At 38.6% G+C, this 72089-nt stretch overlaps 4 protein-coding genes and 1 pseudogene across 4 annotated transcripts; 2 read left to right on the top strand and 3 right to left on the bottom strand.

The window, feature by feature from the left end:
* Positions 1 to 20272: 20272 nt before the first annotated feature.
* Positions 20273 to 21079, bottom strand: LOC114283709 (uncharacterized). The gene is made up of 2 exons (XM_082878963.1): positions 20794 to 21079; positions 20273 to 20706 (listed from the first exon to the last, which is right to left on the bottom strand). Exons 1-2 carry the CDS (start codon positions 21077 to 21079, stop codon positions 20288 to 20290), a joined length of 705 nt encoding a protein of 234 aa, XP_082735089.1. The 3' UTR covers positions 20273 to 20287.
* A 1246-nt stretch (positions 21080 to 22325) lies between these two features.
* LOC145796010 (kinesin-like protein KIN-7O) lies at positions 22326 to 27157 on the bottom strand. Its single transcript, XM_082880978.1, has 9 exons — positions 27001 to 27157; positions 24777 to 24864; positions 24000 to 24113; positions 23816 to 23897; positions 23433 to 23500; positions 23282 to 23356; positions 22951 to 23138; positions 22422 to 22566; positions 22326 to 22340 (listed from the first exon to the last, which is right to left on the bottom strand). The coding sequence occupies exons 2-9, from the start codon at positions 24846 to 24848 to the stop codon at positions 22326 to 22328; spliced, it is 759 nt and encodes a 252-aa protein (XP_082737104.1). The 5' UTR covers positions 24849 to 24864; positions 27001 to 27157.
* Positions 24872 to 26833, bottom strand: LOC145796009 (1-acyl-sn-glycerol-3-phosphate acyltransferase 2-like; annotated as a pseudogene).
* Positions 27158 to 55709: 28552 nt separating the features above from the next.
* Positions 55710 to 57065, top strand: LOC145796008 (uncharacterized). Its single transcript, XM_082880977.1, has one exon. The coding sequence runs from the start codon at positions 55710 to 55712 to the stop codon at positions 57063 to 57065; it is 1356 nt and encodes a 451-aa protein (XP_082737103.1).
* A 120-nt stretch (positions 57066 to 57185) lies between these two features.
* On the top strand, positions 57186 to 57779 carry LOC145796007 (uncharacterized). Its single transcript, XM_082880976.1, has 2 exons — positions 57186 to 57305; positions 57462 to 57779. Exons 1-2 carry the CDS (start codon positions 57186 to 57188, stop codon positions 57777 to 57779), a joined length of 438 nt encoding a protein of 145 aa, XP_082737102.1.
* The last annotated feature ends 14310 nt before the right edge of the window (positions 57780 to 72089 follow it).

Here is a 72089-nt window from a genome sequence, read left to right as displayed (position 1 = left end):
GCGCGCGATTTCAACAATCGTGGCGCCTGACCGACAGGCTATCCAATCCTGCCCGATTGTTAATGATCGTCTCAGCCTTCCTCCCTCTTTGTCTTCTTCTTTGGCTTCGTCATTTTCTTAAGTTGAGGCCTGCGAGAGAGACAGAGCAAAAGCCTGCAAACTTTCTCTACCACCACTCTGCAACTTCTTTCTTTTGCATTACTCTCCTCTGTCATGGCCTATTTACACGATTATCTCACTCTTTTTCCAGACCAGAATGAGTCCACGATATAGATGACCGATTCTGACTCCCCTGAACCTCAACCACGGGCTCCACCTGTTTCTCTTGTTTTAAGTTTTCCAGCGATGTCAGTTGAACAAATCATGGCGGCACAGTCTAACATCGAAGCAAACTCGTAGACGCTGAGGTCATGTGTGGAGACCGTGACTGCGGTCTCCAATTTGTCCCGTCGACTGCAGAACAGGACGTGTGAAGTACATCAGTTACATGCACAACTCTCCCTCCTTCGATGTATGTACAAAGATGCTCGAGTAGAAATTAGTGTGCTGAAAAAGCAGAGCAAAGAGCTGAAATGATAGGTCACCTCCATGGCTCAATTCGGAGTTTCTTCGCACAACCAATTTGATGGCCGGCGAGGAATAATCTCCTTCGGAAGCTCTGCTAAGGCCGAGGCAAAGTCTTCAAGAGCTTCGAAGGGGTAAAGATGAAGTGAGGCAAGTGATGGTAAAGTCAGGCAACGAAGCTGTGTACAAATGAAGCCAGTTGTAATCTTCGTCGCCGAGCTGTTGCTGGAGAAGAAAGAAGAAGAAAAAAAAACCCTCTCTCTCTCTCTCTCTCTCTCTCTCTCTTTTGTTCTTCTTTTGTTGTTGTTCTTTTTTTTTTCTTTTTTCCTCTTGTTGTTGTTGTTTTTTTTTTCTTATTTTTTTTCTTTCTGTATATATTTTGTACAAATGTGATTGGGTTAATCCCCGAAATTAATAAAACGAGTTTGTTTGTGAATTCGAATGGCAAATCAGAATGGTTTGAATATTTAGATGTTAGAAATTGTTGTATTTCAAACCGGACCATTTGAGCCTATTACTGAAAACATAAAAGAAAACTCAATGAATTGAAATTAGGAAAAACACACTTGCAAATACAATGGACACAAAACGGACACAAAACCAATTTACAATATTGTTTTTTTTCTTTCTTTATCTTTGTTTTTTTGTTTTTGTTTTTTTGATTTTATTTTTTTGTTTTTTTGTTGAACAAAACAAAACAAAAACAAAATTTTGTTGTGACTGTAATACACATAATTAAATTAAGACCTATCGGGACAAAAGAAACGAAAACAAAACAAAAATAAAATACTTCCTTCTTTTTTTTTCATCCATTTTTTTTCCAAATAAATAAAAACATTTTCTTTTCTTCTTCTTTTTTTTTCCCTTATTTTAGATCAACTAAAAGTCCAACCAACCCCCCCCCCCTTTTTATTTTTTATATTTTCTTTGTAATTTAAACACTAGCTTCAGATACACTCTTTTATTTTTGAAAGACTTCTCTTTTGTTTTTTTATTTTTATTTTGCAAAATAATGATCGAGGTTGGACCCGCTAGTTTTATCAAGTGTTGTTGTGGATGATCTCTTTTTGCAAATATATTGTACTGTGTTTGCATATGATGACTGGATAACACTTGCATGATAATCTTTGAAGAACACTTGCGCTTGAATTGGTTCATGAATCGGATAATAATATCAACCAGACAAAATGAAAAAACTACAACTTGATAATAAAAGAAACATAATGAAAACAATTTGAACATACTAAAACAAAAGACTTGGTAATAAAACAAGACTCAAAATACAACCACAACACAAGAGGACAAAAGGACACAAGAGGACAAATCCACAACTACAACACAATGTTTGGCCCACCCACCATTAAAGGCTATCTTCACTACTCCATCTAAATTCTATAAATGGTACTCCCATAATGTTGTTTCTGGCAGAAAAGCAAGGTTTTACATTTTGCTCTCAAAATGGAGATGTTGCCCACCAATAGGCTCCAAGCCTGGATAATCACTTTGGATGGCTCGGAAAAGATGAACTTTCGTGGTTTCGGCCTAAATGCTCTTTTTTCGTTGAGCCGCATTTCACTTTGCTTTCCATTTCTCCATGCTGCTGCTCGGTGTTGGAATCCAACCACACACATATTTCGTTTCAGTTCACAAGAGATGTGTCCGACACTTGAAGAATTTCAAACATTGATGGAATCTTAACATGATAAAGAAATCATGCTTCAACCCTGTTTTGGCCATGCTCAAGCTTTAGGACGAATGTGTGGGCTTACCTTATACGAAGCTCAATCCTTGGCTCATAATGGGGAACTAGATATTCCAGATTTGATTCGACGGTTTTCCATCACCGGTGACAAAGACGACCTCCTTTGGCGAGGTTATCGTCAGCATGCTTATGCTTACTTGCACACTTCCTTCTTGCCCCTAGTCGTGGTGGAGTTAGCATTAAACTGATTGAAGTAGCCCAATGCCTTAAGGAGGGTAAGAGTTGTATGGGCTTAGTGTTGGCCGAGACTTTGACGAGCTTGGATGCTTTTCAATGGGGAGAGACTACTCGATTTGCAGGGAGTCCATTACTTCTCTAGGTATTGTTTCCCACCCTCCTTATTTATGATCCTTACATCACTCGGCATTCAATCTCTTTTTTTTTTCCTCTCAAAACCCTTTTCTTAATTTTCTCTCAACGTACATCTCTATTCTTTTATCTCTCTTATTTTTTTATCCCTTTCCCCAGATATGGTTGATGGATAAGCTGAAAGTGGTGGATCCTTGCCCCGAGTACTCGGCCAGGACTTACTTTCTTCGTCCACAGCTAGTGGAGTTCTCCTCAGAGGGAATGTGGTGTGACTGGATGCACAGCAGATCTGCGGCTGACATTGCTTGGCGTAGCCCCTAGCTTAACTTGGCTAAGATGAGTTATAGCATGTCCCGGCAACCAGGTATATACAGTTGATTGGCCTTACACACTGTGTATTCTATTTTCCATTCAGGTTCAGACGCCAGTTTGGACATGATCATATTTGTCCGGATGAAGGGATAAAGTACACAGCTTCATTTCCCGTTCGTGGTTCGTACTTGCCTTGGTACCTCAGTGCTTAGAATACGAGAGAATTCCTAGCCCTTGCCCTTACTTTTAGCTCAATCCTTCCTGACGAATACTTGGTTTGGCTCGAGGATAAGGAACAAATTAGGCCGACCTCGGTTATAGAAACTTCCACAGGCACGAAAAAGAGATGAAGAACTGACACTTGACTCATCTATGCCCCTAGTTTATTGCTTTGTCTTTTCTTTTCAAGTTTTTATGTAAAATCAACTTTGGTTTGGAGAATGTACTTGTGATAAATCAATAAAATTAAAGTGAGTACTGAAAAGTTTCCTTTTGTGTTGTATACGGTAAAGTTTTGAGAAGAAAAACAAAAATTGAATTAAAACTTTTCAAAACATTTTTTTTTTCTTTTTCCTCAGAAATGGTCACCATCGGATACATACAGAATTAATCCTAAGGCTGTACAGCCCCAAATCAGAAGATCATAACCAAGTCGACAAACGGTGAAGAATGACGGATGGAGAATGACGGATTGACTAAACTAGATGAACATGACAGTTGGATTGAAAAATAGTGATGGCCGAACTTCGGGATGAAGTTGCCTACGTATCCCAAAGATGAGAATCAGGCCTTACATAGTTCGAAGAGGGTTCACTCGAGTATTTATTCTCTCCTTTTGCGCTCTAACTTTTGCCAATGTTACCCTTTCGAGTTTTCGGCCTTGCGAGCTCAGTTTTTGTTTATTTCTAATTTATTTTTATTTTTTATGCTCTAACTTTTGCTTAGGTCGCCCTTTCGGGTTTTCGGCCTAGTGTGCCTCTCAGGGATAATATTTCTTCAACTTGTCCATGTTGATCAGTTGAGAAAACTCCAGGCCATCCAAATCCGTAAGAATAATTGCTCCTCCGGACCAGATTGACTTGATGATATAAGGGCCAGTCCAATTGGGTCTGAACGTGCCCCTAGGGTCATGGATGGGGGCTCAGCTGTCTTTGAGCACCATGTCTCCTTTCTTGAGATTTCTGGACTTGACTTTCTTGTTAAAAGCCCTCGCAATTCTACGCTGGTAACCTTGGATATAATACAATGCCTTCAACCTCCTCTCGTCAAACAACATCAGTTCTTCAAATCTACTTTGTTGCTAGTCTGCCTCCGCTATCTGACACTCAACCATAATTCTTAGCGACGGTACTTCAATCTTGATTGGCAGAATAGCTTCCATCCCATAAACAAGAGAGTACGGGGTTACTCTTGTAGTTGTTCGGATCGACGTTCTGTAACCCCAAAGTGCGAGTGGAAGTTTCTCTGGCCAGTCTCTGTAGGTGTCAACCATTTTCTACAAAATTCTCTTGATGTTTTTGTTTGCAGCCTCAACAGCTCCATTGGTCTGTGGCCTATATGTTGATGACTTACGGAAAGCCACGTTACATTTCTCAAGCAGGTCTATCACCTCTTTCTTGAAATGCGAGCCATTATCTGAGATGATCTCGTTGGGCACCCCACACCGATAGATAATGTTGTTCTTGATGAACTTAGCCACACGCGACGCCTTTAGAACGGCATAGGATTGGGCCTCCACCCACTTTGTGAAGTAGTCGATTGCTACCAAAATGAACTCATGTCTGTCTGACCCCTTTGGCGTGACTGCACCGATAATGTCAATTCCCCAGACTGAGAAAGACCATGGTGAAGTCATATTGTAGAGTTTCGACGGTGGAATGTTCATGCGATTGGCATGGATCTAACATTTGTGGCATTGTCGTACAAAGCCAATACAGTCCTCCTCCATGGTTGACCAGTAGTAGCCTTGTCTAAGGATTTTCTGAGCTAGCATCGCACCATTCATATGAGCTCCGCACTCTCCTCCGTGGATAGCTTCCATAAGGTGCCTTGATTCTCCTTCCTCAACACATAACTTATGCATTCCTAGATGGCCTCTTTTGTACAATTTGTTTCCGCAGATGATGAATTGGATGGCCAGACACCATATTCCCCTTTTGTCCTTGGCACTTGCCCCTGGTGGGTGCGCCTCTTTGTCCAGGAAATTCCAGATGTCATAATACCAACGGTTCGTGTCTTGAACCTCATCTATCACGGCGATGGTTTCATACACCTGCGTATACTTCTGTTCAATGATGATCGGGCGCATCTTCACTCCAAGCGGAATGTCCACCATGGAGGATAAAGTTGCCAACGCATCAGCAAATCAGTTGTTCTCTCTAAGCAAATACGTGAATGTCAATTTCTCAAACCTCGAAATTAACACATACAGGGCCTGATAATAAACCTTCATTTTCTCTTCCTGAACCCACCAATCTCCGTTAGCTTGAGACACAACAAATTTGAATCTCCGATAACATCCAATCTTATTGCCCCTAGTTCTAGGGCTGCTTCCAAACCAGCATTACACGCTTCGTATTCTGCTTCATTGTTGGATACTTTAAACCGGAGTTTGAAGGCTAGTGGTATGTGTGAATCATTGGGTGCTATGAGCAACACACTGATCCCATAGCCATACTGATTAGACGCTCCGTCACAGTACATTGTCCATGGTTTGTCTTCTATCTACAGGATGTCTTCATCTGGGAATAGATACTCCACTGCTTCATCATCTCCTTCTATTGGGTGATCCGCCAGAAATTCCACTAAAACTCTCCCTTTGACTGATTTGCGTGTAATATACTTGAGGTCAAACTCGGAGAGAAGAAGCAACCAACGAGCTAGCTTACCCGTAAGTGTTGGTTTCTCAAAGAGATATTTGATGGGATCTAAGCTCGAAACCAGAATTACAGAATGAGCTAACAGGTAGTGTCTCAACTTCCTCGTTGCCCAAACGAAAGCTAAGGAAGCTTTCTCGAGAGGAGTGTAGCGAGTTTCATATTCTAGTATCTTCTTGCTTAGATAATAGATGGCCTTCTCCACCTTCCCTTCTGATTCTTGCGCTAGCATACACCCCATGGTTGAATTTGTTACTGATAAATACAAGATCAGTGGTTTCCTCGGTTCTGGTGGTGACAATACAGGAGGATTCTGAAGGTACTGCTTAACCTGCTCGAAGGCGAACTGACACCGATTATCCCATTGGAATTTCTTTCCTTTCTTCAACAGACCAAATAGTGGTTCACAAGTCAAGGTTAATTTTGAGAAACCGTCTTATGAATTGCACCTTACCTAGAAAGTCACGCACCTCATTTTCAGTCCTTGGTGGTGGCATTTCTACGATGGCCTCAATTTTGGAGGGATCTACTTCAATTCCCCTTTGTGTAATCAGAAATCCCAACATTTTTCCTGCAATTACCCTGAAGGTGCTTTTCTGTGGGTTTAACTTCAGTCTATATGCCTTGATCCGCTCGAAGAATTTTTCCGGTGCGGTGTAGTGACCTTCTCACTTTTTAGACTTGACGATCATATTGTCCACATACACCGCAACCTCCTTGTGGATCATGTCATACAAAATAGTGGTTGCAGCCCGCTAATATGTAGCCCCAGCATTTTTCAGTCCAAAAGGCATAAGTCTATAACAGTAGGTACCCCACGGCGTGATGAAAGCAGTTTTCTCTCTGTCCTCTGGTGCCATCGAAATTTGATTATACTCGGAAAACCCATCCATGAATGAAAGCAAAGCATGGCCAGTTGTGAAGTCTACCAGTTCATCGATGTGTGACAATAGAAAATCATCTTTTGAACTTGCTCTATTTAGATCCCGAAAGTCGACGCAGACCCTAATTCTGCCGTCCTTCTTTGGAACTGGAACGATATTAGCCAACCAAGTAAGGTATTCAGATACCATTAAGAAACCTGCATCAATCTGTTTACTGACCCCCCCTCTTTGATCTTTAATGCCCAATCTGGGCGAACTCTGCACAGTTTCTGTTTGACTGGTCGGGCCTCGAGATTAAGAGGGATTCGGTGCTGTACAGTCTCAGGATCTATTCCAGGCATGCCTTCGTAGGACCACGCGAAAACATCTTTGAAATCTTTTAATAAAGCAATTAAACGCTCGCGTTCCTCCGAAGACAACGTGGATCCGATCTGGACCAAACGGGGATCCTCCTTTGTACCCACAAATTATAGTGATTTCATCTGTGCAGGGCTTAACGCGCCTCTCCTCCTCTTGGTTAACCGAAATTTTCAAAGCCCGAGGAATTTCTTCCTCTTCGTTTAAGTCAAAATTTTGAAAATCAAGATCAGTGTAACAAACTAGAGGTACAGAGAAGTAAGCAAACTCTACGACATTCCCATTAGTAAAGTCTGGGTCCTCGGTTACAGTTGGCTCAAAAGAAAAACTAAAAGAAGACTTTGACAGGACTTTGGCATCCGGGTTAACACTCCCAGACATACCAGACTTAGAAGAACTCGAATCTGACTCTGACTTTACAGACTCGATGGAATCAGATTCAGACTTATTATCTGATTCAGAACTGCTGATGATGCCCTTTTCAAATTTCCAGATTAGTGTGGAGCCTCAGATGCATCCACAATAAGTTTAGAGAAATTCGCTTCTGGTTTATCCCCGATCATTGAGATAGTAAAACTATCCCCCAAGTTGTCAGACTTAGTTCCGACAGTAGAATTTGCTAGTAGGTCAATCAATGTTTTTCCCAACAGCTCTTCTTCTTCAACGTTCACAAATACAGTCCAGCCTTGACGTGTATTAGTACTTAGGTCCATCTGCTCATCTTCCTCTTCCGGTAACTGGTTCCCGAAGAAGATCTCGAACCCGGGATAGATTGTCTTCGTCTCCTGGTCAAACCAAAGCTCTGGAAATCCACAAAAGGGGAAATCTTCCCCTTGGCGAACAAAGTGCCCGTTCAAGGTTCCCCGTATTGGTTTGTGAACTAACTCATATTGTTTTCCATCCTTCTTTGCTTTAATTCTTCCTCTCAACTCAGCCCACTTCCTATGCTAATCCTCAGCAGTAGGTTTGTATCCCAGCCCAAAGGCGTGGGGGTTGTGAATCAGCTCCTTGGTAATAGCGCCTCCTTGCCTGCCACTCCTGCGTAGTCCTGATCCAGGCATATGCCCCTGTTTGTTCATCATGTAGATGGACTGAGCACTCACATAGATTCTATCAGCTTCTGTCATGATAGATTGGACTACCTGAGCTTCTGTTAGTGAGAAGCCAGAGAAGAATACATCTTCTTCCCCGGGTATGATTTCCAGCACTGGTGTGGCAGTTCCCTGGGGAGGGTGGATCGACGAATTACCGTACACCGTAGCAATCCCACCTTTGAAGGGGTATTTCACCAACTGATGGACTGTTGATGACAAGCTTTTATCTGATGCAGCCAAGGCCTTCCCAACAGTAGATTGAAGGTAGCCGGAACATCCATTACATGGAATTCTACCTCATGTTCGGACGGGCCGATCAGGATATGGCTCTTGAATGTTCCTATGACATCCCGACTTGTATTGTCATAAGCTCAGACGGCTTGAGTTGTGGGTGTGAAGTCAACAGGCCTCAAACCTATGGCATAAGCAGTCCGTGCCGGAAACACATTGATTGCCGATCCAGTATCTACTAACACTACCGGAATCCACTTCTTTCGGCTCTCCAGAGTTACATACAAGGGCCGATTGTGGTTGCCACCCTCAGGTGGCAGCTCTTTATCCGTGAAAGATATCACTGACGTAACATCGCCGGATATGACTAACGACACCAGTTGATCAGCGGTAGTGTCAATAGGCAGTTTGGTACGATTCATTGCCTCTAGCAATGCTTGCCTATGTTCCCGGGAAGCCATTATCAATCCCCAGATTGAGATATCTGCCTGAATCTTCTTGAGCTGTTTCAAAACCAAGTTGTCTTCACAGTCCTTCTCTCTGGTGTTATCAACCTCTTTGTTAGAGGATTCTGGTTGATCTACAGCCGCAGGTTTGAAGTATCAATGACTCCGGGTCATGTGATTGATTTCGTCCGTATACCACGTATCGTCGGGGGTATTGGATTTCCACCCTTCATCCGTGTATGCATGACTCAGATTATTATCTTCCCACCACTCTCTAGCAGTCATGGCCAAGCTTATATCAGACTTTGCTTGGAGCATGTTCACATCATGCCCCTCAGCAACATACCTTTCCTTTACCAGTATGGTTTTGGTTTCTAGCAAGGCCTTCTTCCTTTGAATTTCTTCCATTCTCTCCTGCTGGAATTGTTCCAGCACTTGTTCTGTATTAGTAATAGATGTGGTCTCGTCTTTTTCCTCCCTGACCCCTTTTGTCTGTTCCACCTTGTCTAGCTTTTCGTCACCAAACCAACCATTGTTTGTTTCCGGCTGACTTGAATCCAACCAGCCTATCTGGACACTGCTTATTTCCTCTTCTTCAAAGAAGTAGAGGTTGGCTAGGTCTTCTTTTATCTAAACTAGATCTTCTTCCAGTTCGGCCAAGTCATTTCAGCCTTGTTCAGGCCAATCGTTCTGATGTTGCCCTAACTGGCCTTCCCCGATAGCATTGACACTGAGCACATCCGGCAATAGGACCATTGGTTTTGGTTGATCAATGGCCACAATGTATAAACTGGGATCATATTCCTCTGTAAGTGAGGCCCCCTTTTCTATGCCACAGGTATTAGACATCCCAGTCTTTGGTGTATTCTTCCTTTTCTCTGTTCTTGCTGCCACATGCTTGGGTTGGATTTGTGGGGTTAAGTCTATCATGCACATGTTCGTGCTTTCTAGAATAACCACCTCCAGTTTTGGTAGGTGGGACGAGGAAATATATGTGTTGGGGTTGAAGGTAGGTGGTAGTGTTTGGATGTGGTTAATATTTCTGGGGGGAGGAACTTGGTTATGAGTAGGAAGTGGGTTGGTTGTCACATTTGGTTTAGGAGGGGCGATGACTTTGTTGTCAATGAGATTCTGAATCTCATGACGTAGACGATAGCATGAATCTGTATGATGGCCATATTGTTGGTGGAAAGTACAATATTGGGTTGGGTGGTGTGTAGCTGGCAGTGGATCTGGGAAAGGGCGAGGATCAAGAGGCTTGAGATGCCCCTTGTCCATTAACACCTTGAGGGCACAGGTTGGACTCATATGGAGGGGGTAAAAGATCTTCGGTTCCAAGGTTGACTATTTTGTGCGGTTTGTGAGTTTGCGGCAACAGCAAAGGGATCGACCATCTTGGCCGATGATGTAGCAATGGTACTGACATCTGCAGGCTGTGAAATAGTGCTAGTACTGGCATTGGTACTCCAAGTGAATGGCTTTTTTGCAGGTTCACTTGTTCTGTGGATGATGCCCTTTTTGAAGGCGCTCTCAATTTGAACCCCTAACTCATGTAAGGAAGCAAATGTGGACAACGGTGCCATTATCATTCTCTACAACATGTCTGGCTCGAGGTTTTGGACCACTAACCGGACTTGTTCTCTTTCAGAAGGTCTGCTCGTCATTCTGACTGCCTTTGCCCTCCATCTTACCACAAAGTCAATGAAGGGTTCTTTGGGGTTCGGAGTGGTTACTTCCAGCTCACTGATTGTTACTTCTATCTGAGTATTGTATGAGTATTGGTTAACAAACCCCTCAGATAGTTCTTTCCAATTCTGCTTTGTTGAGTCCTCCAGTTTGGCATACCAGATGGCTGCTACATCTGACAGGGTGCTCCCAAATAATGAGAGTTTTTGTGCCCTAGATAAACCCATGGGTCTCAACACATCTGAAAACAGGCGGACATGCACAATCGGATCCCCACTCCCATCAAATCTATCGATGTGAGGCATTTTGAATTTTTCTGGCAACCTGACTGAAGCCTCAGTGTAAGCTGAAGTTGTTGGAAACATCTCCTAAAGATCTGGGACCTGAGGAGTTTCCAGTGGTGGAGGGAGATCAGGATTTGGCTGGGTAACCGGGACCGGATGTACAGTAGATGTAGATGCCCCAGATGGGCGTCACAGATCAGCGATGACTTTATCCTGTGCGGCTAACCTTTCATCCATGGTTTTCAAAGTTGCCGTCATGGCAGCAATTTCTTCTATGTTCTGTGCCATTCTTATAGATGGGTGAGGTATTGGTGAATTACGGATACGAATAGGTGTTTGTGGAGTGCTTTGTACTGGTGCTGATGCCTGTTTGTTCTTTCTTCGTCAAGTGACCTACGGGAGAGAAACTAACACTAGCTGACCGTCAACAAGATCTTGAGTTTTACAAAGCCTACGAGAATGAGTCCAAACAACTTGGGGGATATCGAGTCTTTCTGAAGCTATGATGAAAAACTACCTAGCAAAAAGAAATAAAGAAAACATTTTTTTAAAAAAAATGGACGCACTTCGGCCCCAATTCTCAATTAATCACAACACACAGCTGAACTGTAATCCCCACTAAACTTTGTTCTCAGACTGATTGCTCATTTGTACCACTGCTATGAACGACCCCGTATATTTCACTGTAAAAGCACATACCACATAAAAAGAACCAAAACACCCCTATGAGGAGGTAGGGTTACCATGTCCTAGATTTTGACATGATCTAGGTTGTACTATTTCAAGCAAGTGGTTTCATAACATCCTATACAGGTAGCATCCTGTCCTAATTTGAATAGTCACTAGAGCGTACTATATGCATTAGGTCAAATAGTCACAAAGGGTACCTCAGCAAGACTACCTAATATACCTCTCACACCTAACACCGAGAAGTGAAAGGATGATCAAGCAATACAGCGGTAATCCAGATCCAAGGGTTGTGTTCCCAACTTGACACAGCCCATGACCGGTCAGCCTTTTGGCAAGCTTTGTAGGCAAGCCTCCGGCAAATCTTCCAGGAATAACAGATGGCAAACACAAGGACTTAGGCGCACTAATGCAAATGCAATGCAAAAAACATATTTTTGTAGATAAAATTTCACATCATGAAGTTTGAGTCGAGTTCTCTGATTCCCCAGCAGAGTCGCAAGAAATTGTAGCTCGGCTTTTCGCGCTCCCTTTCGGAAGAATGAATAGCCTTTGCAGTTCAGACTCCACTTGTGTGTTGGTTTTGATTCTGACTTCACAAGTGCAATGTGAAACAATGAAAACACAAAAAGAGTCCAAATCCGGCAATTTCTTTGGAAAATCGATGTTTGAATCAAATGCCAAAAAATGGACTGCTTTGCCATATATCAGAGTCTCCACCTCTATATTTATTTTGGGAAATTTAGGAAACCCATGACTCGTGCCAAAGGCCATTAGTCCGTCGTTACCAAAGTGTCTTGGTTCGGGAACTTAGGTATGAGAGGGGAAGGTCAATAATTGAACACCTCACTCACCCGATCAAAGATTAGCCTCTACTAATCATGATGTGGTTTTTATGTACAATATATGCTCTTGTTCTATATGTAACATATAATTATAGACTAATTTCACGAAAAGTTGGAACGTTTGATTCCATGTTTGTTTTGAAAAAAAAAATGTTTTGAATATGTATCACTGAAAATGGTGATCTCATATATACATGAATCAAAGTATCCCAATTCAAGTGATTAGCCTTCATCCACAGACATTCAAACAGGTATATCAAGTAAGCATTTAGCCTCATGGTAACATGTTTGATATGACAGCAATCACACTTATGCAATATGCTAAGGTATAAAAACCTACCTTATGTCAAAAGAAAGTAAATAGTTAGAAAAAATGCATGATCCTAATTAATGCGATATGGCTAATGCAATACATACAACGTGCAAGTAATAAGCTCGGCTACTAGCATGGCATGCGAGTCAATTCCAGGCATGTGATAGAGCATGTATTCAAGTAAAGAGTTTGAATTTGACATTTGAATAATATGATGAGCCGAACTTTTATGCGTGCAAAACGAATGGATGCAAGTCATGGAAATGCTAATTTGAAAATATGATGTCCCTAACCTAACCATCATAAGCAGTGAAAGAAAAGGGAGAAAGAATGGGGGTTGAAAGACATACAACTTATTACATATTTGTCCTCGCGAAGGAGGGTCCGAAATGCCCAAATGTTTGAATAAATAATTATTACAAAATCGAATGAATAATAAATGAAAGGGGCTGTCTAATTTATTACAATAAGCCCTGACTCAATAAACTTGGTATAACATCTGACAGAATTCAATTAATCATATTGGTTGTTTATGTTAGTTGTAATCCAATTTTAACCAATTTTATTAGCCTTTTTATTACCTATTTCTTTATCTTTTCTCCTGTTTGTGCAAAAGTGATATTTACGTCCACTAAGTCCAAAATGCAATAAAAAGAAACAAGCATCAACTTAACCCGAGAAAATTTTCTTTGGGAGAAATTACAAAGGAAGAGTCAAACTTATTTACAAGCAATAAGGGATTCAAAGTCAAACTCAAGATGTGCACCAATGGCTAGTCAAACTCAAAAGAGTGATAATGACTTAGAAAAACCCAAACTTGAGTGATAATGACTTGAAATCCAAACTTGATAATAAGTGATAATGACTCTTTCTTCGGTGATTTCCAATGGTCAATTTGTCCCTTAAAAGTAAACACACTGATGAATAAAGAGAAATGAAAAATAAAAGATTGTGCTTTAGTATAAGAACATGTATATATTTGGAGTAGAGAACCTCCAAAGAATTTAAACCGTTAATTATAGAGCGTTTTATGCTTTTGGTAGTAAATCTCCTAAGAGATTAAATCAGTAAGCATAGAACGTTGTATACTTTTAGTAATGAACCTCTTAAGTATAAAACGTTTTATGCCTTTGGTAGTGAATCTCCAAAGAGATTAAACCATTAAGCATAGAGCGTTTTATACCTTTGGTAATGAACCTCCTAAGCATAAAACATTTTATGCCTCTGGTAGTGAATCTCCAAAGAGATTAAACCATTAAGCATGGAGCGTTTTATACCTTTGGTAATGAACCTCCTGAGCATAAAACGTTTTATGCCTTTGGTAGTGAATCTCCGAAGAGATTAAACCATTAAGCATAGAGCGTTTTATACCTTTGGTAATGAACCTCCGAAGAGATTAAACCATTAAGCATGGAAGAGTTCCTTTCTTATACTTGAACCACAATCTTAATTTTTCACAACTTTTTAATCGAAATAAACAAAGAAGGGAGGGAGGTTGCAGAGATGATTATGCAAAGTTGATTAATTGGTTAGTACAAACAAACTTGATATTTAAAACGTAAATTATTGAAATAAATTAAACAGCCCCCTAAATAGCATACAATAGTGTTGAAATTAAGCTATAGAAAGCGAGCAAAATTAAATAGCCGGAGGTACTATTCACCGCGGATGTTACTATTCATCGCTGGAGGTACTATTCATCCGGTGGGGTAGATTATTTAAAGTAATAAATTACAACAGTTTAAATATTTAAATTACAGCAGATATGTGAGTGGTGCAGTCTTCCCGTTGAAACTGTAAAATAGTATAATAATAATAATAAATTACAACAAATATGTGGGTGGTGCAGCCTTCCCATTAAAGTGATAAAAAAAAAAACAGTTATGAAAAGAAGTAAATGAAGTATTTAAACAAATTATATCACATTTTTAAATTAAATGAAAATTTGCGAAAACTTACCTTTTGAAGAAATGATGAATTTTCTGAGTCACAAACTTTGTTTTGATTACTCTCAAGTATAAAAAGTGTGTTCTCAAATCCTCAGTAGCTATGGAAGCTTGGAAGTATTTTGACTCAAGATTGAAATGTAGACAAAATTACTCTCATTTCTCTCTAACTCTCTTGAATCATCTTAATAAAAAAAAGGGCAAATTACATATACACCCCTCGAGGTTTGGTTAAATTACAGATACCCCCCTGAGGTTTCGGAAATTACATCCCGCCCCCTGAGGTTTGTATTTTCATAACAATTTACCCCCTGAGGTTTATATTTCATAACAAATTACCCCCTAATTTCTTATGCAAATATAGCATTCAGGGGGGAATTCGTAATTTCTCAAACCTCAGGGGGGTATTTGTAATTTAGCCAAACCTCGAGGGGTGTATATGTAATTTGCCCTAAAAAAAAAACCTCTCTTGTCATCAAAAAACCCCTCCCTCTTTAAATAGCCAAAACATAGAATATAATAATATATATATATATATATATATATGCATATAATATAATATTTAATATATGTGTTTGATGTCGGCACCCGAGCTGACCGACATCAATTAGTTTTATTATATAATATTTATAATATAATATAATATATAAAATATATAATTTATACCAATTTATATAAAAACACTAAAAATATGAACAAACACATAAAATTATGCAAAATTACAAAATATTAAACTAATGAAATATTTAGTAGTTTAAAACAATTTAGCCATAATGGTGAAGGTTGTGATTGAAGTTCAAATTCCATCTCTCTTACTGAGGATTCTGTGAGAAACACAATCTAATTGTCATCATCGAGTAATTAAAAGAAAGCGCCCAAGTCTTAGGCCGGGTCAAAATTGTGGTGTCTACACAAATTCCAAGCCTAAATCTAAGGAGCATTGGGAAAAAAAGACAGGGATCTTGAAAATGTATAATAAGGATTCATAATTGAAAAATAGGAAAGTTACAGAACAGAAGAAGAATGAGAAGATTCAGTACCAGTGTGCAAGAACAAACGAAGAACAATGAAACAAACTAGAACAGATCCAGGTGGACATAATAAAAAGAGTTAAATAAAATGCAGGTTTAATTGATTAGATAGTGATACAGATGCAACTACTCGTGTATTGAGTGCGGAGTGCAACAATCAAAAGCAAAAATATGTTCAAAAACAGTAGGGAAACCGAAACTGAAATGAAGAAAAATCAGGGACTTGCAAAGTATGGGCAAGGAAACAGGTGCCAGTAACGTGCTCGCCGGAATTGGTGGTTGCGTTTGATCGAAGCCAAATGCCGATTTGGTTACCAGAAACAGTGAACGAAAGTAGCCATAGAAGGGTTTCAAGGTTTGGCTATGGAATCTAGAGAGAGAAGCTCTGAATCGACAAAGGGAAAGAGATGAATGCAGAAGTGAAAGGATGGAGGAGAGAGAGGAATGTTTTGTTGAAATTTGAAATGACAAAAAAAAACTTGATTGCTTGGGATGACATGCTTGTGAGACGGCGTGGAAAAGAAATGAAAGGACACATCTGATACATGACGGGTACGAACCAATAAGAACGGGACATGTGGAAGAAACGGTGAAGTAATAGTGCATTACAGCTCATGCACAGTTGAGACTCTTGAAAGTCCTGAACTAATAGGATATTGACCTCGGCTAGCCAAGAGATCTTGATTGAGCTGATGATCTTGGTTGAGATGCTTAAAGAACTTGGTTCTTGGTTCTTGGTTCTTGATTCTTGATGAAGGGGACAACTGAGTCCTGGCTACTTGAAGCTGAAGAGTCATGATCTCGATCGGAGTAGTACCAGCATTTTGGCTGACGTGTTGGGTGGACAAACAATGTAGGTTCCATCACCTCAAATTGTCGAGGTGATAGAACCTAAGGGGCAATTGTGGGGAAGTATTTTGCAAAAGGCACCATGTGACTAAGGTGGCACCGAGATGCTAGCCGAGGTGACACATGGACTGACCATGTTTTGTCAAGGTGATCACGGCATTGTCGAGACGTTCTGTGGTAATGCCGAAATCCTAAGATATTCAAACAAGGGACAAGAGTCCTAGATCAGAAGAGGCTTTTGGTCTAGATAATGATAAAGTTCTTGAGGAGTTTATCCCTATCTAGTCGAGAGTCCGAGATGAACATTGAGTTTGAATCCTACGAAGTGAGACTTCTAGGGACTAGGTCACTGCTGAATATAAAAATGAGGCACCCTCGTGGGTCTTTGGTATGCTTTACTTGTGAGTTTAAGTATTGTTTTGATATCTACGAGAGATAAGGTTTACTGACTTGATCGTCGAAGTGCCCCCAGGTGGATGAACCATCGCGGTATTCAGATTTTCTTGTTGGCAGGTTGTTGGTCTAATCTATTTTGCCAATTCTCTCCAGCTAAGTTCCCTGTTTGGTTGTGTGGTTGGAAATTAACACCCACAGAAAGTATTATATATATATGTAATAACTATGGCGGGACGGGACGATTTTGAAAGCGAAATATAAATTTTAAACAGCAGATCCAATCAACCTGTGGTTAGTGGACGGATCGATGCAGATTAGGAAATTTTAGCGAATTAAACGATATTTTGCATAGACCCACTCTCAACGGCTAATCCAACTAATACAAGAAGGAAATTCAGCCTAAGGGAAAAAGTATGCAATCTTGAGCATCCATGCTGTTATTTTAAGAGTTTGCACCAATAATCTACTAACTTATGTATCATAATACCCCCAATTGAATACCCTCGTCGACAATGACTCACTGTTTTTGTTACAAGTTTAGAAAGTGAAAGAGAGTCCAAGGAGTGGGTTCCATTTATTATCATTTCAACCAGTGTGACAGATTTTTTCCCCACACATACACCTTCAACATTTTCTTCCATATAATTTTCTTCTTCTTCTTCTTCTTTTTATTTTTTGCAAACTTTTATTCAACCTATTCATTTTGAATTCATCTAAATCTTGTAACCTATATTTCGTTAGATAAAGATTGCCTCAAATTTGGAAGACAAATTTAAGTTTTGTTCATGCCCAACCTGGAGATTTTATACCTTCCAAATGCTTCCAAAGTTATATATATATTGCCTTCTTCAATATCTTCAATGTCTATTTTTTTTTAAGAGGAATTTTTTTAAGATCCTTGGTATTAAGATTTTATAAGATAAATGACATACAATATTTTCATAGTAGTTAAGGTCTCTCAACATTTCTACTGACAAAATTTGACTTAGAGAAATTTTACCCGACTTAGAGAAATTTCGTTGTTTTCACAGAGAAATGTGATTATACCAGAGAAATTTTAAAATTTCTTTAAGTCAGGACCAAAATTTCTTTGAGTCGGGCAAAATTTTCCTGAGTCTAATGTTCTCTGTGAAATTATTAAGGGACCTTAGCTAATAAAAGAATATATCTTGGACCTCTCCTACTACACAAAGTTAGAGAGGGATGTTTCATTAATGTTTTCTGGTTTTAATTAATTTTTCCCTTTTTCTTATTTATGTCTTTGAGGACTTCTAATACCATAAAACCATAAATGGTATACTTACGTGAACTTCGACATTCGAAAATTGAAATTTTAATATGCCATGAATCAATAAAAAGTTATTTTTTTCTTCCTCCAGTGTTGCTAGACACAAAATATGGTCTCTTGCCCCCCCTTTTTTTTTCCATCCCAAACCTTTCTTCTCTAGGTTTTGCTGCCTTTTTATTTCACACTCCGGCCTCATTTGAAAACATATTATTTTTGTAACTTCTTAGCTTTTTTGTTAAAATATGAGGTAAAAAAAATTTATATGTTTGGAATGACTTTTTGACTTTTTGGTATAAGTTATAGGTTTTTTAATTTTTTAATAACTTTTTAACTTTTAAACTAAAATTATTACTTCCCAAACGAGACCTCAATATATGGTCAGAAACACTCTAATACCATGTTGTCTTAATTTCCATATGCTCAGATTTTTATTGTTTAATTTTTGTGACAAGAATTTTTGTTGGGCGGCTTTATACTCTTACGGGCCTTACTTTCCTCATTGTTTCACATGGGCTTTACATTCGCACATCCTCTTTTTTAGGAGCTTTCTCTTTTACACTCACTGATGATGCACTTAAACATCTCAAGGTACTTAAACATTTGATGAGACTTGCTAGTGCAGCACGAGGGCAGCCAGAGACCATCGAAACGGAAACAAATTCAAATGTCGAGGCCTACAAGGATAGGATTAACACTCTCCTGTTGGTGGCAACATTTATTATCGCTGTGACCTTTGCGGCTGGTAACACTGTTCCAGGTGGATATGACGACTCTGAAACTCACAAGGGCTTGGCACTTACGGTAAAAAAGTCTGCATTTCGAATATTCGTGATCGCTAATACTGCAGCTATGTACATTTCCATTATTGTTGCTGTTTCGCTCATACGGGCACAGTTGGGAGATCTTAATCTCATTCTTTACTGCTGGAAAAATGACTTTTAGCGGCGTTTTAAAAACGCCGCTATATGTATGAAAAACGCCGCTAATTCCTTTAGTGACGCTTATCACCAAACGTCGAGGACGCGGCCGTCGCTATAAGTTTATGACGCTTTAAAAACGTCGTAAAATTAGTATAGGCGGCGTTTTTTTTAAAAACGCCGCTAAATGCGATAATAATGATAAAATGACGTCATCCAATATTTAACGACGTTTTTAAAACGCCGTGATAGATTTTTTTTATTTTAAAAAAATGTCCGTTGGCACTGTAGTGGCGTTTTGAAAAAACGCCGTTATAGCTCTTTTTTTAAAAAAAAAAAATTGTTCTGAATCTGTTATATTTAACTAAAAAACATACTTGTAATAAAGCTGAAAAATAACAATAATATGAATAAAATTTTACAGCTACTTCAATATATTGACTAAATAAACATTACATGATTGTGTCTGAACCAAAATCAAACAACAAATACAATCAAAAAAGAAAAAGAAAAAATAGGTTAAGTCATTTGCTTGCACATGCAGATGCAATGGAATAGTCAAGCATATTACACATCATTACAATGCAGAATAGGGATTCGTATTCAATTAATCATAATAGGTTCATGTACAACAAAGACAATTTTGAGCAGGATACATTCCCAAATCCCAGTCAACACAAAGGAATGCAGAGAGCCCGGTGAACAGTGGCGCTGACACCTTCTCCAACTTCTTCATATAATTTGTAATTTTCTGCATCATAATCCTTCACCTTTATCATAAAATGAAATTTAGTAAACCAAAGCAAAGAAGAATTGAGCATGATGCCCAGTAGTTTAAATGGGAAAATCAAGAAAAAGAATCCCTAATACCACTTCTCTATATTCTCCAATAGCATGGAAGGAAGAAGCTCTTAAATATAAACACTCAATGTTTGAGCTTTCAAGCTTAACCCAACGGATAAATCCTTGATGGCATTCCTGCAACTACTGGGCATATCCAACTTAAGGATTAGAGTTAGCTGAGCTAAGCTGTTCCAATGGTTTAGTATAGATTTCAGACAAAAAAAAATAGCATTTGAATTATTCATCAATTTCAGACTAAGATTTCTACCTGACATATACAATTAGTATGACTTTTTAAACATTAATTCAATGTTGTCTTTTAGATCTAGATTTCCGAAATGGATTTGTGAGTTTTAGTTGTGACAAACTAAAAATTAATGTAAAATTTTATCATACACCAACCTTCGGTTGTTTTTGAGATCTCAATCCTTGCATCTTGCCCTGCCCTGAGATGTGGCATTATTTGAGGAAAAGTAGACATGGCTTGCATTGGAGCTGGTGCTGGATCTGAACATGTAGCCACAGTTGATGGTGTCTTACAAGAGGGCGATGTCTTTTTTTCTCTCTGGCGTTTAGCGGGTTTAGAGCATGGTGAGTTGTGATGATTCGATGCAATAGCACCAGTGTGTGAACCTGTCACAAAATGACCAAATGCTCCTGCTGCACCTTGGTCAGGGTCAGCCGCAAGCTTCTGCTGAAGGGAACGACATTCCTTTTTATTCCTGTAATGTGGCCACCGGACGATACTATACAGCCTACATTTGCGCTTGAATGTAGGTATGCTAACTGCATGAATCCAGCTTCACTTATTAAGCATGTTTTAGAGACGAACCAGATTATAAGCAAGATAGACTAGACAGTGTAAAAGCTTACCACCAATTTTCTCTGCAGCAGCTTCACGTGTCAAACCAATGAGTGGTAGGAGTTCTGTAATTGTAATTTTCTTCTGTGAACAAGTTGTAGTGCAATTTTTGTTTGCACTAACAACATTCCCTCCAATGTTTGCAGCATCAAATCTCACAGATGACTCTTGTTCTGAGGAATCAACCTCCATAATCTTCCCTACATTTGGAAAGGCGTCAGGCTGAAGTGCAGGTCCATGTTCCATAGAGGGATTGATAATTTTTCCATATCTTTCCTCTTCTGCAGAACCCATCATTGTTGCCAATTGTAAGTCCAAAAGTGGTAATTAGTAATTTTGGACGTATTGATTTCACTACAAACTAAACACAACAATGATAATTTTATCTACATAAACAACAATATTGGTGAGATGCTAACCTCTGATAAGTCTTGCATATTACATAAAAATTAGGACCCATATTTGCATTCAATATTAATTGTTGTTATACAATTGAGAATGTTTCTGGGTTTGAATATTGTTTCTCAGAGTGAACTAAGGCTAATCCAATGGGGAAAAGTTGGTTGATAAGCTAAAGAGACCAAAATGGAACTACCACAAATTCTGTCAAAATGCCTATAAATTTTGACAAATAAACTTAAAAATTATGCCAAATTTGAGATTTCAAATTACAATATTAAAAAACTGGGTTGTACGATTTGGTCATCGATCTTCACATTTCCCAAGTTACTAACTAGATGGTCCTCCATTTATTGAAACCAATCACCTTGTTTGATTTGAATCTCTTTTCTGTGGTTTTTATGCACAGATGCTGCATGCATTGACAATTGACAAGGGTCAGTACATATATATCTGCTAACTCTGCTATGTCCCTACAAACCTGCTGCTTGGCTATTTTTATAATACCATGAAGACATCAATAACTAGTTAGTGACTTCCTTATCTTGGCATGTCCATGAAAAGAGCCATAAACTTTGGCAAAAAAGAAATTCAAGCTGATTTTCTGCAGCATTGAAATCAAAATATATAATGGCTTGAATAACATATTATTCAAATGTTTTCATAGTCAGTGAGCCAAACTATCCATTTTATATATTTGATCCGATTTAACAATTCATAAACATTTACTTAAAAATATAAGCGAATTATCTGGTAAAAAGCAGAACAAAAAAACAAGTTTACTGCAGAAGAATTCCCACTTATAAATGAAGATCTGACATGACATGACATTGGACTGATAACAGAACAGGGAGAGAACAAATCTGAGCAGTAGTAACCGTGGGCAGCTTCAGAGCTGGATTAGAACATGGTAACTCTATCGATGAATTGATAGACCTTTCCTCTTCCAGAAAACACCCCTCCATTGTTTCAAAGTGGAATTCCAAAAGAGGTAATTAATAATTTAGGACTTTGCATGGATTTCACTACAATCTAAAAACCACAATAACAATTTTATCTACATAAACAATACTACTGATAAGTTGATCTGATTTTATAATTTTATGTACATAAAATGGACAGTCATATTTCCAAACTATCCATTTTATATATAGTTAATCTGATTTCACAAAACATAAACGTTTACAGAAAAATGTAAGTGAATAATCTGATATAAAGCACAAGTGAAAAACAAGCTTACTGTAGGGACAGGACAAGACTGAGCAAGATTGTCCAGTGCAATGGATCCTGATAAGCATTGAGGTGACAGTAGGGTTGCTGAAAATACTTGTGATTCACTTGCTGAACTCCTCCATGGAGGATGTAGCATCAACGCTTTATCATGTCTGTACATATACTAGCAAGTACAAGCAGATGGAGGTGTAGTTGAACTTTATTGTTTTGAATTGAAATGCTAGCTAACAGTTTGCTAACCAGCACTAACATCTCACTAGATTTTTTCTATTACTGCTCAACTATCTACTAGAGTCAGAAATATAACCTAAACTACTAGACATTTCAGTTATACAAATATAACCTAAACTGAAATGGCAATCAATGAATGATACAAAAGTAATCGATGTGGTGGTACAAAAACTAAGCACAATGTCACCCCACTTGAGAAAAGAAAAAAAAATTACATGTTTTTTAAAGGATAAACACTATTATCATGTAATGCTATAGATGAACCAGACAATTATGATGTCTGGAAAACAAGCTATGAGACGTACTTGTGTTTATCTTGTCCTGTTCTTGAAGGCTCTCCTCCATACCCTTGACTCTCAGCAGCTTCACTCAATTTCTTGATGACAGTTCCAAGTGTCATTAGGCTTTTATTAATGTGAGAACCTTCTTTCAAACGAACACCTTCAGCACCCATCTTCGCAGCACGCTCTGAACCAGCAAGGTCCACCAAGTTCTAAAAATAGACCCCCCAAAAAAAATGAGATGGATGGAGAAAATAAGCAAAATATTGTATATCACAGCAACAAATATCTAACAATTATTAGCAATCCAAAAATAAATATTATAGGAAGTATAGAAAATTTTGATGAAGCATACCAAAACAGATACACGAATAGCATCACAAGAACTGCCACTATCTTCATCTTCACTTCTCTCCTTACTCTCAATAATCTATGCAAATGGAAAATAAGCGTACAAGATTGCACAATTATAAAAATTAGGATATCAGAAAGATTAGTAACTTTACCATACGAAAAATTGTATGTGATCTGCTACTGTACAAATTCATATTCGTCTCCCCAATATGTCGATGAGCTGTAAATCAAAATCCAAAAGATAGAAAAAGAAAGTGTTAAATTGTATAATTTGCTTATGAATTTAAGAATTAAATGTCAAATTGCAAGTGACTTTCAAGGTTGAAGGTGACCTTATTTAAAAGACTGAAACAACCTTATATATGAACAAGGGATAGAAGTGTGCCATAGGCACTCTTTGCGTGTGTGTGTGTGTGTGGGGTGGGGTGGGGTGGGGTGGGGGGGGGGGTGTTTGTGTCAGGACAGGTGGAAATGCCCTTGAAGACTACTTTAAAAAGAAGAAATTTAAGGGATAGAAATGTTCAAAAAAACCCACATTTACCGAACTCCATAAGTTCAAGGATTTGCTCAGGAGAGGCAACGATTTCTTCTTTTAACCTAGCAACAAATATTCCCCGCTTCATGCATGAAGGAAATCAGAATAAATGGACAGTCAGTCATTATTTATCAGAACGATATCAATATCAGTTAAGTAGGTCCTAGAGGGAAGTAATAAGTACCTCAAGACTTTCATGAATCTGCAGTTTTCGGTGCTCAGGAGCTAGCAAATCATTTATTTCCTCATTATATATCTCCATATAGGACATTCTTAAAAGAAACTCTCGATCCATATCCTAAAGCATTAAGATTATAGAAGAGAAACCAAATCAACAACTTTAAGAGAAAAGTGGTGCTTTGAAAGAAGACACGATATCAGAACCAGAACAGAACATGGTAAAAGTTAACAGTGGTTACAGCACAAATGATTACAATATGCTGATCAAACAAAGAGTACCAAGTTCACTGGTGCCCTCAATCAATACCAAATTAACTAAGAAAGTCCAGTTCAAGAAGAATAACCCGTCATCCCTGAAGCAGTGTACGGTAAAGCAACACCGTGCTGAACAGGCCAACAGCTACCCATTTTAGGTTTAAAATAATAAGTGGTAATGTGGTATCCAAAGAGTTACTAGAGACACATTAGGATGAAAAAGAGACATGTAGATGCCTAGCCAAGTGAAAGCCCAAGAAACAATTGACTTCTCTGGAGACAAACTAAATTTTTTAACTGATGCACCACATAATGCCATGGGCTGTACTGAAGACTTCTTATCTATTTCACTCTATTAGATATTTGAGATCTATTCTCATTTGAAAGATTTCCCCAATTGACCAAACAATAGTATCTCGTGTAACACCTAGTAATGCACAAAGACAAAGGACATGTAGAAATGACATGATGAGAAAAATGAAAAGAAAAGTTATTAAATATGAAAAGCTTGAACAATAACAGCTACCTCTTGTATACTATCGAACAAATCACGTACGGCATGAGGTATGACTCCAGGTTCAGAAGTTGAGCCTCGCATTGTATGTGTTTTTCCACTGTTAGTTTGTCCATAAGCAAAAACAGTGCCTACAAGAGGGCAAGTGTAGAGAGAGAGAGAGAGAGAGTTCGTAAACATAAAACTAGAAATTTACATGATCAAAGTAAAGTGTCCATGGGGGCCAATGGGCGTTCAAATTCATACCTAACACCAAATTTAATAAACGTTACTCAATACAGTCTATGAAAATCACTAATTTTATCTCGCATCATGAAACAATTTCAAAATTAACTTAGAAACCACAACACAAACCGACAAGTTTCAAAACCAAATTCAAGTGCTACCACATGTCCAAACTTGGTACGAGGAATCAAAACATTTCTTGGAACAGGCAACCCTGCTGAAGCTGCATACTCCTAAGCTGCTTCAAGCTTTGCCTGTGTAAAGCAAGTTCCTTCTACAAAAAGTGCCAACCAAAACGGTAGAGGAAAATCCTGTAACTGCTGAAGACCTGACTGCAGATTCAATCCCACAAGATTTGAATGAGATCAATTAAGGCCCCTTGAAAGCGAGCATCACAAACCTACAAACACATATCCTGTAACTGCTGAAGACCTGACTGCAGATTCAATCCCACAAGATTTGAATGAGATCAATTAAGGCCCCTTGAAAGCGAGCATCACAAACCTACAAACACATAGCATTTGTTCAGAAATGTATTAAGTACACCCATACCTTTAAAGTTCTGTCATCCTTAGCCCAGCTTCTTTCAAGAAATAGATACTCAGAAAATCACATAGACCAACCTATGACCTGCATATGTTGGATATAGTTTTATCCTTCCGAATATATCTTTGAAGGTATTGAGGTGTTCAAAAGACAAGGCAAATGATAATGAGTAAGGGACATGACATGTAAACAGTAATAAATCATAAATAGAGGAGAGGAGACAATAGAGCAATGATCCAAACTTGTTATAATTTCATGTATTTTAAATACAGATCACAATAAACCTTCACTGAATTCACCAAATTCACGAATTAACATGCATTGAACTGTCGAGATAGAAGGCCACTCCATCAAGAACTGAACTGGCACGATCTGAATTTAACTAATTAACTTAAAATGCATCACCTCAACCACATTTAGAGAACATGTCAAGTTCAGATTCTTACCGGAAGGAATTTTGATGATTTCTTCATTACAGCTAATGCACTACCAAGGCAACCTGATCGCTGTTATAAGGAATTTTGACAAATAATCAGTGAAAATCATAATTTCTTTTTTTTTTTTTTTGTAAGTGGAAACGTAGTATAAAGCAAAGATTACAATAAAAGCATTCCAAATAAGACAATATAGCAAATTTTAAACTGTCATTTGCCGAAAGAAATATGTTTAATCTGCAAACATGAGTATGCCTCTATATGTCTACCAACATAACTAATGTGCATATGCATGTCTGTGCTTGTGAAGGCACATGTATAAAAGAAAACTACATGTTAGACAAGCATTCATATACATGTCTCTGCTTGTGAATGCACATGCATAAAAGAAAACTGCATGTCAGACAAGCACCTGAGCCAAAAGCCATCCAACAAGCCAATCAATGTCGCTTTTGTGATTCGATATGACAAGTGCATGTTCTTTACCTAGAAAATTTGCCAACATAAGCCAACGAAATAAGCTTCTCAGTGTATTCCAGTAAAGAATAACATTTATCTGTCAGATAAATAGTAGCATATTGTACTCAACCAATAAGCAGTTTAACCTTACCCATTAACCGAAAAATTTCTGTATCTGTGAAGAGTTTAATCTGCAGCAAGAAGTAACTAACTATCAACAAGTGGAATTTCAACAGATTACACACAATAAATCATAAGAACTCAGATCACAACTAATGCCTATCCTGTTAATGGATCAGTTTCTTAGCAGTAAATCAATTCTACAACTAAAACAATGAGATTTCATATATATTCAAAAATTACCACAACAAAGGTATTAAAATTGGAGTACATTCCAGGCATCATTACTGTAATTTGTGCATTTTATTTCTCTTAAACATCTTCTTGAGCATTAATTGACCTTGAAGACAAAAATAAATTTTATGACTTTGAAAACCCGTTCTCTCTTAGGTAGCAACTGAAATGGTGATGCTGTAAAATATGCTCCAAGATTTAGGGAAGAGAGTGCGTACCATCGAATGAAGTTCTCAGCGGAAAACGGACGTTGTCGGAGGATCCTCTTTTTAGGAGGTCGTTCGTTTGAACACGACGAGGAGGAGGAGGACCAGATTGGGCATATTTTAATGTTTGAACCAATAAATTAAAGTTTCACCTACATTTTTTCCTTCACCATAACAAAAGTTATTCATCAATGGAAGAAGAATCGAAGAAGAATCACTGAACTGAAGAAGAATCGAGAGAGATTTGAGTGAGAGAAAGAGAGAGCAACTAACCTCTGATCGAAGAAGACGAAGAGTTCCAAATCCACGGAGATGAATCACTGATCTATGCTCAAAATCGAACTTCGAAATCGCAATCCCGAGATGAATCACCAGAATTGAAGAAGAAGAATCACTGAACTGAACTGAAGAATCGAGAGATATTTGTGTGTGTGAGAGAGAGAGAGAGAGAGAGAGAGAGAGAGAGAGAGAGCGAGGAGTGAGTGAGAGATTTGAATGAGTGAGAAGGAGACGGCAGTGTAGGGTTTTCAAAATAAAAGTTTAGAGAGATAGAAGAGGGTGTGAAGAGAGACAGGGAAGAGTGTGTAAAGAGAGACAGGGTTTTGGAGGCGTTTTTTAAAGGTCTTCTATTTTTAAAACAGTACCGTTTTGCCTAACAACAAAGGCGACGTTTAAAAAACGCCGTTAATTATAAAAAAAGGTGACGTTTAATTAAACGTCGTTAATTAAACGCCGTTAAATCCTCACTTTCCTGTAGTGCTTGTTTCCTTGAAATCGGCTTCGCAATTGTTCGGAGGAGCTCTTATGATGGTCTCAATATCATTCATGACAGGCGTTTATCTAGTGGGGAGCAACCTGAATTGGCTTTCTTATGTTATTTTGATCATGGGCTTAATCTTTGTCCTTGCCCTTTCCACGCTGTTGATTCTACTCATTCTACCAACTTCCTTGAACCGTCGCATGCTACGCTACATCGTCAGCAAAAAGTGGTGTTGATGTCAGGTCTGTTGGTTTTGGAAAACTCTCTTCTAATATTTTCAAACAAGAAAAGTATGTAAAATTATTGTAACAACCACATCATTCCTTTTGGCACTCAATTAGAGATATGCGGATTTCCTCCTTTTTCTTTTTCTTTTTTTTTTTTAATTTTATTTAAATTTTTTATTTATTTATTTATGAAACTGATTATGTATTTATTTCGAATATATATGTATTGAAAGTTTATTTGATATACTATCTATGTTTTGTGCTAGAACTATTTGGAGAATTGTGTTGAGTCCGATTTTATTCAAACACTCAACAGAGTGTGTAAGCAATACGCACTTGTGACTAATAAAAAATAGCACGATATATACATCTGGGTCGAGTCATTACACTTTTTTGGGTATAGAACTTAAGGTAGCGTTTGGTTTAGTTTTAGAATCATGATTTGAGAATGGAGTTGTATTTTGAGTTTGCGAGTTATTGAATCATAATTTGAGAAGAGAAAAATTTCTTTGGTTTTGAGTTTTAACAAGAGTTTTGAATTGAGTTTAGAATTGAGTTTTGAATTTTTAAAATAAATTTTGAAATAAGAAAAGTTGTTTGATTATAAGTTTTGAAAAAAGTTTTTAAAATTTAATTCAAAAGCTTATAACTCATAACCAAACACACAACTCAAAAGTCTATTGAAAATTTTATTCAAAACTCATAACTAAACTCTTTTTAAAATTCAATTCAAAAAAATAATTATTGAAAAAAATAAATTTTTTATTTAAAATGCAAAAAAATATATATTATTTTTGGTTAAAAAAATATTCAGCTAGTGCTTTAAAATTACTTTTGATTGTATATTTATTTGGAATTTTTTTTAATTGTTTTGTTTGAAAATGTTTTTTATTTTTTAAAAATTATTGTGACAAATTAATTTTTATTTAAAATTTTATTTTGTTAATTTTAAATTAATGCCAAAAATAATTTGTCATTTTGGCCTAAAAAAATCATTTCTATATTTTAAACATATCAAAAACAAATATAATTTTTTTTTTCAAATAACAGGTGACAATTGCAAAGCAAAAATAAAAAATAAAAATAAAAAAGCACTGTTATGGTCAAAAGCTAGACGTCCGGAAGGATGTTCGGGCAGACGACTGTGTAGACCCAATTTGAAAATTCAAAATTCAAAAACTCACTCTACCAAACATGTTTTGAAAAGAATTTTCAAGCGTGAGTGTGAAATCAATTTTTGAAAACTATATCCATACACAACACTAAAATAGGAGGGTAGAATTATGATTCCACTCCTAAACCAAACACAACCTAATTTTCACACCAATCAAAATCTATGTATTATTCACAATTGGTATCGCAACGGAACATGAATTACCTCAAACCGTGTTGTTTAAGCATTCAATTTTATTGATCAACACTCCCAAAATTATATGATGCATTGGGAGTAGGGTTTCTATCCCATGCTTTTAATTCTTTAATAGTATAAATTCAGAATTTTATTCAAAATTATCAATTTATGGTCTAATTTATTTTTTTTATTTTTCTTTTTTTCATATATGACATTACACAATATCATTTGAATCTCAACCAAACAATCATCTGGACAAAAATCTAATAAATTTTTCTGGATAAGGGGGATTTCTGCTTTTGAATAGATAGGTAGGACTATCGTGCTAACTTCCTTCAAATAATTACCACTAATAAACAACTAGTAGTCAACTTTATCTAAATTACCCCAATTTTGACTGTAAATAAAAATATATACGTAATATAATTTGGAATGCATTAGTATCCTATTAATTATTTTGGATTCTTATTTTTTAATTTGTTTTATTACAATAATAACTTTAAGTGAAATTACTAAAAAAGACATGAATAATTTTGGAACACGCCATCTCACAACTAAACTCACATACCCACTACATCATGAGTTAGGATTTATAAGAATACCCATTTCCATCACCACCTATCCATTTTCCCAAAATCCCACTTTCAATACCTATCCACCCTCAAAACCTTGAAAATCCTTTGGTGGCAATATTCCGGCCGCAACCATTTGATTACATACACTTCTCTGGCAATGACAATGAGTGGAAGTTTTTCGGCAACCATAACTCCATGAGAAGAGAGGAGTACAACAATAAAAGTTTAAAAGAGATTCATAGCTTTGATGGTGTTCTGAGTTTAGATGAGATTAGCCCTATAAAAGTAAGTTTCTTGAAAAAAAATGGCAAAAATAATAAAATTGTTCGTCATTTTTTCGGGATTGAACTCCTAAACATATGACCAAAATTTGGGAATACATGCCTGAACATTGTTTATTTGCTTAGGAACAGGTAACCGAACATTTCTTATTTGTTCAAGGAATAGATAATCGAAGCAACATTAGCAGAAGCATGCAAATAAAAGAGGTTAGACCACCCTTGGCCGGTCAACCAGAGGATGAAATCTTGCCAAATTTTGCTCACACAGAGAGCATATAAGTACAGTGAAGCCATAGATGAATGAAAGAAACCAACCAGAGAGTCATGAAGGTGGATTGTGTTGTGTGTATAAGAAGAGGTAATAGAAAAAAAAAAAATATCAAACAGATTGACAAACCTTATGATAAAATAGAGAAAAAATTTCTTAATCACACAAATTTTTTCCACTAATTTTGGGAGGTTCCACCATCGTGGACTTTGTTAGGATTTTGAGAGAGAGACACTTTGGGATGTGAGGGTGTGCATTTGAATGGGTGAAATATTTTTACAAGGATAATTTTGATATTATTTGGAAGGAGAAAAAAAACATTTAAAAATTTTACAATTTATAAGTAATATTATAAAGAAATAAAGGATCCAAAATAAATAATGAAGTGCTAATAACAACACTCATTATTTAATACTGTTGTTGCCAAAATTTTCCTATCTTGGGGGTTGCAACTTTTCCTTTGCTCAATGTAGATTACATATAATTATGGGTAAATTTTATCGGTTTCACGATTGGTCACGTTTTATATTTTGTCTCGTAAAGTTTGTATTTTTTCACTTTATTCTTTATATTTCATGTTTATTTCAATTACTTTTAAAATTAATTTATGTTTAAAATTAACCAGAAAATGTCATGATAATTGTTACATAATATAAAAAAATATTATTATATTAAGATTTGAATTTATATCAAAAGTATGAGTTATATGTAATAAAATATTTTTATCATTGGGCGAACTTTGACATGGGATAACTAAAATTGAAAAACTTATAGAACATAATGTATTTTTATTTTATCATAAATGTAATTTTTGTAATTTATTCTATGACATTTAAATCCTTTTAAAAACTTAGAAGATACAATTAATAGCACAAATAAATAAAAATGGATTTTTGGCCATAACTCCTTCCTAGAGCCCCTTTTTCTTGAAACTCTAATTTTTGGGCTCATAAAGTTCTCTAAAACAAAGAAATCTTGTAAGGACAAAAATTTGTAGATTTATATTTTGTGTGACAAATTTACCCTTGACACACACACACACACACACACACACACACACACACACACACATGTACTTTCTCTATCTTTCTCTCACTCTCAGTTTGTCTCAACACGCACACACACACACGCACTCTCTCTCTAAGAGCTCTTACCACCACCACCACCACCACCACCACCACCACCACTGTCTACACTACCACCATCTTCACTACCACTACTACCATGACCACCACCGTTTCTACCACCTCCATCATCTCCACCATCACCATCTCAACCACTAGCGTTGTTCGTCACTGCCACCACGACTACCGTTTCCACCATTACCGTCTTAACAATTGGCGCCATTCGATGCCACTATACCACCGGCAACAATCATCGTCATTCTTCGCCTCGAAACCTCAGATCTGAGATTGACGACCTCAGATTTGAGACCTATCATCTCAGATCTATACTCTCTCTCTCTCTCTCTCTCCTCGTGATGCTTTATTTTTTATATAGTAAAATTTTACTCTAATTTGAACCAAATTTGAGGCAATATATGTGATCTCTCTATCTTTTTCTCTTTCTTTCTCTATATAGATATTTTTATTTTAGTGCATTTTTTTGTCATTATCAGGTTGAAAATATTGATTTTGAGATCTTAAATGAAAATGTTATTTTAGCATGTTCAATAGCGAAATAGTAAAATTTAATTGTTAACGTTATTAATTCAATGTTCTAACTGATTTCTCAATTAATATCTACATGAATATTGGTAATAATTGTAGTAAGGGTGGTGGTTAGTGATAACAATGGCAAAAAAATCACTATTTATATGTTTAAAGTAAACAGTAAAATTTCACTGTCCAAATTAACAGAGAAATATTTTACTATCTAATAGAGTAAAATTTTATGTCACAAGAGAATCTTGCCAAAAGGACAAACTTTATTGCCAAAAGGACAAGTTAAAAATATTTAATTCATTAAGGACAGAGTTCAAAATATTTAAGAAATATGACATTAATACCCTCAACTTATATCATTTTCTTACATTACCACAATCACCACCTACTATTGTCTGCAGTCACCGACCACTGCCGGCCACCATTGATTGCCCCAGCCAGCAACAATTTTCTAACGGCCACTGACAATTGGCAAGATTCTCCGGTGACAGTAAAATTTTACTCTATTAATTTGGATAGTAAAATTTTACTGCTTACTTTAAAAATATAAATAGTGATTTTTTGCCACTGTTATCACTAACCACCACACTTACTATAATTATTACCAATATTCTCCGTTAGAATATTGAATTAATAATGTTAATAGTAAAATAGAGTAAAATTTCACTATTTCGCTATTGAATGTATGCAACATTGCCCGGGGGTATTCGTGCGCATTAAATAGTTCAGATCCTCGATTTCTTTGATCTAGTCTCACAAATGCAATGTGAAGCATAGATGATAGTCCAGATTTGACAACTTTTATAGAAAATTTATTTTAGTGCAACACCATTGCCAGAAATGGATTGCATTATCAAATCTTAGAGTCGCCGCCTAATATTTTGGAAAAATTAGGAAACCCGTGACTCGTACCAAAGCCATTGTTTGTCGTAACCAAAGATGCTTAGCTTGAAACTCTAGGTATGAGAGGAAAATGTCATTAATTGAGCACTCCCGCTCACTCGATCAAAGATCAGCCTTTACTAAACCATGATATGATTTTCATTAACTTTATATGTTCATATTCCGGTTATTAAATAAATTATACAATTTACTATGTAAAGTATACAAGTATAGATTATGCCATTCATTTTGGAACAATTTGATTTCATGTTTTGAAAGAGTTTTGAAGATGTATAATCCAAAGGAATTGAGATTACAAACATGAAAATCAACATCATTCCAAATTAAGTGACACAACCTCCATCTACTAGCATTCATGTAATTATATCAAGTAAGCAAGTAGCCTCATGGTATGATGCAAAACAAAGTAAAAAAAAACACACACACAAGTGGGATGCTAAAGCATAAAAACTTACATGTTTACCGACGTCCCGCGAACAACTACAAAACAAAGTTAGCAAAATATATATGATCTTATATACAAAATCCTAATGCAATTCAGACATACGATGCAACTAAAGATGCTTATAAGATATGACATGTGAATCATCTCAAGAATATGAGGTAACACACATAATCACATAGGAATTGATTAAATCCACAAATGTAAACTTAGCTGAATCAAGATACATGAAACATGGACACAAAGCATAGATATAATGAAAAACAAAATATGATGCTTATGCACAAATAAGGAAAGGAGGGAAAAGAATGGGATAGAAAAAAGTGGAGCGGGGAATTATTACAACACTTGAAAGAATAATTATGAACCAAATTAGAGAGAGAGAGAGAGAGAGAGAGAGAAGGAAAATGTTACAACAACATAAAAACCTCACAAAACACTCAAGTAAATAAAAAATAGAAGCTTCACGTGCATTGGAAACCACCGGAAATTGGTCAACATTGGAAGACTATGCCACTTTGTCCAAAAGAAGTTAAACCAGTCGACCAAATAGGCCGAGCAAAACCTGTCTTGTTGCAACACCGAAAAAAGAACAAATAAAAAATATGTAGGTGGCTCAACTAATCACTTCTGGTTAGCTTACAACAAAACTAATATACAACTTAAAACAAGAAAATGACTATAAGATTGAAAGTGCAAGAAAATGAACGGACTGAAAACTAACTACTTCCGAGTAGATTACAACAAAACAATATAAAACAATAACAAGAAAAATAAGGCAAAAAATAAATATGAGCTAAACTAACCACTTAGATTACAACAAGACACTATGAAATAGAAAGCAAGAAAATCATTATGCGATAGAAAATATAAGAAAATGAAAAACTTGAAATTCACTTTCTGAAGGAAGATTGAATTTCTTGATTTCCAAACTTCCTCTTGATCACCCTCAAGGTTGTGAATTTTGATTTCAATCCTCAATTCAAGAGCTTGGCCTTTGAGCTTAGAATAATGGTTTTGGACAAGTGTATGATCAATCTTTGATCTTCTTAGACCTGGCAAGGATTACTCTCTTTGATCAAGGCTTTATGACTTGGTTTTAAGGAGTTTATTGAGTGGCTTTTACTAGGGAAGATGAGATATATGAACGTTAGACAACTTCTCTAGTTTGGCAAGACAACACTCTTGTTTTCAAAGCTTTCTTTTTTTTCTCCAATTCTAACTCAAACTTAGCATTCTCTCTATACTTCTTCTCTCAAAATCCATCTCCTCAAAATCAAAACTAGAGCTCTCATTATATAGGCAATGCAATGGTGGAAGACAAAGTGGAGCATATAGGGAAGATAATGGAGCTAATGGGGCACTAATGGAGGTCATAGGAGACTGTAGCTTGCTTTTCGTTCTCCTTTTGGATACAATAGCCCTATAGTTTGAACTCCCGTGGTTCTGAATTTAATTTCACAAGTGCAATATGAAATAGATAAACACAAATGAGTTCAAATCTGACAAATCTTTTGAAAAATCGATTTTGAATCAAAATGTCAAAAATGTATTGCATTGCCAGATAGTCGCCACCTAAATGTTTTTGGGAAATCTAGGAAACCTGCGACTCGTGCCAAAGGCCACTTATCCATCATCACCAAAGTGTCTTGGCTTGAGAATTTAGCTATGAGAGGGGAAGGTCATGAATTAAACACCCCACTCACCTGATCAAAGATCGGCTTCTACTAATCATGATGTGATTCTTATTTACATCATATGCTCTTATTCCAATTCATTAGGCTATCTTGACTAGGTGATGCACACAAGTGTAGACTAATTTTCAAAATTTGGAACACTTCGATTTTATGTTTATTTTGCAAAATGTTTTGAACACTTGTCACTCAAAAAAAGTGAACTTGTATATACATTAGTCAAAAAATCCCAATTTAAGCAATTAGCCTTCATCCACATGCAGTCAAACAGGAATATCAATTAAGCCCTTAGCCTCATTGTAATTATGATTATCATGGCAACAATCCCATGCATGCAATATGCTAAAGCAATAAGTGCTCACTTAGTACTCAACCGAGGCGAGCCAGAAGAAACAAAATTGTTAGAAAAATGCATGCTCTACTATGCAAGTGCCCAATGCCGTACATGCAAGAATGCAACTAATAGGTTCGATTTTTAATATATCATGTGAATCAATTTGATAGCATGTGGTAGTGCACGTATTCAACGAAGTAATAAATGACAATGTTGTTAGAATGATGAACCGAACCCTATGCATGCAAGACGAGTGAATGCAAATCGTGAAAAATGCTAAACGAAACAAAATGCTCTACGCTATCCATCATAAGCGGGTAAATAAAAGGGAGAAATAAATGATGATTGGAAGACATATACACATTATTACATATTTTCCCTTGCATAAGAGGGTCCAAATAAATTTCCTAATACTAATTATTACAACGCCAAAATCAACTAGCTATCCTAACTAATTAATTAATTACAACCCAAAATTAACTAGCTATTTTATCTAATTAATACAAATTAGAATTAAGCTAACTAATTAGTTACAATAAGGAATTTAATTAACTAAGTAATTAATTATTACAAGTGTACTACTTTAGGTACAACATACTAGTATTAAACATAATTTTAGTGGGCCCTGAGAAACGAGGAATGGCTCATGAATGAATGCAGATTTCCACCTGAAAATTCCCTCTATTTGGCTGCCAAAATGCTTTTGTTTTGCAATTACATAGTTGAACTATTTTTGTCTCAGCCTCTGCTCTGTTTTGCAAGGAAAATGACACTACTTGGATGAAAATAAGTGGCTAGCCAGCCAGAAGAAGTGGTCAGCAGTACAGTGAGGTGGTCAGCCGGCCAAAAGTTTTTGTTACTGCCTTGCTGCAAAAGACATAAAACAGAGCACAAACAGAGCATTGTCAGTGGATGTTTGTCTACCCTGCCTCTCTTTATCATCAAATAGATCAAAGGAGAGATAGGCTTGATTTGCAAACCATCAAACGATGTAAACTCATTGCGTGCTGATCTACGAATCAAGGGACAAGCTTTCAATAAATGATAATGAAAGACCTGCAAAACCTCCTCCCTATCAAGGAATTGATTGAGGGAAGTGGTAGACCTTGAATCCTTAAACCATTATCATCACTAAAAGGTATGAAATGGCTCAAGGCTCAATAGATTCAACTGACGTCCGATTGAACCCAAACTATTTTATTATCTTGTTCCATTTTAGTCCTCTTTTATTGCCTCTTTTAATTACCTTTCCATTCCTTTGTCATTTTAGTCCAAAAATGAAAGTTAAGTCCACTAAATGGAGAGAAATGTCAAGCAAGAAGTTGTTTTAGGCATGAGAGAGATGTAATGCACTGGTAATGAACCTCCGAAGAGATAAAACCATTTAGCATTGAAGGGTCTCTTTCTCAAGCTTAAATAACACTCAGTTGAATCAACCCTCAAAGAAACAAAAAGCCAAGAAAAAAGGGAGAGTGCAGAGATGATTATGTATGAAGATATGTATAGAAAGCATGAAATAAATGCTATCAACTCAAATAGGTTGGTGGCTAAGGCCTAAACCACCAAACCTATGAGGACCACTACACTACAAGCCTACTATACAAAGCATAAACCAAATGAACAACCTAAAATAGTCCTAAAATAGCTAAAAATAGTGTTAAAATCTCATGGAAAAGCTTGAAAAAAGTTAGCTAAAATAATAAGGAAATGAAGCTAGTAAATAGTGCTAAATCCACACTTTTAGCCTCTGAAAATCAGTGGTGAAAAGTTGGAAAAAAAGTTGAGGAAGAGATGGGAAATATAAGGGCAAAAGCTTAGGAGACCAGGTTCAAAGATGGGTGGTTAACCCCTCCCCCTTTGATAGCTTTAAACCACAAGTTTCAGCCCATAAAAACAGTGGAAAAATAGTCCAAAAACAACTAATAAAGATAGAGAATAAGTAGTGTAAAGAAGCTAGAAGCTATACCTCTTGAAGAGGAGTAACAATTTGAGTTTCAAACCAACAAATTTTCACCATCAAGAGCTAAAATTCAAGCTCAATAACCTCAGCAAAGAGCCCTAAAAATTTGGTTTAGGAAGTCTATGTAAGGTGTATATAGGTTGCAAGATAGAGATAGAGATAGAGAGAGAGAGAGAGAGAGAGAGAGAGAGAGAGAGAGAGAGAGAAATATTTTCCAAGATTTTTGATTCACAAAATTTTTCCAACCTAAATTCTAGAGGGGGGTCAAGTATATATAGAAAAATATGTTACTATCTCAGAAATATCAGTATAGATATAACAGGTGCAGTGCATGCACCTATGGGAACAGCTGGCATAGTTATCAGCAAAATATCTGTTTTACCGGAACAACTGGCCAACCGACCACTAGAGGGACAGCCGACCACTAACTTCTGGCCAGCCGGCCACTAGTTCGCTTGCAGGCCTCCGAGTGGTCAAGCTTGGAAAAATTATGTTTTGGTCCAAAAGTGGTGCAAGGTTTGTTGGCTTCTGAGACTCAAAACTGGGGCTTCCTAATGAGGAAATCTGTGGCGCCCAAGTCTTAAGGGTGGTCAAAAATGGGGTGTCTACAGTTGTCCCCCTTTGATAGAGCTCAAAGTCAAGAAATGACATGAGTGAATGTCAAAGCCTGAAGACGACCCATTTTGACAAGGCAATAAGACTTGGGCAAACAATCAAGACATAAAATTAAATTGGTTGAACTCAAAAGTTTCTTATGTATCCCTTTGCAAAGAATCAAACTAGCGTAGTTCAGGGGCAGAATGCGAAATGCTAAACGATGCGATGCAACAATAGAGAATACAAACGAGCATACTGCCCGACAATTAAGAAATTGAAATCAAGAAATGCAACAATTGTAATCAATAAATGAGAAATCTATGCTTCCGCGTATCAGAAACAATCCCAACCACACTTCCACCTAGAAAGGTTAACAAGAGACAAGCCAAACTACACTCCCACGTAGAAAGACGATCCGAACTACACTTTTGTGTAGAAAGGAATAAGAACAAACCAAGCTACACTACCACATAGAAAGATGACCCTAACTACACTTCTGCGTAGAGAGGACTTAAGAACAACCAAACTACACTACCGTGTAGAGAGGTACAAGAATGAACCAAGCTACACTTCCGCGTAGCGAGGAACAAAACAACTAAGCTACACTTCCGCGTATTAAGGAACAAAACAACCAATCTATACTTTAGCATAGCGAGGTGATCCTAACTACACTTTTGCATAGAGAGGACACAAGAGCAACCAAACTACACTCCCGTGTAGAAGGGGACAAGAACAAACCAAGCTACACTTCTGCGTAGCAAGGTGATCCTAACTACACTTTCACGTAGAGAGGACAAGAAGCAAACCAAACTACACTACCACAGAGAGAGGTACAAGAACAAACCAAGCTACACTACCATGTAGTGAGGAACAAAACAACCAAGCCACACTTCTGCGTAGCGAGGTGATCCTAACTACGCTTCCGCATAAAGAGGACATAAGAACAACCAAACTACACTACCGCGTAGAGAGGTACAAGAACGAACCAAGCTACAGTTCTACGTAGGGAGGAACAAAACAACCAAGCTACACTTCTGTGTAGTGAGGTTAAGGGCAGAAAAAGCCCAAATCACACTCATGCGACAAGGGTGGATAGAAGAATTGAACAACGCAACTCACATAAAAGCGATAATGCCCAATGTAATTGATACGACTACAATCATGACGCATGCTCCATGCAGCATAATAGATAACCAGAATAAGATGTAATGCATGTTCTATGCAAGATAATAAGTATACGAGTTACGATGCAATACATATTCTATGCAACATAATAGGTATGCGAGAAGATAAGATGTAATGCATGTTCTACACAAACAGGATATGCGAATCAAAAAGATGGACAAAAACAATGTTTGACAACAATCTCTGACTTACCACTCGAAGGCTCTTCAAAATGCTCAGAAAGGATATAACTCATTCTAACTTGAGATCGGGACACATCCACGCACCGAAAACACAGCGGGAATTAGAATAGTGCAACCAGAACACAATTCCAAGATCCTCGGAATCCGCACCAACTTCAAATACCTCAAGCCCTCTTCCCCAGATGAAAATATGACCTTTTATACATTGTTTGGAGAAGAGAGCAACAAAAACCAACACTGGGCCACAAAAGGGGCCGGCCACCCGTGGAGATTTTGGGGGCAAACTTGACATTTAGGCAGGCTTCACTTTTCACACACCCACACAACCGAAAACCTTCCATATCTCTCTCTAGGTGTTTTCTCTCTCTAGATTTATGCTTTGTACCTGTTTTCTAATGCTCCATGTACACTTTATTCGTAAAACCTCTTCGGCCCTTTACATTTTAAACCGATCAATTTTTTTTTCGTTGATTTTTTCGGGTTTTCATCACTTTGGGCTTATTTCTCTCGGGTTTTTCTTGGGTTCTGCAAATTTTCTTGGATTTTGACTTTTTCTCTCATTTTTCTCTCGTAAGGTTGACTTTTTCAGGTTTTCATCCCTTTTCCATCATTTTCTCCATTTTTTACAACATTTTTACCCACTTCCTACATGGCGGATGATATTTCCACATGATGATGCTCCTCTCGAGGTTCGACCCATAGCTACTGTGGCCGACGAGGCTGATGGGGTGACAGATGACATCATCGCTGATTTTAAGGCGGAGGAGGTACATTCACCAGGTCCCAAGCCCGAGCTATCACCACTACGGTGGAGGTCGTTTGATCCAGCCACTTACCACCCTCAGACCCATGTGATGGCTCCTGGTGGGATGTTAAGATTTGAGGATTTTGTTATAGGCGTGCCCGATGATGTTTTGTTAAGGGAGTGAATCTCTCACATTTCTCATGGCGCTACTAAGGTACAAACTTTGCTTTCCTATTTTTCCATTTCATTACTGCCTTTCATTATTGCCTTTGATCTGGCTCATTCTTTCCTTGTCACAGGGTGACTCTTGCTCCTGGAGAAGACACAAGGCAATGACGGCCATTGAATGGTACCAGGAGCTTCCTGCTTGAGTCTGCGAGCTGGTCGACGAGGCGAACTTTAGCCTATTCTACACTAGGCTCTCATGACACTTGGCCAGCCGAGCCTTACTCGGGGCTTTAGTGGAAAGGTTGTGGGACACCACCAACTCCCGCCAATTCTCTTCCACCAGGGAGACGACGATGACCCCCTATGATTTCTCGATGATCACTGGCTAAAGGGTAGGGGGTGATCTGATAGCCTTTGACATGGACATGGGCCGATGGGAAGCGGCATGGATGTATTTTCTCGGGGTACGCTCTATGCTAGACCAACCAGCGATGATGTGATACAGTTGGTTTTACGAGCGCTTCCACGGGAGCCAGCCGAAGACACAAGAGGGGGTGGAGCAGTACACTCGCGGCTTTCTAATCTATCTTCTCGGTACCACCTTGTTTGTGAATAGGTGAAATATCATAGGGCTATATCTGCCGAGTGCCATCGTGACATTCCTCGGGTGCGATTCTATAAGTGGGGTGGTGCTGGCCTTGCCACCTTCTATAGATACATGAGCTCCAGTTTCCACATAAAGGAGAATAAGGTCGAAGGCTATTGGAGAGCTTGGGAGGTACACACTGTACTTTCATCTCAGTTTCTACTTTTTGATTATGCTTTTTGTTTTTTCATTTTCTGCCTTTATCTCTATCCATGCATTGTGCTTTCTGTTTTACACGTTCTGTCTTTACCACTGGTCACACACTGTGCCTTCTACTTTGCACTTTTTGTTTAATATCTGTTCGCACATATTGATTCACAATTTATTTGTGCCTTACAGCTTTGGGTCTATGCCTATTTCCCGGCCCTTGCCCCAGTGCCAGTGGATGAGATAGCACCGATCGTGCCGTATTCACGGTGGTATGGTGGTAGGTGTTGCTACAGATGCTGCGACAACATGACCTTCGTTTACTGCTGCCGATATTTCGACACAGTGGTGGCTTGCGAGGTAATTCGAAACTCACAGTCATTTTTTCTTTATTTCCATTGCTACTATTTTGATCCATACTCTAACAACTTACAGCAATTAATAACTTGTAAATTCTCTATTTGCAGATCATATCGCAGTCATGGGCTACGACACTGTGGAGATGTGGTTTGGAAATACTATTCTGATCTTGGAGAACGCTCATGATCCTCTTCTGGTCACCTAAAAATGAATAAACACTCCGGTTGGGGGTGCCGGAATTAGTACTCCGACGGACAAGTCAGAATCCACACTCAAGAATGCTTGTATTCTAAGTTAATCACAATAATTCTCACCCCTCTTCTTAGTCTGTTTTTTCTTTATTTATACTTGTTACCTGGGCCTCGTGGCCAGGCCCACTTGTCACTCATTATCCTCTTTTTTACTCAGCTCCATAGCTCAGTATCTATTCGGCCTATCTATTATATTCGGCATCCTTATCGTACAGGGTAGAGCCATGTAAAGTCTGTCTTCTAGAGTATGCTTTTGATTATTTCGATAATCTGGCTCCCACAATTGCCCCCCAAACACCTCGCTAGCATCAGTTAGTCGGCGTGTTTGGCTAGAAGTCAAGGATTCGGCGGTTAATCCTCTTCCCGATACGTGTCAGAATGCGTACGTGTTTTTTGGTTACTGTAACGCTTTCCCGCCCCATTCATGCTTCTCTCACATTTATTACGATTTGAAACTCAAGTCCCTTCGAAAATATGCTTTTTCGAATATTTGAACCTCCTGGACTGCCAGTCAGTATCTATTCTTCAACGCGCTTTCTGCAACTCCTATCCGTTCTCTCCTTGTCTCCTTTGTCTTTCGTAAGTTTTCTTCTCTTCTCCTTGCAATCCTATTTTCCGCTTTTATTTTTGATTTAGAATATCATTGAGTCCTTATTAGAATGGCTAAGCATTTGAAAGACCTCCTTTCTGAGGGTCGAATTTCTGGGTTCCGAAGACATTTTTCTATCCCTGAGGATGTCCATCTTTCTCTGGTAACAGACAATACCCTTGATATGGAGAGGGACGACCAAAATATAATCGTCTTCCCTCTCCTGTCTATTGCGGAGGGCAGAGTTTGCTTTCCCCTACACCCATTTCTCAGGGCCGTCCTCCGCTATTGGAATCTGATTCCTTCGCAACCCAATGTGAATTTTTTTCGAATCGTAATGGGAATCGTAGAGTTGAACCGGCGTCTTAGGATTAACCTTGGCATTTTGGCGATTCAGCACTGCTATGCTTTAGCCAAATCCTCTGGTCAGCTCGAGCGCTACTTTCTCAGGGCCAAGGACATTGACCATCATTTGGTAACGATGCTTGCCAACTCTGGCAAACGAGTTGACGTTGTAATGGTCAATGTCTGAGGCAACTGGGAGTTCGGTGAAGGCGAAGATCGTCTAGACCCTATTCCCAGATGGAGGGGTGAACCAGGTTGCCGTGTAACTCCTTGTTTGTTGATCTTTCTTTTATGCAGCTCTGTTTCCAAACCTTACCCTTTGTTCTTGCAGGCAATAAGTTGAAGAGGATTTTGACTTCGGCTGACGACGCAGTCCTTGCGGAAATTAAAACTGCACTAAAGTACTTTGGCCGTCCAAACGTACAGAAGCAAGGGAGGGCTGCTCATATTCTCCTACGGTACGAGCCTACTTACACTACGTTCTCGGCCGCAGATGATATCCCGATCCCAACCGGCGAACAACACCTTACGGCTCTTGTCTTCACCAGTTTCAAGATCCTTAGGCAAATTGGTCTCGAAGCTTCTGATTCGGAGCAAAGTTTAGAGCCGGTTGTCGAGGTAGATGCCGAATTATCGAGCGAGTTCACCGCCGAGGCCGAAGAGGTCGACGAAGCTCTGAAATCAGCGTTTGAGGCAGCCGGTCTTAACCAGCCTAACTCACCGTCCACTTCGGGTCGGGTGGAGTTTTCCTTCAGAAATATTTTTCCAAACTTGGGAGATCTTCCCGGCACTTTTTCAGAAGGCATGGCTGGGGAGAATCTCACACAGATGGCGAGAAAGAGAAATGCCGAGCGAATGGCGGCTCGAAAGAAAGCCGAGGCCGCTCGTTCTAAGCCTGCCCCGGTTGAGTCCTTACAAACCGGTTACTAGAGAAGAAACGGCGCAAGTTGTTGTGGCCGAGACGGAAGGGGCTGAATAGCAGGTTATGGAGGAACGGCTGGTTTCAGAGGAGCGAGGCGAAAAACGTTCCACCGAGGGAGAGACCGGCTCAAAGGATAGCCCTGCTGACAAACGGCCTCGCTTAGAGGAATCCGACGTGGTTATCCCCTTCGTTGTTCAACCGAAGATCAAAGACACGACAATCTCCTCTGACACATCTGCCATGAAGGATGAGCTTGGCCGCCTCGGTTTCGCTACCGGCTGACAAGTCCACATTTCGAGAAAAGCTGGATTTGGTAGCTATAGCGTTCGCTGCCCAGTCGGCCCTTCTGGTATGTATACGATACTTTTTTTTTTGCCTGTTTGGTTTGGTTTGCATACAATGTTGCTTGATGTAGTGATCCAAACTTGTTTTACAGACGGTTGGAAGGATAGCCGAACTAGGCCGCCGGCAGCGTGATGCCATTGAGAGAATTGGTCGCTTAAAGTTTGAAGCTGAAGGTGAAAGAAGCAAGTCCGAGTTCGAGGTGATGAGGGCCGCAACGGAAAGTGCTCGAGCCGAAGTTGAAAAGGAGAGGGCTCGGACTACTGACCAGCTGAGATCAGAAGCCGAGGATAGGGCGAATGCGAGCGAGGAGTCGCTCAAGTTAGCCCAGGAGGCGCTTTCCAAGGCAGAGGCCGAGTTAGAAGAATTGAAGGCAGCCAAGGAAAAAGCCGAATCTGTAGCTTCTACGACGCTAGAAGCTGGAAAGAGAGCTGCCTTGAAGGAATATGTAGATGAGGTCCCCAAATTCGAGAATCGGGGATTCAAACATGGGTGGCTCAAAGCCCTTGCTTCCGCTGGAGTTACATTGGCCTTGCCAATTCCATATAAGCAAGTGGACGTTGAGCCACTTGAGTCTGATCCCGAGGATTGACCTGGGAGACATTCTAGTTTTATGAAGTATCTTTAATTTCAATGTACGTTTTTGTTTAGTGGATTCAAGGTAATTTTCATGTATAAATTAGTTACTATCTGAGCTCAATTTATTAATGAAAATTTCCTTCTTGTTTCACAGTTACATGTACGCAGTTTTTGATATTAATGAAAAGCTTTGCCTTCTACTACTTTGGATAACAGTGTAATCTTGGCCATTGTATTAGTTTAATCTCAATTTATCTGAAGAAATAAATCAACTCTTTGTGCCGAATAGGACTAGTAAATTGATTCATGAAGCGGCTACGGCACTCAAACCGAATAGATTGATGAATCTGCCCTTGCCCTAGCTGGTTCATGAATTTGAAATGCCAAACAGTACAATATTGACGAGTGTATTCGTGAAGCGGCTGTGGCACTGAAGCCGAATAGATTTGATGAATCTGCCCTTACCCCAGCTGCTTCATGAATTTGAGATGCCGAATAGTACAATATTGAACAGTGTATTCATGAAGCGGCTATGGCACTAAAACAGAATAGTTTGATGAATCTGCCCTTGCCCCAGCTGGTTCATGAATTTGAAACGCCAAACAGTACAATATTGACGAGTGTATTCGTGAAGCAGTTACGGCACTGAAGCCAAATAGATTGATGGGGGCACGACTCGGTCGGCTTCGGGCTGTTGAGGTTTCGATATTAATTAGATTACCTTGGAGGCACTGCCCTCGTAGGGAATCTATGAATGAAGGTCCTATTTAAGTGCTCAGTGAGCAACTCAGTCCAGGTCTTTGACGAAGAATAAACAAGCGCGAATGTTGAATACACTTTTCTTTAACAGCTAAGGGGAAGTGAGGACGCTAGCTAAATTGGAAGGAGACATGAATCGAAGTGGCGAACCTTCGCGCTCGGGAGGTAGGATTTCGAGGAATCAGGAGAGACGTCAATCTCCTCGTAGTCAAAGTAGGTCACCCAGGAGGGACAAAGAGCCACAGGGCAAATCCCCGTAACCCCGTTCTGGAGGGGAGCCCGGTGAGACCCCATGCCCATTGAGTTTTGCAGTCTTCGTGGGGAATAGGCCTATGACAGATGCGGACTTGATCGTTCGAGATTTGAGTGTGGCAGTCGAATTTGCTTGACAGATTTTTCCTCCCGAGGTCCAGCAGTTAATAGTAGGTCGATAGGACTTCAAAGTGTTTCGTGAAGGCATTCACAGTGCGGTGAAAGGGCTCTATACCGCCTACGAAATCGGCATGCGTCTCCGTGCTTCCCGCTGAGAAATAGAGAAGAAGGATGAACGCATCCGAAGCTTGGAGGCTCGCCTGGAATCGGCTGGGTGTGAGCTAGGGAAGGCCAAGGCCGTTCAGGCACAACCCGTCGGACAGGCTAACCCAATCGTGGAAGAAAGGGTCACCCAGCGGCTTATCAGTACTGCGCTTGCCGATCGCGATACGGCGAGCATGTTCGCGATGGAATGCGCGAAGGGGAGGGCCTATGAAAAAGGCTTCCACGACGGCCAAAAAGTAGGGATACAGAAGACCAAGGAAAAGCTCACCGAGGAAGTTTGCCGATGCGAAAATCGTGGATTTAGGCATGGTTGGATTAAGGCGCTTCAGGCCGAGGAAGCTCTTCGAGCAGTGGGGGTCGATTCGGCATTGCCACTGTACCAACATAACCATTTTCCATTTTCCGCCTTTGAAGTCGAGTAAAGTGAGGATGAGGGCGACGCCGTATAAAAATATTCAATGTAACGTTCGAACACAGATCGTGTTCATAACTATGTAATTATTGCCTGATTGAATAAAACTTTCTATTTTAAATATTTCTTTGTAAATTTCATTCGGCACACACGTGTTTGCATGCATTTCATTGTATAAACATTGATCGGCTCGAATCAACTAGGCATTTTAATTCTGAACGGTTATATGCCGGCTTGTCATGAGCATTCTTCACTAAATATATTTTTGGCATGTCACGCAATGTCAGTTGCGGCGATGAGGTTCCGAATTCAGAGGCTTAACTGGCCCAAAGGTGTCATGCATCAGGGGCTCCGAATCCGAAGACAGTCAGCCCATCTATAATTGCTGTTTATATAATTAAGCCATTTTAACCCCAAAAACAAAAAGGCCAAAGATTGGTAGATGGAGTGGCTACGGCCAATATCGCTCGGCGTCCGTCTTTTGGAGTTCAATGTTAATGAAATTGCCTCGAGGCCACCGCAAGGATTTTTGAAATAAATCGTCTCGGACTTTTCACTCCAGTGACTTCGCTTACTGTGCTCAGACTCGATATAAACGATTTTGTTGCGTGGGATTAGATAAGTGTGAATGTTGAATGGAGTTTTTCTTCAGCAGCAGAGGAGAAGCTCAGACTCTGGCTGAGCTTGACATTGCAAAGGATCACAGCAGAGAACGCATTCGCACGGGAGGTAGGGCGTTCAAAAAATGGGAAAAACATTAGCCTCTAAATCGTCAAAGCGGATCACCTCTACGGGAGAAACAGCAATGGCGAAGTTCTCTGCAATTGCGACCGAGAAATGAGGGCGACGTAGCGCCGCGACCATTGAGCATTGCTGCTTTCATGGGGAATTCCTTTCTTGTCTTGGATCTTGGCCTTGACGTTGTCTATGGTGCCAAAGGTCCCCGCATCAAGGGTGATAATATCGTCGTTGTGAATCGTAGATTCAAGCGCGGTCAGATCAAAGCATTTCAAGTTGCGGGTGCTCTCTGATCAGTAGGCGTTGATTTGGGGCTGCCGCTTGTATCAATGCGACGCCATATGAGAATACACATTGTAATACTTTGAACGCAGATTGCGTTCAAATGTAATTACTGTTTGATCGAATAAAATGTTTCATTCTAAAAGTTTGTCTCATTCTAAATTTTTGTATACTGAACTAAGCATTTTATTTTGAATGTTGGAACATTTTGTCTTGTTCATGCGGTTGTACTGGTTTAACCTACATATCCCTGCTTCGATGTGTAAATGTTTTCATTCTGGAGAGCACTCCGAATTCGGAATATTACTCGGCCCTTGAGTGTCGCTCGGTGGCACTATTTGGTCAGCCGAATTTGGAGGCTTTATCGACCCAAAGACGTCATGCGCCGATAGGGCTCCAAATTCGGAGATTTTATTTGGCCAAACGTGACATCCACAAAGGGCGCACCAAATTCGGAGGCTTTATCGGGCCAAAGACGTCATGCGCCGATGGGGCTCCGAATCCAGAGGCTTTATTTGGCCAATCGTGACATCCACGAAGGGCGCTCCAAATCCGGAGGCTTTATCGGCCCAAAGACGTCATGCGCCGATGGGGCTCCGAATCCGGAGGCTTTATTTGGCCAATCGTGACATCCACGAAGGGGGCTCTGAATCCGGAGGCTTTATCGGCCCAAAGACGTCGTGCACCGATGGGGCTCCGAATCCGGACTATTTGGCCAATCGGGACATCTATGAAAGATTATTGTGAAAATAATAACTAGAGAGAATTTTAGTTCCTCACTTTGTTTGGAGCTTCACAACCAATATTATTTTCATTCAAAACATAGTAATTGCTACTGTTACTCTCCGTTAAGGTTAGACATGGGTAGTGCCAGGTTTATGAATGCCTCTTCATGTTCAAAGTTCAACTCATTTTTTTTTTCTTGGTTGCAACTTTTCCTCTTCTATAATGTGGAAGGCAATTCCACACAACCACGCTATGGAAGGCCATTCTACGCTACAGTAGCCAAATAGAAATATGATGGAACGTCAAAGAAGAAAATAGCCAAAAGTCATAGAAACTTTGGAAATAGACTAATTTGAAAACGATAAAGGTGAAAAAAGAGACAAAATGATTCTAATATGAAAAATTATAAAATGCTTTCTCCAGAGTATCACGTGTCCATACTCTTTAAGCAATCATCAATCATTATATCCTCTCATGTTCTTCAATTACCCAACACAATACCGTATCTACCCATCTTCTCCATTAATCACAATATTATAGAATACATGTATTCATATCTGAGGACTACTCAATAATCACCTAATTTGGCAGCTCAATTAATGGGATGCATCGTTTTAGGGAAAATGATAGTTGCAAGCCAATGGTGTGTTGCAACGTGGTGAGGAAGTAAAAAGGCATCACTTGAAAGGACAAATATTAGGAAAGCACCTTCAAACGACTCAATAACATTTGAAGTCCAAGCAAACGCTTGGATGCTCGGTTATGACATTCGAAGTGCAAACAAAGGCTCAAATGATTAGATATAAAGCATCACAAAAACTACAATAGTGGCTTAGAAACAAAAGTTCAAAATTCCTCAACAAGGGCTTGGGCAGAAACATCCGGCCAAAACAATAGGCTACAGTAACTCCCAAAATTCCCTCTCGTCGAGCAAATGGCAAGTCGGAGTTGGAGGGCATTTGTGGGATGTAATTGAGCACATCCATGCTGCTCGATCGAGCTAGTAGGCCAATGACCGAAAAAGTCACGTGGCGAAACGACCAAACAATGCATTCGGTTAAGCGTACAAACAAGTATGCTAATTGAACGGCCAAACCCAAGCAAGAGGTGGACTAAGTCAAAGTTGAGCCCACAAAGTGTGGGTTTATAGTCATCTCTTCTAAGAAAATCACCGGATAAAGGACATTGATCCTGTCAAAGGCACTACAATGTGGGCAAGTGGTTTCGAAAAACTCTCAACTATGCGTGCGGTTCGGTATGATTTGAGAAAAAAATTAAGACCAAACCGTTAATAATAGATTGACAAATTTGACATCCGTAACCAAATGGTGGTTGGGAGGTTTAGCAGTTTCAACCTATTAATTAATTAAAGAATAATCTTAAATGATTATCAAATATTTGTATAATATATAATATTAATTTACACAATGTTTTTCATATATATAATACTAACTGATTTTACATAATAGTTTTTGTATATGTAACAATAATTTGCATCGAATTTCACATCTCAAATTTTTCTCACATTAATTTTTACTTTAATATTTTATTGAAAGTGTAGGGAAGTATTTTGCGAAAGGTACCACATGGCTAAGGTGGCACCGAGATGCCAGTCGAGGTGACACGTGGATTGGCCATGTTTTGCCAACGTGATCATGGCATTGTCGAGATGTTCTGCGGTAATGCCAGTATCCCGAGATATTCAGATAAGAGACAAGAGTCCTAAATCAGAAGAGGCTCTCGGTCTGGATAAGGATAAAGCTATTCAAGAGTTTATCCCTATCTAGTCGAGAGTCTGATATGAACATTAAGCTTGAGTCCTACGAAATGAGACTTCTAGGAGACTACGTCACTGCTAGATATAAAAATAAGGCATCTTTGTGGGTCTGAGGTATGCTTTACTTGTGAGTTTAACTGTTGTTTTAAAATCTGTGAGTGATAAGATTTACTGACTTGATCGTCGGCATGCCCCTGGGTGGATGAACCACTTGGGTATTCACATTGTCTTGTAGGCAGGTTGTTGGTTCAATCTATTCTGCCAGTGCTCTCCAGCTAAGTTTCGTGTTTGGTTGTGTAGTCGAAAATCAACACCCACAATTTGGCACCGTCTGTGGGAACTTAGTAAGGATAGATGGCCAACAATGGACATGAAGTGAGAATTGGGGACGGCATCTACAGTAAGGAGGAGGAACATGTGGATCCTAATGCCAGAGGAGAGAACGATAATGAAGAAGTGCAAGAACTGAATCCTAGGACGAATGGTGTTGGCAAGGGATGCAGTGGCCCGAAAAAGGAACTGAAGAGCATGGCGAACAAGTTGATAGACCTACAGACGGTAGTCAACTTCATGATGCAAGACAACGTGATGCAACCATCATTCCCATTACAGGACACACTAGCACCAGCAGCCAAAACTGATGCCCAAAAAAGAGAACAGAAGACAGTCCCAGCTGTCCCACAGCATGGCAAGGGACAGAGAAACTCACATCAGCCATCACGGGATGTCAGGTGAATAGAATCAGTATGAGGCGAGTCACAAAGGACACCACGAACCAAGGGAACCTATGTCAGAGGATCTCGGCAGATCCAAGGGCAAGGCCTTTGTTTTGATGATGTAGTGGATTAGGGGAAGTCCAAAACAATGCACAATTACACCGAAAGCCGCGTGTTGAAAAGGCTGAAATCTATTGATAGCCAAGCCCCTGGATGAACGAAGGAGGACCTGAGAGATTACCTCCAGAGAAAGAGACATAACACCGAGATCGCATCCAATGCCCAGCCGAAGACGCCATTCTCAATGGAGTTGGATGCATTTGAGGTGCCAAAGAGGTTTAGCATGCTGTGGTTTCAAGTTTATGATGGTAAGTTCGACCCAAACTTTCATATCGGCATATATTTCAATTCAATGGCTCTCTAGAGTGGGAATGAGCAACTGTTGTGCAAAGTATTCTCGTCGTCATTTGGGGAAATAGTATCAGATTGGTTCCATAAATTGCCGAAATGGAGTGTAACGAGTTGGGAAAGCTTGGCCGAGATGTTTGTGGTCAGGTTTGTTACAAACAAGTCGCAACCACTGAGAGTAGACTCCTTATTGGCTTTAAAGATTAGTGATAGTGAAGGCCTTAGGGCTTACACCAAGAGATACTATGAGGTTTACAACCGGATCCTGGCTTGTAACCAGGAGCTAGCAGTCGTTTCTTTTAAGAACAGACTAGATGATGATTGCCCACTTCGACAACCACTTGAAAAAACCCTATCAAAGAGCATGGAAGAGCTCATGGCACAGATTGAGAAGTACACCAGAGAAGAGGAAACACGAAAGGGAAGAAGACACCAAAACAAGAAAGGAGAAACGGCTCGCCGAAGCGAGGCCGACAGAATATCGGTGTTGACAAGCCATAAACAGGAATGAGGGCTATGCAGGCAATCAGCACGGTATTCAAGATTCCAATCTTTAAGATTTTGGAGAGGATCAGGAACCAGCCATACTACAGAGCATCGAAGAAGGTCTTTGGCGAGTACATGTGCAGGAGCACGGGGAAGCATTGTGCCTACCATGACGAGGATGGACACATCACTCAGAGATGTAGGGCTCTGAAGTCACACTTGGATGATCTGGTTAGACAGGGACACCTGAGAAACCTAGTAGATGAGGCGAAGAAAAAAGATGTCACGCCCCGAAATAAATACAATAGCCCATCCATAACATTTATAAATAACAACAATGATAAAGTAGTTATCTTCCATTAATTCCAATTTCTTGTACAAAAGAGTAACATATGCAGATATACATTCATAAGTATAACCCTGAATCTATAGCATATGTTACATAGTAGAATGAAAGGCAAACAATTAAGATAATACCCTAAAGGCTTACAACTTTCCAAGATAGTACTTGGTTATAACAAAATGTATTTAAATCCAACACATTTTAAGCCCTTGGCTTGTTCAAAAATAAATACAACATATATGTAAAATGAAGCTCTTGCTCCAAGTCCTCCCAAACTATTGCTTTGGCAGAGGCATATCATCAGTACCTAAAAATGGTTTTCCACATAGGGTGAGTCAAAACCCAGTAGAAACAATCCAACACAGTATATAAATCTTAACAAAGTTATAAGGTGAATGCATATGCGATGCTCATGCCAAAACATTTTATATCTCTTTCAAACCATGCAATGCCAAGTTTATATCACAATTCGTAAAACATTTCATTTTTAATAAAAAACAGGACTGTGAATCTCTAGGTACGTGTTGGCAAGTAGAGTATACAAGTACTACTAATTTGTCATTTTTACCGGTATTAACCAGAAGGCTCGACACCTATCTGCATGGGTTTCTGGTCTTTCACCAAGGACACATAGGCCAATTTAACATTTCAACCACACTGCTTACCTAAATTCACCAAGTATTCACCATTTTTCTCAAAACAATATACATTTTCAATGTGATAATATGCAACAATCCCCAATGCAAATGGATGAGAAAATAGTTTCAATTCACTTAGTTCTCATGCAATTTCTACAACAATCATAGATATCCTCCACTGATAGCCCAAAACAGATATCTCTAAATAGATAAAGAAATTCCATAAAGATAAACTTTCCAAATCTCAAGATGTGAGTGGTAATACATACTCAGCTCCACCATCCTCATCAACATCGACCCAATTTCACAATTTCAACATCAACTCCATTTACCAAAACAAAATCAACGTTTAAGATTCTTAGGGCAAAACCCTCTTTTCTTTATAAACCATTTCCCAAAGTAAATATTCATCTTTTCATCATGTCTCAACAATAAATGTCTATCCACAATCATTTTCGATAAACCATTCGAAAACTCCTTTTCTTGTAATCAAGCCAAAACCCTTGGTTGTCCAAAAATTCTTTCTTTTTCACAATGTTGTTTTGTAAAAACAAATAACTAAGTTAAAAATCATAGAGAAGTGCAGAGAAATTCCTACCTCAGGCTTAGATGGTGGAAGAGAAGAACTCAAAAAAGCTCAATGTCAACGAAATCATGAACCACTCAGATCAAAAGGAAGCCTTTGACACGATCTACAATCTACCTCAAAGGATTAAGATGAAAGGATACCTCCAGGTGAGTAGATTTAAGGATCTAAGTGGGAAAAAGTTATGTTTAGAGAGAGAAGAGAGAAATCACGAGTAAAGAGGGAAAATAGAAACAACTAATGAGGAAAAGTGCATTTAGGTCTATTTATAGTGGCTAGGTATTAATAGAATAATAGCTCCAAAGTCAAATGAAAAGAACAAGTCAAAAATCCTGAAAAAGTAGGGCCCAAGCCAAACAAAAATCTAGAAATGACTCACGGGGGTTGACCCGTGGGACGATGGTATCAACCCTCAAGAAGAAAAGCTGTGACACTAATGTTTTGCAGCAGACGAGGGTCTACCCTCAAAATCAGTGGTGTCGACCCTATTTTTCAGTAGACAACCCAAAACAAAACAGTAAGGAAAGGGTCGACCCTCAGAACCTGTGGTGTCGACCCTATATTTCTATATCGATTTCCAGGGTTGAGCTACAAAACAGTCTCGACACCACCCAGGCTAGTGTCGACCCAGGGACCATGAGGGTAAGTACAGAGTTTAGTGTGATAGATACTCCCTCCCCATACAATATTATTTTGGGAAGACCTTGGTTACATCTAATGAGGATTATTTCCTCAACATTGTACCAACTGTTACGATTCCCAAGTAAACAGAGGATTGAAGAAATAAGGGGGGGGGACCAAGTACAGGCAAAAAATTGCTCCATGGCAGCAATAAAGTACACCTGCAATGTAAGGAAAGCAGAGAGTGCATAGATTGAAAGTGAAGACCACAAGGTCTTGGATGATGTCAATAAGGAACCCGCCGACAAGAGTGAAGAACCCCTGAAAAAATTTCTTGTACAAGAAGGAGATAAGGAGCGATTCTTTCTCCTCAGCTCAGGCTTAGCCGAGGAAGAAGAAAGGCAAATGGAAGTCTTCTTGAGAGAGAACATAGAGGTGTTTATCAGCCCCGAGGTCACTTGTCACAGACTTAATATGGATAGGTCAGCTAAACCTATCATCCAGAGAGCAAGGAGGTCAACATTGATACATGTGCAGGCAGTTGAGGAAGAAGTGACCAAACTACTTGAAACCATGGTTATCAGAATCCCAATCCGAATCTTACGATCCTACGATCTTACGATCCATTTGAGTACAATCGATCCAAATCGTGTAAAAAATTCCTTATAGATAGAATCTTTCGATCCTGGTAATGGGATCTTATAGGATCGTGGAATCCCGATCTGAATCCGATCCTATCCGATCCAATTTACAAGCCTTTTTTTGTATTGTATGACATATTTTATTGTAAATTTTATGTTTGTTATCTAAATACCAATTTATGTGGTCAAAATAAATAATCAAAATTAAGTAGTATTGGATCAAATAGACTAAGAAAAACAAATTAGGAAACAAACATTCAAAAATTGCGATAATTTAAGAAAATTAACTAGTCGGAAAAACAAACTTAGTTTTAGCGAAGTCTAAGGAGGGAAAGATGATTACAACTTTATCCCAATTTTTGAAGAAATTATTTTTGTGACTCGAATCCGCTCCACCGGGGATGTTAAGGACAAACCTTATCATTCGGTTAAGCTGCTCTTTTGAGTTCTTAATCTATTTTCATATCCAGCTTTATTAAATATTTTTTCTTCACTTTTTATGCATTATTGGAGATCGTAAAGTATTTTGTTATAGAATTCTTCTTTTTCACCTTCTTTTTTGATGAAATACAAAACTTTACCATCGAGTTTTCTATTGTATAATATTATATTTACATTTTACATGGAGTATTATATTTTTCACAATATCTTCACTTCTTTTTAATAGAATATAGACTCATTTTGTGTATACTTTTTAACAAATATTTATTTAAATTAAATTATTATGTAATTTGTCTTTTTTTGTAGGATCTTACGATCCTCGAAGTAATTTGTCCTTTTTCTATAACATTCAAGTTGAAACACAAGCAATCCATGAAGTAAACTACCCTACCTGGCTGTCCAATACGGTGGTGGTAAAGAAGAACAATGGCAAGTGTAGAGTCTGCGTGGACTTCACAGGCCTGAACAAGGCTTGCCCCAAGGACAATTTCCCTCTGCCCAAGTTTGATCAACTGGTGGATGCCACATCAGGGCATGGGAGGATGAGTTTTCTATATGCATATAGAGGGTATCATCAAATAGCAATGTCTGCCCCAGATGAAGAAAATATAGCATTCATCACCCCCAAAGGACTCTATTGCTACAGAGTAATGCCCTTTGGGCTGAAGAATACAAGAGCGACATAGCAAAGATTGGTCACCAAGATGTTCAAACATCTAATTGGGAGGACAGTGGAGGTCTACATTGACGATATGGTTGTCAAAACCAAGGAACCTGGGAATTATTTGGCTGACCTGAAAAAGGTCTTTGACATATTGAGAACATATCGACTTCGACTCAATGCCTCGAAGTGCACATTTGGAGTTAGATCTGGTAAGCTCTTGGGATACTTGGTAACCAGAAGGGGAATTAAAGCGAGCCTAGATCAGATCAAGGCCATCATTGATCTGAAGAGCCCGACAACAGCGAAATAAGTCCAGATTTTGACCAGCAGGGCAACAGCCCTGAACAAGTTCATTAGCCAAAGTTTGGATAAATGCAAACCTTTTTTTCAGTTATTGAAAAATGCCAGAGTCTTTCGGTGGACAAAAGAATGCGAAGTCACCCTAGCCGACTTGAAGAAAACCCACCAGTGTTGTCGAACCTGGTACTAGAAGAAGAATTGTTCTTGTACCTGGCAGTTTTAGACCACACCGTGAGTGTCGCGGTCATCCGAGAAGAAGAAGAATGTGAGCAAACGGTAGTGTATTATGTGACCAAGACCCTGGCAAATGCAGAAACCAGGTACCTGCCTCTGGAGAAGTTAACACTAACTGTAGTAATGGCTTCAAAAAAGCTAAAACATTATTTTCAAGCTCACAGAATTGTGGTGCTAACAGAGCATCCCCTAAAGTCTTTGCTGCAACATGGACGTTTGACAGACAGAGTAGCTCGATGGGCTGTAGTTCTAGGTCAGTATGACCTAGAATTCAGGCTGCAGACAATAATTAAAGGCCAGGTTCTCGCCGACTTTGTGGCAGAGTTTACTCCAGGAGCGATCCTAAGGCGGGCACCAGTGAGCCGCGGCCTAGGATGTCCAGGCGAGAAAGAGGAAAACCAACTTGAGCCACGGAACCCCATGCTGGCAGAACAAAAGAAGGTAGAAGAAAGGCTAAAACCCTGCGACATTTATATCAACGACTCATTCCATCTCTTCGTCGATGGTAGTTCAAACCGACAAGGATCGGGGGCAGAAGTAGTCCTACTGTCACCAGATGAGCGAATGATAGAACAGTCCATCTGTCTGGGGTTTAAAGCCTCAAACAATGAAGTAGAATACGAAGCACTGATTGCTGGACTGAAATTGACAGCAACTATGGAAGCCGACGAGGTGGTAGTCTTCTGTGACTCCCAGCTCATTGTAAATCAAGCGACGAGCGAGTGCACAGCCTGGGATGAGAGGATGATAGCCTATGTCAATGAGGTTGTCAAGTTGTTAACACACTTCCAAAGTTGTCAGCCGCAACAGGTTAGCCGAGATGATAACAGTCATGCCGACACCCTGGCTAACCTCGCCAGTGCGATGAAGTCAGGTGAGACAAGGACAATAATGGTGGATTATCTATCAGACCCAAGTGTAGAGCCTCTGATAACAGAATACGAATCAATGTGCATGGAGATTGGTCGAAGTTGGATGGACGCCTTAGTAATGTTCCTCAGAGATGGCAAGCTGCCAGCTGACAAAGGGGAAGCACACAAGACTAGGCTGATGTCAGCCAGGTTCTGCCTATCAGTAGAAGGCCATCTCTACAGAAAGTCTTTTACTGGCCCTCTATTGCAATGTGTACACCCATCCCAAGTAGAGGACTTTTTGTACGAGATCCATGAGGGAGTATACAGAATCCATACAGGGGGCAGATCACGTGCTCATAGGGCTATATCACAGGGATATGGGTGGCCTTACATGTAGAAAGATGTTGAAGCTTATGTAAAGAAGTACGAAAAATGTCAAAGGCTTCCACCTTTGATACAGCAGCCTACTAAAGATTTAAATCCTGTATCTAGTCCTTGACCATTTGCCCAATGAGGCATGGACCTTGTTGGATCGTTGCCCCAGGCAACTGGACAGAGGAAATTCTTGCTTGTAGCAATTGATTACTTCACAAAGTGGGTAGAGGCTGAACCCTTCACCAAAATTCGAGATGTGGATGTGAAATTTTTTATCTAGAAGAACATAATCACCAGATTCGGAATCTCAAGAGCCATAGTAGCAGATAATGGCATTCAATTCGACATCAAGTTGATCAAAAACTTTTGTGCGAAATACAAGATCAAGAACTATTATTCTACTCCTAACTTTCCCCAGAGCAATGGACAGGCAGAGGCATCCAACAAGACCATATTGGATGGAATCAAGAAAAGGCTAGAGGTTGCTAGGGGCAAATGGGTGGAAGAATTGCCTAATGCCCTATGGGCATATCGGACTACGCCGAGAAGATCTACTGGAGAATCTCCTTTTGCCATGGCGTATGACATCGAAGCAGTCATTCCACAAGAGATTGATATCCTAGGAATCAGAACCCAAGGAGTGGAGAATAGAACAAACAAGGCATTCCTTGCCCGAGATCTTGATCTAATTGAAGAAAGAAGAGAAAGAGCAGTAATTCAGCTGGGGGCATACTAGCAGCAACTCGCTAGGGCATACAACAAAAAGGTCAATGATAGGAAGTTTCAAATTGGGGACCTCGTCCTAAAGAAGGTTGTCGGCAATAAGAAAGATCCAGGGAGGGCAAGCTTGACCCAAACTGGGAAGGACCATATCGCATCATCTCAGTCATAGGAATGGCCCTTACCGACTTGAAGACACTAACGGCAAGGAGCTACCAAGACCCTGGAACACCAACAATTTGAAGTTTTTCTACCATTAATTTATGTTTTTCGGGTTTCTTTTGTGTAACAGATTATTAGTTGAAGTATTAATAAAACACTAGCTTGATTTTGTTTTACGAAAATGTTGTTGAAATTTTGCGCGATAGGACTAAAAAGTCTGAAAACGATGTTCCTATGGTGAACAAGACGAGTAACTTAGACTTACCATGACGGTAGAGTAAAACTAAATCAGCGATGTTTCAGCATGAAACATGGCGATTAACTTTGACTTGCTATGATGGTAGAGTTGAACTAAGTCTGCGATGTTTCATTATAAAACAAGACGATTAACTTAGACTTGCCATGACGGTAGAGTTGAACTAAGTCAGTGATGTTTCAGCACGAAACAAGGTGAAACTGGCCATGACTTGGTTAGTTTGTAAGAAAAGCCGAGGTAATTAATACTCTCCATGCACTAAGGTTAAGCCTTAAGTGCTTCGTTTGGGCAAGCCAAACATGATGACCTTGGCCAGAAGTTTCTATGTAAGACTTAGGCGATAACCAGGCGATACATCCTTAATGTGAACATAAGTAGTACTTAGATTCACATTAGGGAGCAGGATGGTTTATATCTAGGATATGCTAATCTGAGGTGATTATTCAAGTAAGTTGCACTTAGAAGTATTTCAAAGAATTTAAGTATGGAAACATGCAAGACAGAAAAGATATGGAAAGCATACATGAAAACAACATTCAACACTTAGAAGAAAAGAAAGATTTACATCCAGAAGAGAAATGAAACTTGTTTAGTTACATCAAATAGGCACTCTGGCCCGATAAAAGTAAAAGCATACAGAAATGGAGATAATGGTAAAACTGTTCAGCAAAAATAAAAAATAGAGTCCTAGGAGCTGGGCTCTGGAGCATTGATTATTGCCTGATCCACCTCAGCAATTGGCTGTGTTTTGACGTCGATGGACAAACTGGCAGGCATTTCGGCTTCAGCATCGGCCTTGGCCTTGGCATCTATTTCACAAAGGGTCTTCTCAAGGCCCTTGTCAACTGCCTCAACCTCGACTTCAGCGATGGCCTGGTTTGTGATGGAGCTCTTAGCGACCTCATCATCATCCTTGCCAGTTAGATCCAGGACCTGGTCGTTTAGGGTGGGGGACTTGGGCCCAATAACGTTAACATCTGTTCCTTTTCCCTCATCTTCTTCTTTCTCCTCCTCAAATTGAACTAGAGAAAGAGGGAAGGGCACTTGGAGCTGGCTGGGATCCCAAAGTGGAGAATCTTTAGCCACCGAAAGCTTATCTAGGGCTGATGTCCAGCCAAGATAGAAGACTCAGTTACAAGCCAGGTTAACCTGTTTCTTGTATTGCTCCTTGACATTGGCTTAGCCGAGGGCATACGTCTTTTCATCGGCTGCCTTGATCTCGACATCCTTAGAAGCAAGAGCCTCGACAAAAGCCGTCTCAGCCTTGGCGGCCTTCTCGGCAGATGCTTTGGCTTTGGCCTCTGCTTTCCACTCAGTCCACCTGGCCAAGTTGCACCTGTCCAACAGTTTCACCTTTGCCGTCTCGACTTGCTTAAGATGCTGAAGGTGGTCAATGGCTTCCTGGGTCTTCTTCAAGAGATCTTTCTTCATTAACTCAGCCTTGTAGGCAAAGACATGAGCATGCTGCATGGACTGCAAAACATAGAAGATATGTATCAGTAAAATAGTGAGAATAATTTTGAGTATAGAAAATACTAAACTGAAAATAGAAGAAACACTTACCACAATGGAGTTCTACATCATATAGGCAGAATGCTCATACTCGTTGAAATCACCTATGGCCTGTATGTCGGTGGGAAGAAGTGCGTCAAAAGACAGAGCAACGACAACCTCGGGTTGGCGAGACGCACTCTTACTCAACTTGATAGGGCAACCATCAATGGTGATGTCAGGGACGAATGAATCAGTTGAATATTCAACAGCAAAAGGTCTCGGCCTTTTTAGTGGTGGTACATCGGCGGAGTCAGCAGAGGCTTGCCTCTTCTTGGCCTCAAGTTTGGATATCGGGACTACATCTTCCCGATCCTTCTATTCAGAAGGGGTGACGGTGACCTTGGCATTGGCCTTTTTCATCATTTTGGGCTTCTAAACGAAGAAAGGAGGAGGGATTGATTGTGTAGTCACTACATCAGGCAGGCCAAAGAGCAGATCATTTGACAACAATAGGTTTACAGACCATTTTCTCTGATGAGATGGCAATTGTGACATCGGTGGCAAGTTTGTATGCAGGAAGGTCAATTGGCGGGTTGGCAGGATCATATATTGGCTGATGAAGGTGCCTCCTACTCCTGGTTCTTCTTGTAGGAGCATCGTTAGGACGTCGACGTCATTTTCTCTACGATGGCAGAACATGATGTGAGGAAGCCGAAGTTGACAGTTCGGAGCTGGATCCTTAATCCACCTTGGGGGAGAGAGTCAAGGTTGATACAGACAGAGTCTTATTTCTTCTTGGAACGTCGGGAAGCGGCAATTTGTAAGTAGATGTCTAGTTTAGCAGAAAAGAGGCTTTCCTGATTAGGATGGGCAAATTAAGGAGCCTCTTGAGATTGGTTCTAGAAACGTAGAATTTTTAGAAATCCTTCTCGGGCTGAGGAAGAGCTGTAGGAAAATCGTACATGATCAGCGAAACAAAGAAACAAAAAAACATAAAAATGCATGTTCTAAAGAATGACCTACTTTTGTGATCGCCTAGGATGCTTCTAGGGAGTCAGAAAAGATGGAGATTGTCATCTTGAGCAAACTCCCAGTTGCCTGAGACGATAAGGTATTTTTCCCCATATTAGAATCAAGGAGGTCAGCAATCAGCTTGTATTTTGTGGATCTCGGCTTAAAGTAGTAGGTAACGCCAATTTTTGACTCAAGGGCGCACATAGTATAGCAAAAATGGACATCCTGGAGGTTGGGTTGGGTTCTATGTCGGCAGTTAAGCTCGACTATCCCATTGATTACACAGAATGTGTTGATGGCTAGCTACATAGGGTTCAACTTATAAAAATGGAGTGTTCTCTGAATAAGATGTCTAGTGGGAACCTAATTCCCCTTTCAAAGATGGACACCATAGGGAAATGCATGCAATTTTCTCCTGGTATTATTGAATCATTTTCTCCAGCTAGTCTAATATGGACATCGGCAGGGATGTTGAATTCTTGGCTGAAGACTTCTATCTTAGCAGGGCTATCTACCATCCATTTATGCATACCCATGATTTTGGCTTAGGAGGTTTTTTGACTTTTCTGAGAGAAAAAAAGGTTTAGAATGGGTTTTTGGGATCTTGCTGAAACTTAAAGCTGAATTATGTTGTAATATTCTTAGTGTATACAGTTCTAACAAATCCCAAGCCTAAATCTAGGGAGCATTAGGAAAATAGATAGCGATCTTCAAAATGTGTAATATGGATTTAGAATTGAAAAACAGGAAAGTTTCAAGACACAAGAAGAAAGAGAATATTCAGTACCAGTGTGTAAGAACAAAAGAAGAACAAAGAAACAAACCAGAACACATGCAGGCAGCAGAATAGAAAGAGTTAAATAAAATGCAAATTTGATTGATTAGATAGTGATATAGATGCAACTACAAGTGTAATGAATGTGGTGTGCAACAGTCAAAAGCAAAAATATGTTCAAAAACAGAAGGGAAACTAAAACTAAAATGAAGAAAAATAAGGGACTTGCAGAGTATGGGCAAGGAAATAGGTGCCGATAATGTGCTCACCAGAGTTGGTCGTTGCGTTTGATCGGCACCAAATGTCGTTTTGGTTACCAGAAACAGTGAACGTAAGCAACCGTAGAAGGGTTTCAAGGTTTGGCTATGGAATCTAGAAAGAGAAGCTCTGAATCGAGAGAGGGAAAGAGATGAATGCAGAAGTGAAAGGATAGAGCTGTCACGACCCCATTCCGCCCCTAGTAGAATGGTGTCGTGATGGCCAGTAATCCGAGATTACCAAAGGCCAACTTGCAAAGATTTACACACAATCAGAGTATGCATATGGGGCTTACATGTGCGAAAGCAATAAATTTAAATCTCAGTAGTCCATAAGAGCCGTGCATAGATCAAATGAAATGACATACATCTTAACATGGTTTTACATCTTGAATACAAAATAAAATGGAGTACATATTACATCTTGATCAAAAGGCTTCTCAAGCCGACATATACAAAACGAACTACAACAACCAAGCCAAGAAGCATAATCTTCAAGATGCTACAAAATATGAATCCAAAACAACTTACAAATAATCATCTTAGGCGTCACCGCCTTCTTGCTCGTCACCTACATATATATAAGGAGGGGATGAGCTTGGATACTCAGTGAATGATATTAGAAATAAAGGTTTAAATGAATGACGTCCTAGATCTTTATCAAACAATACATATCATAACTTGTACAAAATCAAGGGATGAACCAAGTTCATCTATCAAACCTTTCAAAGCTTCAAGGGATGCTTACTAGCATCAATATAATACAAGGGATGGCATTCCGGACAAACCCATGCGGTAAACCGTCGGTGGCAAGACAAGGGAGATATCTCAAACAAGGGTGCTAGTTGCATTATAGTCCCCTAGCACTAATGACTTTTAAAACAAGGATACTAGTTGCATTATAGTCCCCTAGCACTAAGGACTTTCAAAACAAGGGTACTAGTTGCATTATAGTCCCTTAGCACTAAGGACTTTCCAAGAATGTCATCAAAACAAATAAAATACTTGACACAAAACTAGAGATGGTCATTCATGCTTGATCAAATACTTTTTCAAAGCAAAACAAAGCTTTATCAAAACTTTACAACATAGCTTTATTAAAAATACCACTCACATAGCTCTTCGAGTGTAGGGATTACAAGCAAGGATCCAAGGCCTACAAGCACATAATAAATCCCATTGAATGCATTTCAAGAAGACAAGAAGAGATGCTCAAGGATGGATATGAAATGCATTCTTAAAACAAGCTTTTCATGAGTGTGAATGTTCTCAGCATTTCTTTCCAAAACCATGTCAAAACAAAACAATCATGTGCTGGGAATCAAGCACTGTTTTTTATCTCGGAAAAACATGCTAGGTACCAACCAGGTCTTGGCCGAGGTCCCACACCTCTTGGCCGAGGTATGGTCCCAACGACCACATTCGAGGAAATAAAGTCGGGAAAACCTGGGTTCCCCTTTGAAGAACATGAAGATCATGAAGGACAAGAACATGAAGAACATGAATGCTTAAATCATAACTTCTTTATTCAAAATCTGAGATTTCATGAGATGAGTTCGAAAACATGGACCTGGGTACCCATACTTGAAGATCTTATGAAAACAAACACAAAAACATGGATCTTGATACAAACTTTCGGATCAAAACATGGTTTTTCTTCAAGAACACAAGAACATCATTTCTCTTTCCAAAACAAGCTTTACATCAATGCATGGCTCATTAATAATGCTAGATCATGCAATGTAGTTAGATGAACATAAAGAATAACAAAAGGACATCAAGATTCTAACCTCAAAGCACGGATCTAATGGTTTAAGGTGTGAAGATCAAGCTTGGAAATCTATTCTCACTCTAAGAACTCTTCTTCCTCTCTTCCTAGAGCTTCTCTCTCTTCCTAGAACAAGATATAACAAAATGATGTAGGTTTCTCTACTGCCAGTAGACTTAACCCTTTGTTGGGACACGTGGCAACGGCTTGTTGGCTCTCCTCAAAAGGTGACTGACTGACAAGACAAGAGCATGACAAAGTGTATACAACAAGCAAGGTGACATGGGCACTCCGGCAGGTAATGATCTCAGGTTAGGACAAAGGCTTCGGCAAGTAAGGTCTCAATGATCTCGGCAAGAAAGAATAACACTTGGCCTAACTATGCCACACCTCGGCCTAGATGTGCCACATCTCGGTCTAGGTCATCCCAGTCCCGGTACAAGATCACTAGTGCAAGGTTCAAGGATGTCGGATGCCTAGATGATAACATCTCGGCCTAGACGCCAGGGTGAAGATGGATGTCAACCAAAGTGGTTCCAAGATGGCCCTAGGTGTAAGAGGTTCGAAGGTGTGACCTAGGCTTAAGATGACCTCGGCTTCACACACCAAGCGAGAAACAAAACATGTAAGCAACACTCAGACAAAACAAATTAAGGTCTGTAAATGCAACTTAACAAAACAAATTCATGTGTATGCATGTGAGCACGAGCAAGATGAAGCGAGGGCTGTTACAAGAGGAGAGAGAGGAAAGTTTTGTTGAAATTTGAAAAGGCAAAAGAAGTTGATTGCCTAGGACGGTATACCTGTTAGACGGCGTGGAAAAGAAATGAAAGGGCACATCTGAAGCGTGACCGGTACGAACCAATAAGAAGGGAACACATGGGAGAAACGGTTGAAGTAATGGTGTGTGGCAGCTCATGCGCAGTTGAGACTCTTGAAAGTCTTGAACTAATAGGATATTGACCTCGACTAGCCAAGCGATCTCGGTTGAGATGCTTAAAGAACTTGGTTCTTGGTTCTTGATGAAGAGGACAACGGAGTCCTGGTGGCTACTTGAAGCCGACGAGTCATGATCTCGGTCGAAGTGGTACCAGCATTTTGGTCGACGTGTTAGGGGGATAAATGATGTAGGTTCCATCACCTTAGATTGCCAAGGCAATAGAACCTAGTGGATAGTTGTGCAGAAGTATTTTGCAAAATGCATTACATGGCTAAGGTGGCACCGAGATGCCAGCCGAGTTGACATGTGGACTGGCCATGTTTTGCAGAGGTGATCACGGTATTGTCGAGATGTTTTGCGGTAATACTGGAATCCTGAGATATTCGGATAAGGGACAAGAGTCGTAGATTAGAAGAGGCTCTTAGACAAGAATAAAGCTCTTTGGGAGTTTATCCCTATCTAGTCGATAGTCTGAGATGAACATTGAACTTGAGTCCTACGAAGTGAGACTTATAGGGGACTAGCTCACTGCTGGATATAAAAATGAGGCACCCTAGTAAGTCTGAGGTATGCTTTACTTGTTAGTTTAAGTACTGTTTTGATATCTGTGAGAGATAAGATTTACTAACTTGATCGTTGGAGTGCCTTCGGGTGGACGAACTACCATGGTATTCACATTGTCTTGTTGGCAGGTTATTGGTTCAATCTATTCTGTCGGTGCTCTCCAGCCAAGTTCCTTGTTTGGTTGTATGATCGGAAATCAACACCCACAGAACGTATTATATATATGTGTAATAACTATGGCAGGGCAGGGCGTGACGTGGCGATTTTGAAGACGGAATATAAATTTTAAACAACGAATCAAATCAACCTGTGGTTGGTGGCTGAATCGATGCAGATTAGGAAATTTTAGCGAATTAAACGATATTTTGCACAAACCTACTCTAAATGGCTAATTCAACTAATACAAGAAGGAAATTCAGCCTAAGGGAAAAAGTACGCAATCTTGAGCATTCATGCTATTATTTTAAGAGTTTGTACCAATAATCTACTAACTTAAGTATCATACTGCCCCCGATTAAATACCCTAGTCGGCAAGGACTCACTGTTTTTGTTACAAGTTTAGAGAGTGAAAGAGAGTTCAAGGAGTGGGTTTCATTTATTGTCATTTCGACCACTGTGATAGATTTTTTCCCCACACATATACCTTCAACATTTTCTTCCATATAATTTTCTTCTTCTTCTATTTACTTTTTACAAACTTTTATTCAACCTGTTCATTTTGAATTCATTTAAATCTTGTAACCTATATTTCATTAGATAAAGATTGCCTCAAATTTGAAAAACAAATTTAAGTTTTGTCCATGCCCAGCCTAGAGATTTTATACCTTCCAAATGCTTCCAAAGTTATATATATATTCAACGTTTTTTTTAAGAGTAATTTTTTTTAAGATCCCTGATATTAAGATTTTATAAGATAAAGGATATATAATAATTTCATAGTAGTTAAGGTCCCTCAACATTTTTACTGACAAAATTTGACTCAGAGAAATTTTGTCAGACTCAGAGAAATTACTCCCCAACTCAGAGAAATTTCGCTGATTTCACAAAGAAATTTTGAAATTTCTCTGTGATCATACCAGAGAAATTTCAAAAATTTTTTGAGTCGGGGACGAAATTTCTCTGAGTTGAACAAAATTTTCTCTGAGTCGGGCAAAATTTCTCTGAGTCTAATTTTCTCTGTGAAATTGTTAAGGGACCTTAGCTAATAATAAAAATATATTAGACCACTCTTACTATACAAAGCTAGAGAGGGATGTTTCATTAATTTCCCCTGTTTTTAATTAATTTTTCTCTTTTTCTTATTTATGTCTCTAAGGACTTCTAATACCATAAACCATAAATGGTATACTAATGTGAGTTTGGACATTCGAAAATTGAAAATTTAATATGCAATGAATCAATAAATGGTTATTTTTTTCTTTCTCCAGTGTTGCTAGACACAAAATATGGTCACTTGCCTCTTCTTTTTTTTCCATCCCAAACCTTTCTTCTCTAGGTTTTGCTGCCTGTTTATTTCACACTCAATATATTGTCAGAAACACTCTAATGCCATGTTGTCTTAATTTCCATATGCTCAGATTTTTATTGTTTAATTTTTGTGGCAAGAATTTTTGTTGGGCGGCTTTATACTCTTACGGGCCTTACTTTTCTCATTGTTTCAATTGGGCTTTACATTTTTACATCCCCTTATTTAGGAGTTTTCTCTTTTACAGTCACTGATGATCCACTTAAACATCTCAAGGTTCTTGACTCACGTTAAATTCTATTTCCACTTTAATAACAAACTTTCTATATGATATTGTAACAACCACATCATTCATTTTGGCACTCCATTAGAGATATGTGGATTTCGTGTGTGTGTGTGTGTGTGTGTGTGTGTGTATGTGTGTGTGTGTTTTTTTTTTTTTTTATGAAACTGATTATGTATTTATTTCGAATATATATGTATTGAAAGTTTATTTGATATACTATCTACATTTTGTGCTAGAACTATTTGGAGAATTGTGTTGAGTCCGATTTTATGCAAACAGTCAACAGAGTGTATGAACAATACACACTTGTGACTGATAAAAAAATAGCATGATATATGCATTTGGGTGGGGTCATTACACTTTTTTGGGTATATAACTTAATATTTTGCACCAATCAAAATCTATGTATTATTCACAATTAGTATCACAATGAAATATGAATTACCTCAAACTGTGTTGTTTAAATATTCAATTTTATTGATAGGATTTCCTATCCCATGCTTTTAAATCAATAATAGTATAAATTCATAATTTTATTCAAAATTATCAATTTATGGTGTATTTTTTTCCATATATGACACTACGCAATATCATTTCATCTCAACCATACAATTATCATCTGACCAAAAATCTAATAAATTTTTCTAGATAAGAGGGATTTCTGCTTTTGAATAGATAGGTAGGACCCTGTCGTGCTAACTTCAAATAATTACCACTAACAAATAACTAGTAGTCAACTTTATATAAATTACCCAAATTTTGACTGGAAATAAAAATATATAAATAATATAATTTGAAGTGCCGCTATTTGTTGGAAAAATATGGTTCTTATAGGCTTATTTTGGGCTAACTTTGAGCCCAAATTTGAGTGGAACCCACACATCTTTTGGGGTGGGTCCAAATGGTGATGTGTTCCTTGTTGCATGGCAAGTTACACAGTGAAAGCGGTTCGTCAAAACTATTTATGAGTGAATGGGCACTTGACGCCGTTTTCGGGTTCGTGAAATTGACAATTAAAGAGTAAAATGTGTGTTTCCTTAAAATGGTTATCCCACATTGAAACTTTAAGAGAACTTGTGTGTGTATATAAGTTCTAGGTGGACAAACTTGGGTTGCATTGGGCCCCAAAAGGCACCCCAAGCTTGTAGAACTGAGGAGTTATGGACAAAGTGAGCTTTGACTCAAACCACCACATGCGCGCGCCTGCCGCCACCGTGCCAGACGCAGGTGTGGGTCGGCTCGGTCCTAATATTAATTTTTTGGATAAAATTTATTTGAATTTAAAAAAAAAATTCTTTCAGGAAAATTATTTGAATTTCTAAACAAAATTAATTCAAAATTTGCACCAAATTTGAACTCAAATTTTCTGTCCAAAATAGTGTCTCTTCCGATCCGAAATTTTCTTCCATATTCTAGCAGATCAAACAGATTTGAAAAATCTGCACCGCACCTGTTCAGTTTGAAGACTATATCTGTTCAGTTTGGTTTGCACCTGTTTGGACCTTGATCAGACCTGTTCAGTTCAAATTTGAACCTGTTCGAATTTGCCAAACAGTGACCAACTTTTCTATAAATAGCAGACCTTTCTAGTAGATTTTCTAATCCAGAAAGAACAATTCTCTTCTGGTTTTTGCTTTCTCATTGCAATATTCTTCATACTAGTTTTAAAAAAATTTCCGAGAGTATAGAACACAGGTTCTAGTTTGCCGAAACAGATTGTTTTTAGTGCTAATACAATCTATAAAAGATCATTGTATCCTGGGAGATAGACGCCATTTTTCCGTAAGCACCTGAGCGGGGCGAATCTGTCTTCAGGACAGAGTGTCACACACTTGACTTGATCATTTTTATTGTTAAGTTGTTTCGGTAAATAAATTCTGTAAGTAATTATGTTTGTTTGTTTGATTTGTTTCAATTTATTTAGTTTACACAGAAGATTGTTCCAACAATCTTAAGACCGATTTGAATTATTCAGTTTATATAAAATTTTTCGTTTGTTTCCTCTCTTTCTTTTTTCTTCTTACAGAAATTATTTTCTGTGCTTATACAAAATAATATTCTGGTTGAAAAATACAAATAGTAGTAATATACTGTTTCACAAATAATAGTAATATACTGTTTATTTTCTTTGAGAACTAGTAGTGAGTGATATATTGGTTATCATTAACAATTTCAGAATATTCATTTATAAAGTTGGTCAGAAATTAATTTTGGTTTTCAGAAATAATTTCTAAGTCTTCTTTAATCAAAATTATGTTTTCAGTATTTTAATTTTTAAAGTGTTACAAAAGTATTTTTCTGTGTGGGATTAATTTGTTTAAATAAAATTTTATTTTCAAATTAATTGGAAATAAAAGTTACAATTTTTGTTTCTTTTATTTTTACAGAATTAAATTCTGTGTTTATGGTTTAATTTTCTATGTTGTATAAAATTCTAATTATAATTCTGTTTTATAATTTAGAATTCATGGCTACTGAAACTAGTCAGACTCATGTTTCAACCAATACTGGTATGGTGACTGCATTTGCTTCAACCCCTTCTTCTGTTGTAACCGTGCCAGTCAATCACAGTGAAAAGTCAAAAAAGTTCTTAGGAACTGATTTTAAAATATGGGAGCAGAAAATGTTGTTCTACCTTACTACTCTGAACTTGGCTCGTTTTCTCCTTGAAAATGCTCCTACTCTAAAACAGAATGAAACCGACCGACAAGTGGTTGTTGCGGTCTATGTTTGGAAAAATGTTGATTTCTTTTGCCGGAACTACATCTTGAACAAACTTGATAATACATTGTACAACGTCTACAGCCCTATCAAGATGGCAAAGGAACTTTGAAAGTTTTTGGAGAAAAAGTACAAAACAGAAGATGCTGGCTCAAAGAAATTTGTGGTTGGAAAATTCCTAGATTTGTGATGACTTATTCAAAATCTGTGATCAGTCAAGTTCAAGATCTCCAACTTATTCTGCATGACATTCATGCAAAAGGCATGTCTCTCAGTGAATCCTTCCAAGTTGCTGCCTTAATTGAAAAATTACCATAAGGCTAGAAGGAATTTAAGAACTACCTCAAACATAAGCGCAAAGAAATGACTTTGGAGGAATTGATTGTGCGTTTGAAGATTGAAGAAGACAACCGCAATTCTGAGAAGCGGGCTAGTAAGCATCCAATGGAGTCTAAGGCAAATGTGGTGGAACATGCACCAAAAGCTAAGAAACGGAAGTTTTCTGGAGAAAGTTCCTCACATGACAAATGTAACATCTATGACAAAGAGGGACATCGGGCCAAAGATTGTCATAGCAAGCACAAAGGCAAAGGAAGACCAAGCAAGAAGCCTACTCAAGCCAATATGACCGAAGTGGACAAAATTTCCAATGGTATAAAGGACATAAATCTTTCTGTAGTTGTTTCCGAGGCAAACCTTGTCGAAAATCATAAAGAATGGTTGGTGGACACTGGTGCTACTCGCCACATTTGTGCTGACAAAAAAATATTCTCATCTTATTCTGTAGTGGACAACAACGAACAACTTTTCATGGGCAACTCCTCGACTTCTAAAGTTGAAGGACAATAAAAGATTATTTTGAAAATGACATCTGGGAAGGAACTCACTCTCAACAATGTGCTACATGTACCAGACATTCGCAAGAATCTTGTTTCCTGATCTCTGTTGAATAAAAATGGGTTTAGGCTGGTTTTTTAAAGTGATAAATTTGTACTTACCAGAAACGTGATGTATGTAGGGAAAGGTTACATGTCTGATAGCCTTTTCAAACTAAATGTAATGACTATTGTGCCCTTTTTTATTAATAAAAATACATCTTCTTCTTACTTGCTTGAGTCTTCAAATTTGTGGCATGGTAGACGAGGACATGTTAATTATAGATCTTTGCATAGATTAATTAATATGGAATGTTTACCTAAATTTGAAATTGATCCAAATCATAAATGTGAAATTTGTGTTGAGATAAAATTAACCAAAACTCATTTTCATTCAATTGAAAAAAGCATAGAATCACTTGAATTAATTCATAGTGACATTTTTTAAATCAATTCAAACTTGAGATGAGAAAAAATATTTTATCACTTTCATAGATGACTATATTAGATATAATTATATTTATTTAATTCGAACCAAGGATGAAACTTTGGAAACTTTCATTCAATATAAGAATGAAGTTGAAAATCAACTTGGTGAGAAAATAAAAAAAACTGAGAAGTGATAGAGGTGATGAATATGAATCACTTTTTGGTGAGTTTTGTAAAGAACATGGAATAATTCATCAAACCACCTCTCCTTACTCACCTCAGTAAAATGGAATTGCTTAAAGGAAAAATAGGACTTAAAAGAAATGATGAATGCCATGTTAATAAGTTTTGGTTTACCTCAGAACTTGTGGGGGGAAACAATACTTTTTGCTAATTATATTCTAAATAAAGTTCCCCAAAAGAAAGTAAATCAAACACCTTATGAAATGTGGCATGGGAGAGTACCACCCTACAAATACTTAAAAGTGTGGGGATGTTTGGCTAAAGTAGTTATTCCTAGTCCTAAAAAGACTAAGATAGATCCTAAACTGTTGATTGCATAGTCATTAGTTATGCCAAGAATAATAGTGCATATCGATTTTTTATTCATAAGTCAGAACATTCTAAAATGCATGTAAATACTATTATTGAATCTCAGAATGCATCATTCTTTGAACACGTATTTCGTAATAAAACTGGACAAGAGACTAGTAATAATAAAAGAACTTATGATGCTATTACTAATCATGATCAAGAACAAGAGTAAGAGATAGATCAAAATGAAAAAGAGGAACCTAAGCGTAGTAAACGTGCTAGAACCTCAAAATCTTTTGGTCCAGATTTTCTAACTTTTTTGTTAGAAAATGAGCCTTTAACTTTCAAAGAAGTTATGTCCAGTCTTGAGGCTTCTTTATGGAACGAGGCTGTAAATAGCGAAATTGAATCTATCTTGCAAAATCACACTTGAGAATTGGTGGATTTGCCACCAGGTTGTAAACCTCTTAGGTACAAGTGAATTTTCAAAAGAAAAATAAAAGCGGATTGATGAATTGACAAATATAAGGCAAGACTTGTGGTTAGGATATAGACAAAAAGAAGGTCTTGATTACTTTGACACATACTAACCAATTATTAGAATAACATCCATTAGAATGCTAATTGCCATTGCATCTTTGTATAATCTGGAAATTCATCAAATGGATGCGAAAACCGTTACCTTAAATGGTGAGTTAAATGAAGTAATTTACATAGAACAACCAGAAGGATTTTCTGTTCCAGGAAAATAAAAGAGAGTGTGTAAATTGGTTAAATCATTATATG

Source organism: Camellia sinensis, chromosome 7 (genome assembly GCF_055761805.1).
Source record: "Camellia sinensis isolate YWXY chromosome 7, ASM5576180v1, whole genome shotgun sequence".
NCBI classification, from domain to species: domain Eukaryota; kingdom Viridiplantae; phylum Streptophyta; class Magnoliopsida; order Ericales; family Theaceae; genus Camellia; species Camellia sinensis.
Note: the sequence above shows the minus strand (reverse complement) of the source record. Positions and strands in the feature narration are given on the sequence as shown.

Coding starts and splice junctions, on each gene's coding strand:
- LOC145796007 (XM_082880976.1), top strand. CDS start 57,186: ATGGACCTTGTTGGATCGTTGCCCCAGGCAACTGGACAGAGGAAATTC. Junction 57,306..57,461: donor CCAAAATTCGAGATGTGGAT/GTGAAATTTTTT, acceptor AACTTTCCCCAG/AGCAATGGACAGGCAGAGGC.
- LOC145796008 (XM_082880977.1), top strand. CDS start 55,710: ATGCGAAGTCACCCTAGCCGACTTGAAGAAAACCCACCAGTGTTGTCG.
- LOC114283709 (XM_082878963.1), bottom strand. CDS start 21,079: ATGATGGGTTCTGCAGAAGAGGAAAGATATGGAAAAATTATCAATCCC. Junction 20,707..20,793: donor TGCTGCAGAGAAAATTGGTG/GTAAGCTTTTAC, acceptor GGATTCATGCAG/TTAGCATACCTACATTCAAG.
- LOC145796010 (XM_082880978.1), bottom strand. CDS start 24,848: ATGCGAGGCTCAACTTCTGAACCTGGAGTCATACCTCATGCCGTACGT. Junction 24,114..24,776: donor TGTTCGATAGTATACAAGAG/GTAGCTGTTATT, acceptor TTAATGCTTTAG/GATATGGATCGAGAGTTTCT. Junction 23,501..23,815: donor ACTTATGGAGTTCGGTAAAT/GTGGGTTTTTTT, acceptor TTTGATTTACAG/CTCATCGACATATTGGGGAG.